This window comes from Protopterus annectens, chromosome 1.part1, assembly GCF_019279795.1.
Source record: "Protopterus annectens isolate FY-2018-M chromosome 1.part1, PAN1.0, whole genome shotgun sequence".
Classification (NCBI taxonomy): domain Eukaryota; kingdom Metazoa; phylum Chordata; order Ceratodontiformes; family Protopteridae; genus Protopterus; species Protopterus annectens.
This window is the reverse complement of record NC_056726.1, coordinates 667,715,284-667,787,372: the sequence shown is the minus strand read 5'-3', so window position 1 is coordinate 667,787,372 and position 72,089 is coordinate 667,715,284. Positions and strand designations below refer to the sequence as shown.

General features: G+C 38.6%; 1 protein-coding gene across 1 annotated transcript; it reads right to left on the bottom strand.

Annotated features, from left to right (window-relative positions):
• Window positions 1-43,485: 43,485 nt before the first annotated feature.
• On the bottom strand, window positions 43,486-68,683 carry LOC122806798 (C-C motif chemokine 19-like). The gene is made up of 4 exons (XM_044077520.1): window positions 68,496-68,683; window positions 61,195-61,321; window positions 54,797-54,896; window positions 43,486-43,769 (listed from the first exon to the last, which is right to left on the bottom strand). Exons 1-4 carry the CDS (start codon window positions 68,563-68,565, stop codon window positions 43,737-43,739), a joined length of 330 nt encoding a protein of 109 aa, XP_043933455.1. The 5' UTR covers window positions 68,566-68,683; the 3' UTR covers window positions 43,486-43,736.
• Window positions 68,684-72,089: the final 3,406 nt, after the last annotated feature.

The window sequence follows — 72,089 nt, the reverse complement described above, 5'->3', positions numbered from 1 at the left end:
GCGCTCACTTAATATACAATAAAATCCTTAATTTTATCCTGGATGCTGGTATTTGCAACGCTGAAAGAGGTTTATAAGAAACTGTGAACTTTATATACTTGGAAGTTGAAGTTGTATATCATGCAGTTGTTGAAGCTAACACAACAGCTGTAAGTTTCATTTTGATGCTGATATCTGTAAATGCTGAAAAGTCCACAGGAAGCTGCAAATTTGTATATTTGTGGAAGTTGAATATAATACTATTACTGGAAGCCATTACAACAGCGTTATAAGCTCTGCTTTCACTTTGGACATTGGTATGTGTAAGGTCTAAAACAAATTAGCAGGTATTTGAGAACTAATATTTTGCTGTTTGAGCAAGTAATTGAAGTTTCCTTTATGTTTTGAAGTGTGACGGAAACGTAGCTTGCTGGTAAGCCATATAACAGCGTCTTCTACACAGACATTCTTTCTCCTTCCTATTTTTTGCTAAGGGACTGGTTTATACATATATATATATATATATATATATATATATATATATATATATATATATGTGTGTGTAAGTATATATATATATATATATATATATATATATATATATATATATATAGAGCTTCCTGCTGTCTGTAACACTGCTGCCTACACACAGGAAGGATGTCCACCATGCAGGAAAGGTAAAGAGACCATGCCCAAATGATGTAGGGATTTATAGTAGTGGGTTGCAATGATGGTGGTAATTGGAAGTACTATACAGCATGCTGCATGCAGGTACCAAGTGGAGGAGACTGATTGGTGCAGAGGCCATCACCTGATCATGTGCATCACCTACAAAAGCCATGCTGCAATCTATCCAAAGCAGCTCAATACATTTATTGGAGAGAGAGAGTGAGAGAGAGAGAGTAAAACAAACAAAAAAGCAAACAAACAAACAAAGTAAGAAAGAAAGCAGGCTAAAGGCCAAAGCAAAGGAGAAACCTTACAAGGAAACTATCCAGAACAAACTTCATTCCCACAACATGTATGTGAAGTATGGATCTACTACTGGAGATCGAAATTACACTATTTTGAAATCCAGTAGTAGTTGCCCACTAACGCAAAAGTGCACTAGACCGAAAGTGCACTTTCGCGAACGCCACTAGAATGAATGGACAATGTCCTCCACTGTGGTGCGGTAGTCACGAACCTTAGGGTTAGGGCTTGGGTTAATGATAGTGGATATAGGTATCCACCCAAGCCCTAACTCTAAGGTCCGTGACTACCACACCACAGTGGAGTACATAGGTCCGTGAATACTGCACCGTGGAGGACATACATTTTCCTCCACTGTGGTGTGGTAGTCATGGACCTTAGGGTTAGGGCTTGGGTTAAGGATAGTGGATAGCCCTACTATCTATCCTATCCACTATCATTAACCCAAGCCCTAACCCTAAGGTCCGTAACCATTCGCTGAAGTGCACTTTCTGTGAAGTGCACTTTCCCGTTAGAGGGCATCTACTACTGGATTTCGAAATAGTGTAATTTTGATCTCCGGTAGTAGACCCGTGAAGTATATATGCATGTAATTGACTGTAGTACTTGGTCCATAATGATGGGATAGATGATGTGGAATGATTTATAAGTGCCATCAGGTGTTGTTGTAATGATGTTCAGTTGAACAACCGCTATGGGCAGTAGAGTCTGTCCCTGTGGGTAGTGGGTCATACCCTTCAACTGTGCAGCACAGCACTGACTGACAAGATGTAAGCCATCATAGTGTGTGTTGTGTAATGGAAAGCATATATATTACTGTGGCCAATAGCTGGTGGTAGAAGCAGTGCCATAATGATGGACATGTCGGTTCCAGAGCCCACCACTTGCAGGACACTCAAGTTAACATGTCATATAACATGCTGAAATCCCATAGGTGTGTAGTAGGCTTACCTGCAATCTGTCACTATATATATATCCCCCTAATGTTAGGCTGTGACCATATGTGGCACCTGTCTGTGTTGTAGCAAGGCAGAACAGTGCAGATGTGCAGGAAGGAGAGTTAGAGATTGTGGACCTGATGTCTGAATGTACCCCATATATATAAGTATGTATATGTGTATATATATACATACATATATATATATATATATATATATATATATATATATATATATATTTATATCTATATAAATATATATACATATGTCTACAGATATACAGACACCTATATGTATAAAAATATATATATATGTGTGTGTGTGTGTGTGTGTGTGTGTGTGTGTGTGTGTGTGTGTGTGTGTGTGTGTGTGTGTGTGTGTGTGTGTGTGTGTGTGTGTGTGTGTGTATGTCTACATATATACAAACACACACACATATGTATATAAATGCATGTCCCCTATATTTGCATCACAGTGCTGCATGCTATGTGTGAGAGAACATCACACATATCAATACACACACACAAATATATATATATATATATATATATATATATATATATATATATATATATATATATATATACATACATATACATATACAACTGTAAGTGCGTACAATATGGACAGTTATGTCACATGTGAACCCCTTGTTGGGACCACATTGCCCTTGTCTGTGAAGGTGGGAATGGGATTCTGGGGAAGGATAGCAAGTATATTTGTGGAGGTGGGTTGGGTTGGTAGATAGAGAGGACAGCCTACAGGGCTGGTATATGACACATATGGAGGGTAAACACCCTGGATGGTGGGTGTCATCTCCGATATGGAACCCCATGAGCCCCCATATTGAAACAATGGTAACAAGACCCCCCACCCATTGCCAGTCACAACAGCAGCTTCACGGCCCTGAAGGTGCCTAGGTTGGAGGCTGAGCAGGAGGAGCATGTGGACCCTGTGATTGTGTACTAAGGGCCTCAAGGTGCTGTAGCACATACCCAAAGGCTCTGTGGAGCTTCCTATGCAACAGACCCTGGACCTGACCTCGGGTGACATGATCATGTCTGTGTGTGCCCCCGGGGGGACACACCATCCCCTGAGGTGGCCCCACCTGAAGGTAGTGCAAGACCAGTAGATGAGGAGGCCCCAGGGTGGGTCCCACATGTGATGTGGCATGATAACATGGCCAGATGACATGGGAGAGGTGGTTCTCCTGGCAACTGTTCCCTAAACCTGCTATTGTGTCACTGTTATAGGACATATGTGGGTAGTAATAGACCACACAATCCCGGATCATGTCCAACAGCATGCATAGATATCCCCAATAACACATTATGACAGATATGCAGCAATCACATAGCAAACAGACCACATGCATATATGGAACCATAATGGCCCTTACAATGGCATGCAGGTGACATTGTCCATAACAGGCGAGCAATGATAGTGTCCCCACAGGGAACATAGTTACAAACCCATAGCATAAAGTGTGGTACAATACGATATATGTCCGAATGGTAGGTAAGCTGTAACCATACCTACTGAGTTTTGTGAACAGTTTTTTGTCACAGATATGGTGGGGTGGAGACAGATGTATATGAAGAACTATGTTAAACTTACTGTTTGAGTTGCTCAGACCTGTTTCCATCTTTATGCCTTTCAGGCAAGATGTCACATGGCAGGTTGCCAGTCTATTCATCGAACAAAAATTAGGTCATCATCAACCACTCCATGAGCAGCAGGAGTGGACCACCCTATGGAACAATCTAGTTCACAGGGTCAATGATGGCCTGCATAACCACAGTTATGAGCAGGTCCAGCATCATTCCAGTGACCTGCTTCACAATGCCTGTCGGCGAGCTACTGCAGTTGGGGGATCACCTCGCAATGGGGGGGTCATGCCATCCATCCCCTCGACATGTGTTGAGGATCTCCACGCCAGCCTCGTGGGACCTGCCCACCCGCATGCGCAAAAACTGGTGGAGACCATAGCGGAGGTAGGTGCTACCCATACACCGGCAGAGGAGTGTGCAGGTAAGGCCACAGGGCATATCACTAGACCACTGTTGTGTATCCATCAACATCTGTACTACTGACATCACATCTCTCACACACTTATGTATGTTCCTCTGGTATACCACCAAGGCAGCAAACTGTAGCTGGTGAGTATGGTTTATGTTCATGCTTGCCAATACACCGGTCATGTAATGGCTATGGTATATTCCATGCACACATCTAACACACCTACCCATAATGCATGCAGTACATGTTCATGTATTGTTTCTGTTAACTGTACTGCATCACAGTAGTGGCCATGATGGTGTATCTGAAGGGTATATGTTCATAGGTTCATAGATAGGTACTAGGCTATTGGCCCTAGGGCCTATAAAAGCCTAGCCAAAAAGGTACCCTGGCTTTTGTCACCCAAGAAAATTATTTTCCTGTGCCCCTGTCAAGCAGAACCACAGAAGTGATCCCCGGGGTGAATTTCCTATTACCCATCCAATCATCAAGATTTTTCTTGAAGAGTGCTAATGAGAAGCTATGTTTGACATAGATAGGTAGTCTGTTCCAGAGTATGGGAAGTCTCTGGGACAAGAATCTATCTCTCCAGCATGTACTGTTTATTGTGGTGACAAGGTTTAGGTCCCTAGAGGGTGTAGCTCAGAGGGATTGGGATTTTTTTTAAGTGGAGCATGTCCAACAGCTCTGGGTTTGACATAGCTTTGTATGTTAGGCAGAGATCGCTTCTGAGTAGGCGATATGCAATGGAGTAAAGCTGGAGTTTTTTGAGACGGTCTGCATAAGGCATCTTTTTGAGGCCAGTAATCCTCTTTGTGAGCTATTTTTGCAGCCATTCCAATTGTTGTAGATGTCTTGTGAGGTACATACTAAAAGGGGCAATGTACTCTATAATGGGTCTAATGAGTGATGAGTAGAGAGGAACAATGTCCTCTTTTTTTCTGGATGAGAATCCTTTTATGATGAGGTGTGCCATGTAGAAGGATTTTCTGACCACTGTGACAATGTGATTATCAAAGGAGAAACTACTGTTCACCTGTGTCCCAAGGTCTCATCACACTTTCGGTGTTAAGTAGACTACCGCCTATGTGGCAATTCATGGGTACAGAGTTTTTACCAACGGGGATGACAATGCACTTTTTGGCATTGAGCTTGAGACCATGGCTTTGACACCAGGCATCTGTCTCAGTGAGGCCCTTTTGTAGGATGTCCCCATCGTTAGGAATTTTGATTATAGCTCCTAGTTTGCAGTCATCTGTGAATTTAGTTAGCCAAAGACCTTCTGTGTTAGCCTGTACTTCAGAGAAGTAGATACCAAACAGGAGAGGACCCAGGACTGAACCCTGTGGTACTCCACTTGTCACTGGTCTGAAGTCTGATTTGGAGTCTGCTACTTTCACAGTGTGGGTTCTGTCAGTAAGCCAGTTGGCAACTCATCTTGTGAAATAGTGATTTACACCTAGTTTAGTGAGTTTATCTATAATTCCAGAGTGGGGGATGGTGTTGAATGCCTTGGCGAGATCTAGATAGGCTGTGTGAACTACCTTACCCTCATCTATGGCTTTGGTGACTACTTCAAAGAAGTCTATCAGGTTTAGGAGACATGATCTGCCTTTTACAAACCCGAACTGTGTGGGGTCCAGAGTATGGATATCTCCAATGTCTTTGTTTTTTCCATGATGATACGTTCCATGGCCTTGCAGACTAGGCTCATCAGGCTAATGGGGTGGTAGTTCCTAGGGTCTGTTGTGGCCCCCCTTTGTGGAGTGGGATAACTGTTACGGTGCGCCATTCAATGGGCACAAATCCTGAGGTGAGGCTATGATTGAACATGGTACTTAGGTGAGGTGCCAGTTCATTCTGTAGCTCATGTAGAAGGCAGCCTGGGATGTTGTCAGGTCCCATGGATGCTGTGTTCTTGGCTTTGGAGAGTGAGGTTTTTACCTGTGCAGCCTTGATTACAGGAACTTTGCATTCTTCCCATACAAAGATGGGCCCTTTAGGCGGTGAGAGGGGGGTAAACTTAGCACTGAACCTATCTGCCAGGATGTTGGCAATATCAGTTGGTTCTGTATATTTAGTGACATTGTGCTGTAACTCAGAGCAGATCTGAGTGTTGCCATTGAGATTCTTGACATAGCTATAGAATGCTTTGTTGTTGTTTTTAGAATCAGTGGCAATTTTGTTTTCATAACTAGCTTTGGAGGATTTTATGAGGGATCTTAACTTCTTACTGAGCCTAACCAGGGAGTTCCTCCAGTCGTGGGATTTTACTCTTTTTTGCAGCAGTTTCTTTCTTCTGTTGTAGAGTTTGTTTATGGCAGAAGACCACCAGATTGGCTTCCCTTTTTTGGAGGATAGCATCTTAGTTTTGTTAGGGATAGCACGATCCATGCACTCATGTAAGTGCTTATAAAGTGCATTTGTGTAGGATAATAAACAGCTCTTGCAAGTCTTGAACCCAGGACCCTGCACACCATAGCCACAGCAATTTACCACTAAGCCATCTTAGCTATTGTTGATTTGTGCAAGGCTAACTGCCCTTGTGAGCCATTTTAAGCCTAGCCAATTATCCCTTGTGAGACTCAAACCCTGTACCTTGTGTTGTAAGGCAAACACCTTAACCATTAGGCCACCCTCCCACTTATGTCACACACCTGCAATATAATTAACATCCTCTCATTACAAAATGTGTCCATGGGGATGAACATAATGGTGGGACAAATGGCCAACAGTAGGGACATGTATGAAACATCACCCTTATACAGTGCTACAGTAGCACTGTATATACAAGTATTACAATAGCAACTGTTACAACTCTACACTATGGCATATCAAAATACCGCAGTCCACAACCCTTAAAACATACAAAGTGGTCCCAACATGAGCAATGAGTGTGTAATACAGAATCGTAGGTTAGGGCAGCAAATATGGGGAATACATACCTTCACAAACAGTGGAAGCATATGTGTGCACACACTCCAGATAAAATATAGTGGAAGCACCTGTTTAGGTACTGACTGCATGCATTTGTCATGGAAATGCACCTTTCAGCAAGTATATGTCCTCAATGTCACACCACGTATTGGTCTGCTGTCCAAGACGTTTGGCCATCAAATGTGCACACTTACCTGCAACAGAGGCAGCTGTGGCTACCACACATATTACATGACATGATGTGGGCCCCGTACCCAACAGGTAACACCAAAGAGATGGACATTTAGCCATACATCACCATTGCATATACCATGGCAAACAGTGCAGACAGTCAATTATGTGGCAAGGATGTATGGGACAGGAATGATGTAGGAAATAAATAGATGGCCATCCAAGAGAGATGATGTCACATGTAGAAAACTGGTCATGCGGGCTCTCTAGTAACATGCCACAACACTAAGGGGGTTACAAGAATGTCTAGTGAGTACTGGCTGTGCAGTACCCATGTCAGCAATTGCCTGGACTCTGCAAGCATGTGTCGATGGGTTAGGGTAATCAGATGTGACAGTTGTACCACAGGAAACATCAGCCAGGCCTCTCCACAGATAGTGTATGCATGACAGAAGAGGTTCCCAAAGTCATGCATTGCAATGTGTACGGGTGTACCATGACCACATTGGAAACCTACAGACAGTATCATGTAAGATGCATGTGCTGCACAATAAACACCTCACCCCACCTCAGGCCCACCATCCCCATCTATACTGTGCCGGTGCCAGTGTACACCTGTATGTTTGCCATTCATTAGCCGGGACTAGACTGTTACACCTGGTGTTCAGTGTTTGGGACACTGCAAACTGACACATGTGTAGGCCATAGTTGTCAAGCATCTGCAAAAAGGCTGAAGGTGAGGAGGGGGTGTCATCATGACTCACCAGTGCACTGCAGCAGGGATCCTAAGGATACTGCAAATGGCTGTATCTGCATACAATCAGGTTCAGGAACTGTGGCAGATGTAACTCCGACTCCACAGCAATAGTGACGGCAGTGTGTGAACTCCAAGGGATGTGCACATGAGTTGTCCTAAAAATCATGCAGAGTTGGGGGACATGTGTAGGGTGGACTGACCATATACTGGCAAATGCAGATGGCCCATGCTAATATACCCCTGTGAGGAATAGTGACTGCTGTAGTACACATAACAGTAGGTGCAACAACATGTCATGGTAAGGGCGTGCACACCTATGCACCCAGGAAGTGTATGCATCGCAGTCAACATCAGCACACCTAACACATTTGTTAGACACTGCATTTGAATGTACAGGACATATGTCACATATCAGGCTCATGTAACATTAACATACACAGTGATGTGGTCCCATGGCATATCAAGGAAGAGGGCAATATATCAATAAGGGTGTGTACACTCCCCATAGCCATGGTAAGATTTGACAGTTGTTAGTGTAATAGTATTGTATTGGTCATACATGCACCGCTGATGTTGAGATCTGTAAAGCAGACATCAGTCATTCACAAATTACATCTGTCCACATATCATCCCAGGTATGTGTCGAACAAACACATAGGGGCTGTGAGCATTAGAGCAGACATTACTGACACAGTAATACACATTCATCAATGGTTTGTACACCTGTGAGGTATGGTGCACAGTACATAGCAAGGTGCAGAACAGGTACACAGCAATACTGTGTACATGGGTGCAGTGTTTTCCAGGGGAAGGGGCATCACCTACTAACACAGCGCATGCATCACACACATGTATACTGTTGCTAGCATTGATTGATTATAGCTGCACTGCATGCTGTTGAGTACCATATGTTATGCATGTTGACAGATGGGTAATGGGAGGTCTATGTGTACTATATTTGTGCAACCTCACCTGTAGGTGTGTGTGTGTGTGTGTGTGTGTGTGTGTGTGTTTTTGGGGGGTTATTTTGTCTGTAAGTGCAATCTGGTGGAGTGGAGGGGGGTTGATGCATCTAGAATGTGTGTGTGCATGTGTGCATGTTTGTGTGGGTGTCCATGTATGCACAGTTGTGATTGTGGGGTTGTTCATATGTCAGTACTTCCCTTTGGAATTGTGCAGTACATGGACATGGACTAACACATGAGACACCAGGAATACTTGTCTGATATGTAATCTCAGGGCAGCTGATAGTATAATAAAGTCTGTAGCATGGAACATGCATTTGGAGGGAAACTAGACAACAGGTATACCATTAAAATTGCAATCAGCACAAAGGTGAACAACTACCCATGTATGTAGCACTACAGATGCAATGGGGGAATTACTAGACAACACCAGGGAGTGTATCCATATATTACTATTGTCCACATAATAAGGTGATTGAGCAGCAGATCTTGCATCTACTGAGCAATAGTTAAGTATAACACCAGTGTGTGACATTATTGAGTGAATGTAGCAGCCCCTAACATATAGGGGCCATGCTCATGATGTCCCGGCATACCAAGATTGTGTAAAGGAATTGGTCTATATTACAATCGGACCCTGAGATAGCTAGGATTGTTGGTACTAAGCCTAACTTTTTTTATATAAATAAGAAACATCTTAAAAGGTTATTGTATCAGCCCAACATTGCTAGAAACGTGTATGGTTTGAGTATGTGTGGGGAATGTAGTGTCTGTGGGGTGTTGAGTGATGATAGAATATTTATAGATCCAAAGACAAAGAAAAGATATGAGTTTAAAGTGAAAGCAGGTTGTAGAATGAGAAACTTTGTCTATTTAGCTGTCTGTTCAACCTGCTCCTCTTTCTATGTGGGGATGACTACAAACTCACTTAGAGAGAGGGTCAGGGAGCACTTGGCAGCTATTAGAAATAGAGAATCTGAGAGGAGTGCTCTGGCAAGACATATTATATGAAAAGACACAATGCATCAATTTTTGTTTAAGGTAGTTGAGTGTGTCCTTCAAGATTTAAGACTGAAGATATGAAAAGTAGGTTAGAGTTAAGTGAACTGAGATAATTGAATTGCAGGCTGAGAAGGAACCAGAGTTGAATGATGGAACATCAATTAAACCTTAATTAAAAAGGTGGCATTTATGATGGATATTATATGTACACACGCAATGTTATACGTTTTCAAAATATATTATTATATTTATTCAAGTTGAAATTAAGTAGTGCCTGTATAAATTATGTATGTTTGTGTAAGATAGAATATGTGTGAAGGTTTTTTAATATTGATTGTATTAATTAAGTAATTATTTTAATATCTCATTATTGAATCAATTGTTCAATTGGTAGTCATGGGATATATAAATGAGTTAAACAGGATGAGTCTGATGGTCTGATGAAGCATCTGTGATGAGAAAGCATTAACCGCTATTAAAAAGTTTTTATTTCCTGCCGTGTATCTCCACTTTATTTTTTACTGAAGTACTACAATTAGCAATCTACTCTTGCTTGAGAAAGCACTGTCAACAGTAGTAATGGCATGATACACTACATGCCAGTGTGACGGCACATTACCTGGGATACTACCCTTGTATGTAACACGTTCACATGGATAAGAGTGATGTACAGGTCTTATATACTCAAGTGTCCCAGACATGACACTCACGCCTCTTGCTACTGTAATGACAGCACAAAGACAAATATTATATAGATGGCATTACATACACTTATTACAGATGCCATTACCCTGCTATGTTATCAGACTGGGATGTGAGCACTGGTTACCAGGCCTGAGCCATGCTTAGCAGGTGTCAGCATTGCTGCAATATAACAGCTAAGCAGATTTACACACTGGTAAGCAAAGCCTACACAGTGTAAGTGGCTGTACATTTAACCATACCTTAGCACTGCTTAGCTTCACACAAACCCACGCAGATGCACTTAAAGCTGCTCAAAACTGCCTTAAACACTCTGTATCCATCAGCCCTTGTTCTGCCCAGCAACAAAATAAACAGCCCTTGCAGGTATTGAACACCGTACCCTGTACACTATAGTCACAACAGTTAACCACTACGCCATGACAGCTGTGTAGACAGTCATTGTTTTTCCAAATCATCTGCCAGTAGACATATTGAATAGTATTGAACAATCGCTGTGACTTCTACAATTGCATAGTACATGTTAGTGATATTACTGTTGCATCACATATGTTATGTCTAAATATACACATATCAAATACATACGGTGTGATACATCGGGAAGGTATACACAACAGTAATGTTTACAAATGACAAGGATATGGATATATACATATACATATTTAGATATATGTCTACATGTACATACACATATTTATTCATATATATATATATATATATATATATATATATATATATATATATATATTCAGATATACCTATTTATGTCAATATATATGTAGATATCCATAACTAAATGTGCATATATATCTATATATCTGTATATGTGTAGACATATATGGCTGTGTATATGTGTGCATATATATATATATATATATATATATATATATATATATATGTGTGTGTGTGTGTGTGTGTGTGTGTGTGTGTGTATATGTATATATATATATATATATATATATGTATATATATATATATATATATATATATATATATATATATATATATATATATATATATATATATATATATATATCTCCATATATGTATGTAGATGCTTATATGTCTGTATATCTATATAGATATATGGATATGTATATATATATATGTATATATATGTATATATATATATATATATATATATATATATATGTATGTAGATGTGTATATGTCTATATATCTATATAGATATATGGATATGTATATATATATATATATATATCTGGTTCTAGGTTATAACATCGACAGCTGCTTTCACCGACAACACAAACATCGACACCACATAATCGACAAACCATAAACACGAAACCTCACATGCCCGACAAATAAATAACCGACGGTCCACAAACACGAAACCTCATACGCTGCACACACCACAATAACAACAATCAACTAACAAAACACATCCCCTGTCCAAAAACCACACACAGAACACAAGCACACCAAAATCCTCACAAACCCACACTAAACCTCACATACACAACTATCTACAACCCTAACCCAAACCCTTACCCTAAGGTCCGTCAGTATCGCACACTCAGCTAACCCGCTCCGTAACCCTAACTCACTTAACCTGCCCTAACCAAAAATATACTACTACGGCACACTTACCTAACCTGCACCCTAACCCTAACTCACTTAACCCGCCCTAACCCAAAAATACTACTACCAAGACACTTACCTAACCCGCTCTAACCCTAACTCACTTAACCCGCCCCTAACCCAAAAATACTACTACTGCACACTTACCTAACCAAGACTGACCCTAAATCACTAAACCCACCCCTATCCCCACAGACCGTCAATATCCACACTTACCTTACTCGCACCCTAACGTCTGTCACCACTGCATACTCACACAGCCTTTTTCAAAGTCACTATCCTTGGCGTCGGCATTTTGATCCGTAGCATTGGTCTTCCGCATGTCGATCTTCTGGCGCCCGCTAATCCATTGTCGGTGATGTCGGCTGTCGATGTTATAACCTAGAACCATATATCTATATATATATATATATATATATATATATATATGTATATATATATATATATATATATATATATATATATATATATATATGTATATATATATATATATATATATATATATATATATATATATATATATATATATATATATATATATACATACACACATATCTTTACCATATGTCCAGAACATGGAGTGGAGTCCTACCTCAACACCAATAGTCTCAACCTCTTAGTGCAAGGGGATGCCATGTATGTATTGCAGGTATATATGTAGACTGTTGCTACTGTAACAGGGGTTGTCTTAACAGACATGTTGTGTGTGGGAGGTCACATCTGCTATTGACATGTATGCCATTGGTTACTGACAGACATCCTAAAGGACATCATAGTGCAGTACCACTGACAGCACAGTAATGATCCTGTGGACTACAGCAGAGATATGACCAATATATGTGAACAGTCTGGCACTGTCTGGTCCATCCAGAGGTATATACAGATCCCCTTTGTGTGAGACATGTGGACCAAGCCTGACAATGTGGATGTTAACAGCCATGTACATGGGTATATCACATAAATACTGGACTACACATGCCCACACAGTTTATGCATTCACACACACCTGTCTGTCCTGACACATAATAACTGGTGGTGCAGAGGTCACATGGCCACATACTACCCAGTAGTTAGTGACATACATCTGTACAGAATCCCACTACTTTGTCAGAAATACACAATGGCTATGGTGGCCTGGCAGCAGTATGTCTTGCAAATATCTGGACATAACATCACACTGGGTAATTACTCTAAGCTGCTAGGCATGGAACAAAGGTCTGTGCAAACTACAGGCAGACTTCCACAACACTGGCCTACATTTTGCATGGGGTAGTGCACTTGTACCTGCAAATATAGCAGGCTCTACAGGCATGTCACAGCACAGAGTAACAGGCACCTGTGAGAAAGTGCATACCCACAACAAATGTGAACACAGCCACAGCCACATATGGTTCTCAAGCTTAATATGACACTATATGGACTGTCTGATAAACACCATCCTCATATGTGCCACTCACACACCAACCCTACATAAACTGGGTCATGACACACTGTGGTCCAATGCCTATCTGTGGTATGGGACATGTGTGTGTTTGGCTCTACAAACATGAGCTGATAGGGTACCATGCACTGGAGTAGCATGTAACAACAGATAGAACTGGACCAAGAACAATGACATCTACCACAGTCTGTATACAGGCCAAGGTATGTATTCGCAATACACATACTGTCAGCAATCACCATAAGTACACAGACCCCATTACTGTACACACAACTTCAGAATGCCCAGTTTTTGTCCTCAGAAATAACCCCTACTATACATAACATGTCTAGCAGTCTGATATCTGACTGGCTTGTTATCAGGTATGATGTTAATAAATAATAGTGTACAGAGCATATGCATCTCTTACTGCATGACATATGTACAAAGGTTGACAGACTTGTGCCTGGAGCCACAAACACTGGGCCAATATTGGTATGTTGCTGTGATACCCTCATACATTTACTGTTGTAACAGGGTTTGTTGTGACATATGTCCTATGAGGGATATGAAGTTAGAAATTCTCATAGCTGTCACCATGTACTGACTGCAATCCTCAGACTATGCTTCTGCAGTTCTAAGATAGGTGATCTGTGAGTAACACAAGAAACATAAGACTCCAAACACTGCCCAGTCTGCAGATAACCCTACAGGTGGGAGTTTCCTCAAACACATAACACTCATGACAGGTATTAAATCATGTAGACCAGCCATATCCACACAACCCCTGTTAAACCAACATTACTCCTAACGCAGAAGAGCAACACTTACATTCTGTAGTCATGTCTAGCACATCCCCCTCCTGTTTGTTGGCCTGTCTCCACAGTGTTTGTTGTTAGAGGTATATACCAATACCATCTGTGATGCTGTTTGCCAAACACCGACATGAGGTCCTGCTCACAGTGAATGAAAAGGCCCAACACCCACATGACGTTCCTAGGTATAGGAGTGTGTTTCCATGCAATTGGCTATGGGAATGTTACCACAGCTATTCCACATGCAATCAGCTAGTGGGGGACTGCAATTCGTGCAGAGGCCATCAGCAGATCATTAGCATCACTTACAAAACACAAGCTGCTGCCTAAGCAAAACAGGTGCACTTCTCCACATCCACCAGAGAGGGAGTGAGAGAGACATCCAGAGAGAAAGTAAGACAAGGAAGGGGTGTGAAGAGTAAAACCTAAGCATGTTTGTGTCACACACTTACCAGTATGGGGTTTCAAACCCCTGCCTGACTATGTATTGCTATCACATGTCTATGCAGTTATTGCATGCGGCACAGAGCTTACATGTTGGGGAGCTGTCCAAAGGTATATCTGATGTTGAGTGATGTCTGCAACAGTGGTAAAGGAGGGAAAAGGTAGGTGTAGTACACGTACCTGTCCACATGAACAGGTGTCATCGATGACATAGCCACACTCTCTCAGGGACTCACACACATTAACCCAGTTGGCAGGGTCAGGATTAGACTTTTTAACTAGCTAGTTTGCCGCAATACAGTAATATGCAGGTATCACATGCACCACAGGAGTTATCAGGATGATATAGGGGCAAAGGGTATGTGAATGTGTCTGACATCAGAAGGCATGCTTCAGTAGGCCAATGGGAGGTGTAGTGAGTGAATGGGGCCAAAATCATTATACTCCACACACACAGAGACACAGTTTGCCAGTACTGACATGCATGGGTGCATTGCTTCACAGGTGTGTAGTGGTTGACTGTGCCAGAAGGCTGTACAAGGTGAGGTAAAAGGTATACCTTGGCATCAGGCCACATGACAATGGTCTGCAATGGGGTTCAGGGATGTAGTGTCTGGATTGGCCACACAGGTGTGTATTGTATTTGCCATCCAGTCATCTGGGTTACTATTGTGGGTGGCCAGTGCTGTGCAATGCTTGCCATGTATGTGTTCTATAGTCCATGACATGGATGGTGTCTGGGATGTGCACACGTCCCGCATGCATGTTCTGTGACATGTGGAAGTGTACCTGGGATGTCTGGGGCATGTTGTGTACACAATTTGTTATAATCAGATGTGCCATTCCAGGCCTCATGTGGTGGGAAATGGAAATGGACACCAGGTTCACCCTGCACCTATATAGACAGCATGATACAGGTATTCCCTGGTGTCAGTGGCATCTGTCCATACAGGGCATGTGTTTAAGGCATGGTATGTACTTTGTGGGTTACATTTGATGGCACTACAGTTGTTGCAGGCGTCCAGTGGGGAACACAGTGAAGGACCACTGTATGCAATTATGTGCCTATTGTAGTGATGGGACAGGGTTCCATGCCCTCTGTAGTCTGCTGCAATCACACCATGGTTACTATCTGTGGGCAATATGCAGGGAGCTACCAACAAAGTGGTTGTTGCCTAGCCAAGTGTGTTTGTGTATGAGACATGGGTTGAGAGTGTTCTATGGGTAATATAAGGGTTGCCTAAATTGTTTGCTAGGCCTTGATGTCACATGTAAGGGTATGAATTGTCAAACCCAGCCTCTCTGCTGTTTGACATATGTTATCCTCGTAAGGTGGACATTGTGACATATAATAGGCCCACCATAAAAGAAATTTGCAAAACCCACTCCACAATGAGTCCAGTTGTTACACACTGACAGCCACCTCCTCATAGGATACAAATGACAAACATAGGCACACACACCAAATTGCACAGTTGCCATGTCTGGGATTGAAACTCCTATCTAACTAGTACATCACTGTACAGCATTATGCAGTTATAGCATGTGCCACAGAGATTATTGGGGTATCCTTTCCTCAAAGGTGTATTACAATGTGATTGACATTAGCAGGCTTGTCAAAGAAAGGCAATGGAGGTTGTAGTGAATGTGAGCGGCCTCAAAAGCATTGCGCCCTACACAGACCAACAAACATTGACACTTGCCATGTCTGGGAAAAAAGCCCCTATCTAACTACTATATCACGCTACATCATTGTGCAGTTACAGGACATGCCAAGGAGATTACTGGGCTACTCCTTCCCCAAAGATGTACTTCAAAGTAAATGACATCAGCAGGCTTGCCAAAGAAGGGCAATGGAGGTTGTAGTGAATGTGAATGGCCTCAAAAGCATTGCTCCTTACACAGAAAAATAAACACAAAAACATCCACACTTGCCATGTCTGGGAATAGAACCCCTACTTAACTAGTATATCACACTACAGCATTACGCAGTTAGAGGGTGCACCATGGAGATTACTGGGCTTCTCTTTCCCCAAAGGTGTATTTCAAAGTGAATGATATCGGCAACCTTGGCATGGTTGGGCAATGGAAAGTGTAGTTCATAGGTTCATAGAGTCATATGTTGATACTAGGCTATCAGCCCTAGGGCCTATACATGCCTAGACATGACAATTCTCTGGCTATGACTTCCCACAATATATACTTCCCTACATCCCAGCAGCTGACATGATCCCCAGGGTAAATGTCCTATCTCCCATCCAACTATCCAGGTTCCTTTTGAAGAGGGCCAAAGAGGCACTCTGCTTGACATGTATGAGCAGTCTTTTCCAGAGTCTGGGGAGTCTTTGTGTCAGGAACACATCCCTCCTGCATGTAGTGCTCATTGTGTTGACATGATTTGGATCCCTGGATCATATGCCTGTGAGGGTTTGGAATTCTCTGAGTGTAGCAAGTCCAACAGCTGTGCATTTGACATGGCATGGTAAGTTAAGCAGAGATCACCTCTGAGAACACAGTACATGACAGAGTATAGCTGGATGATTTTCAGACAGTCAGCATAGGGCATCTGGTTTAGGCCTGTGGTCATTTCGTGAGTTATGTCTGCAGCATCTCTACGTGTTGCAAATGTCTTGTGAGGTACATACATAACAGGCCATTGTAGTCTGTACTAGGTTTACTGAGAGATATCTACAGTGGGACAATGGGCTCCCTTTCCTGGATGAAAAGCCCTTAGTGGGAGGTGTGCCACATAGGTGGGTTTCCTGACTGTTGAGGCAATATGGTTATCAAAGGTGAGACCACTGTCCACCTGTGACCCTAAGTCTGCTATCACACTTTAGGTGTTTAGTGTACTGCCACCTATTTGGTACTTCACAGATACATGTCCCTTCCCAATGGGAATAACTATATATTTGTTGGCATTGATCTTGAGGCCATGACTCAGATACCAAGCATGTCTTTCTGTAAGGCCCTTATGTAGAATAGCCACATCATGTGGGGATTCAATATTGGCTCCCAGTGTGCAGTCATCTGCGACCTTTGTTTGCCAGTGTCTCTTACTGTTGGACCGTACTTCAGAGCTGTGCGCTACACAGTGGGCATGAAGCCTGACGTGTGGCTATGATTAGACATGGCACATGGGTGAGGTGCAAGTGCAGTTTGCAGCTCATGTAGTACACGACCTGGGATGTTGACTGGTCGCATGGCTGCTGTTGTCATAGCTCTGTAGATTGTGTTTTTTACCTATGTAGCCATTATTACTGGCCTATGGCAATTTATCCATATTGAGATAGACCCTTTGGGGGTTGGGAGGGGTGTGCTGTCGGCACTGAATCAATCTGCCAGAATATTGGCAATATCCCTGGGAGGAGTAGATTTAGTGCCATCCTGTTGTAGCTCACAGCAGTTCTGAGCATTGCCATTTAGATTCCTCTCACAGCTATGAAATGGCTTGCAGTTGTCTTTGCCATCTGTGGCTATATTATGTTCGTAACTAGCTTTGGTGGATGTTATGAGGGGTCTCTGCCTCTTACTGTAGCTGGCAAGGGAGTATTTTGTATGCTGGAAAGTCCCCCATTTCTGCAAGAATTTCCTCCTTTTGTGGTAGAATGGCTCCACCTATAGGTTCATAGGTTCATAGGTTCATACTAGGCTATCTACCCTGGGGCAGTTATAAGCCTAGCCCGATTCTGTATGGCTTATGCCACCCCTTGATTTGAGTATACTGTGCCCTTTTTAAGGTTTAGTTTACTATGCCTCTGTCTAATAGTGACACGGGAGTAATCCCTGGGACAAACCTACGATCCCCCATCCACCTATTGAGATTCTTCTTGAAGAGATTCAGTGAGGTGCTCTGCCTCACATGAACTGGAATTCTATTCCAGAGCAAAGGGAGCCTCTGGGTTATGAACCTGTCCCTCCAGCAAGTTCTATTTATTTCTGTGCTGAGGTTCAAGTCCCTCGAGCATGTGGCTCTAAGGGATTTAGATTTACTGAGGTGGAGCATGTCCATCAATTCTGGATTTGACATAGCTTTGTATGTCAGGCATAGATCCCCTTGAAGTAGGCGGTATGCAACTGAGTAGAGCTGGAGTTTTTTTAACCAAGCAGCATATGGCATCAGTTTGAGACCCTTGATCCTCTTGGTGAGATACTTTTGGGGTCTTACTAATTGCTGCAGGTGTTGGGTAAGGTACATCCCAAAAGGGGCATTGTATTCTATGATGGGCCTGATGAGGGATGAATAAAGGGGCACGATTACCTCTCTTGATCTAGATGTGAAACCCTTCATGATGAGGTGGGCTATGTAGAAGGTCTTTCTAACCACTTTGGCAATGTGGTTTTCAAAGGAGAGATTGCTATCAACTTGGGTCCCCAGGTCCTTAATAACTTCCTCTGTACTTAATGGGTTTCCGCCTATGTGGTAATTTGTGGGCACATTGTTTTTGCCAAAGGGTATGACTATACATTTTTTGGCATTTAGCTTTAAACCATGGCACTGGCACCAGTTATCTGTCTCTGTGAGACCTTTTTGAAGGATGTTTGTGTCAGCTAGAGAGTCAGTTATGGCGCCCAGTTTTCAGTCGTCTGCGAACTTGGTGAGCCATAGTCCTCCCATGTTTGCCTGTACCTCGGAAAAGTATATACCGAACAAGAGTGGTCCCAGGACAGAACCCTGTGGGATGCCACTTGTGACCGGTTTCGAGTCTGACATGGATCCAGCAACTGTCACTCTGTGGGTTCTGTCTTTGAGCCAGTTTGCGACCCATCTTGTGACATAGAGGTTTATATTTAAGCTGGATAGCTTATCTATGATGCCCGAGTGGGGTATTGTGTCAAATGCCTTTGCAAGATCCAGATAGGCTGTGTGGACTACCTTCCCTTCATCTATGGCTTTGGTGACTGTTTTGAAGAAGTCAACCAGGTTCAAAAGGCAGGATCTGCCCTTGACAAAGCCGAACTGGGTAGGATCTAGTGTCTGTAGGTCCCCAATGTCTTTGTTTATGAGCTCCATGATGATCCTCTCCATAGCCTTGCAGACTAAGCTAGTCAGGCTTATGGGGCGATAGTTTCCAGGGTCTGTAGAGGCTCCACCTTTGTGGAGTGGGACAACTGTTGCTGTATGCCATTCTGTGGGCACATATCCTGTAGTGAGGCTGAGATTTTATAGCTGTTTTATTTGAGGGATTAGTTCCTCTTGGAGTTCATGTAGGACGCAACCTGGGACACCATCTGGTCCCATGGAAGCAGTGTGTTTTTTGCTTTGGAGAGGGCAGCCTTCTCCTGAGCATCAGAGATGTTTGGGAGGCAGCCCTCTGCTGGGATAGATACTTGCTCTTTTGGGGGAGAGGGGGTGGAGAAGTTTGCACTGAACCTGTCTGCCAGGATATTGGCGATGTCTGTGGGTTCAGTGTATTTTTTGTCATTTAGAATGAACTCAGAACAAGTCTGGGAGTTGCATCCCAGGTTCCTAACATAACTGAAAAAAGCCTTATGATTGTCTTTGGTGTCCTGTGCAATTTTTCTCTCGAAGCTGGCCTTGGAGGATTTTATGAGGGATCGTAATTTTTTGCTAGTACTGATCAGAGATGCCTTCCCTATTAGGGATTTTGCTCTATCATGTAGTAGCTTCCTCCTTCTGTTGTACAGTTTTTTTAAGGCAGGGGTCCACCAGACTGGACGCCTGCCTTTGGATGATTGGGTCTTGGTTTTGTTTGTGATAGCATGATCCATGCATTCCTGGAGATGTCCGTAGAATGCGTTTATATAGGATTCTGCAGTTTGGGCCGTAGTTTCCACTGGCCCTGGGGCCTTGAAGGATTCCACTTCGGTTTTGAGAAGTGAGAAGTTCACTTTTGAGAAGTTTTTCACTGTTGTTTTCTGGGCTGGGGGTAGGGTCGGGATGCGGACATCCAGTGAAATTAATTTATGGTCTGATCTTACCAAAGAGGGATATACTTCTGGTGTGGAGCATAGAGTCCCCATGTTGGTAATGATCAGGTCTAGTATGTTGTCCCCTCTTGTGGGAGTGATGACTAGTTGTTCCATAGCATTTGAGTTTATAATTTCCAGGAACCTTTGGGCTAAGGTGCTGTGGCTTGAGTAGTGCTCCCAGTCAATGTTTGGGTAGTTGAAGTCGCCCAATATAATGGTGTTCGGAGAGATCTTCATGTTCTCCAATGTTTTCAGGAAAGCTGAGTAGGATTCCTGACTTTGAGAGGGTGGTCTGTAGGATGCTATAAACTGAAAAGCAGTCTTGCCCACTGTTAGTTGCACATGGATGGTCTCCGATACTTCGTGCAATGCCACTAACCTGGAGGTGTGGATATCCTTGACAAATGTGGAAACTCCCCCTCCTTTTGTGGTTTGGTCTGGGTTTTGGGGCCGAAAAGCATGATATGAGGTATAGCCTGGTAGTGCTGGGGTGCTCTCTGGAGCCTTGAACCAGGTTTCTGTCACTGCACCGATATCGATGTTCTCCATACTGAGGAGAGCTTCGAGTGCGTGCATCTTGAGGTTAAGACTTCTGGCATTAAGCAGCATTACCCTTAGTTTCTTGTTCCTTGTGCTGTCTATGGGGGTGGGTTTGACTTTTGAGCCTTGCCTAAAAAAAGCACTATGGTGGTGGCAAGAGCCTTTGCCAATATCCGAAAGCCCAGTGGTGACAAGTGCAAGCCATCCCTAGTGAAGCAACGTGGCTTGTCGAGCATGTCATCTCAGACTGACAGACACTGGATCCCCTTTGAATGACACCAACATTTTAGCCGATTGTTAAAATTGATCATTTTGTCTTTGTACTGTGGCATCATTCTAGGTGAGGGTAAGATGCTGCTCAAGGTCAGGGTCATACCAGCCTGGGCTACATGATCAGAGAGCTCCTCTATGTCTCTTTTCATGTAGTCCAGGGAGGTACGTCTCAGGTCATTCACACCAGCATGTACAATGACTGAGTCATATTTGTATTTGCTTTGGAGTGACCTGAGTGCTTGCGTTATGTGGTGGATCCTAGCACCCGACAGGCAGCTCACCATGACCTTCTCTTTATTCAGCCTGGAGAGCAGGACATCAGTGTGTCTGACAATAGAGTCACCTATTACAAGAGTACCAGGTGTGTTATTCAACCTTAAGGGCTGTGGCTGCTTGGCACACTGACTTTGTGGGCTATGTGTCGTGCGTGTTTTGTTATGAGGTAGCGTTTGCTTGGATGTCTGCTTTGGATGTCTCTGTTGCTTAGGTAGATTTTTATTTAGAGCCTCCCAGTATGTTTTTGTGTATTTATGTGTTTGGTTCGCTGATGTGGTGGGACTATGTGATACTGGAATTGTGTTGTGTGAGGTTACCTTCTCCTCCTGACTGGTTACACCAGTTTTGAGATGAGAGAGCTCAGCCTCCAGTTTGGCTAAATAGTTGCATCTCTCACATATATTTGAACCTGTTTGGAGGAGGAGAGGGTTGTCCGTGTACACGAGACAGTGGTAACTTTGCCTCAAAATTCCCAGATTCACCAGCTGGACTGGAGAGGAAACCATTGACTGACCTTTGGACATGCTAGAGTAATATAGGGAAACTGAATTTAAGATGGACCAATAGAGGACAGGGTAATCGTAGAGAGTATAAGAGTAAGTAGTGCTTATGGTTTAATATTGCTAACTTGTAGGATTACTTAATTGGACCAGTGAAGGGCCTTAAAATGAGAATATGGTGTTTAAATTGAGAGATAGAGCACTTCTAAGGGAAAAAGTGAAGAGCAGACTCTGTGGAGCCAGGAATAGTTTAAACCCAATTAGGCGGCGCTGCCCGCTGTTGCGCTATGCACAAAAACGTGCAAAACCATGCAAAAGAGGGTTTTAAGAGAGGAAGATGAAGGAGTTTGGAATTGACCCAAAATGGCCAATAAAACCACAGTTTCAAGTCAGTAACCACTCCCACAGGGACAGGCAGGCTGCTCAATGTTTTTCACTGCCACTGATCAACAGAGAGACTTCCCTTTAGCCCAAGCAAGAAATGGCCTTGAAGAAACTTACAAACAGTTCAAGAACAGCAAGCCTGTAAATGAACTTTTTTAAATCTCAGAAAAGTGGGAAAAAAGCAAGATTTTTTTTTTGTTTTTTTGTTTTTTCAGAGATAGCAGAGGTTCACAAGTATAGAACGAACCAAACCAAATCCTATGCAAGGGGGAATGCACGGTCCAAACCAAATATCAGATTCACCAAATAGACCAGCAAGGCAGAACGGAGTTCAAATTCCATTTATTTGTACCATAACAGACTAGTTTCGGCAAAAGTGCCTTCTTCAGTGTAGGACAAGAAATTCAAGTTCCTTGTGCTCATCAATTTAAATATAGACCATGAGCCAATAGGACAAACCGGCTCATTAATATTAATAAATGAAAAAATATATTAGTGTTTTAAACATACGGTAATACCAAAACACAATATGCAGCTCTGTAATACGAGGCAAACATAAAACAGGACATGTCAAACATATTAATATTACAAAATGATGTTATAGTTGAAATAATATAACATAATATATATATGTGTGTGAAAACATATATATTTTTAAACCATGAACCACAATTATTGAGCAAGTAAGGGTCAATAACAACAGTATTAGTTCCTCGTATCCAATACCTATATGTTCAACAATCTAGACACCCGAATCAGCATTTTATTGTGAGTGCCCGAAGCAGAGCCAATTGCTTAAAAAGGGAGGAACTGTTGCAATATAAAAATAAGAATAAAAATTTAACATCTCATGGCACTTGTGTCAGGTTCATTACAACCTATGGGAGAAATATTAACATGGTTCGGAACATTATTAACAAACATTGGAATATCCTACTGGCTAATGAGAGATTGCGAACCATTTTGGGGCCACGATGTCAATTTTCATACAAGCGGGGTAAAACCTTGGGTTCTTATTTATCACACTTTAAGCATATGGCAAGTGGGGGGACTATCCACAAACAACTCACATTACATGGTGATGAACTTTTTGGTTCCTTTCCCTGTGGACATTGTGGCTCCTGTTCATACATGCTAAAATCTAAGGAGTTCTCCAGTCGCAATACTAGTAGGATATTTAATATAAAAATCTTTGGGAATTGCAGCAGTGATTGGGTGGTGTATCTTGCTTCTTGTTATTGTGGGGCATTTTATGTAGGTCAAACTTCCAGAGCATTGAGATATAGAATGAATGAACATCGTAGTGATGTTAGGAACCATAAGAAGACTAGTGCCCTATATCAACATACACGTAAACATCCACAGGCAAAATATAATTTCATGGCCATTGATCGTATTTCTGGGGATAGAACCAACAAACAAGGTTGGCATGGTCTATTGGATCAAAAAGAAAAATATTGGATTACCACTTTAGGGGCCTTGTTCCCTCCGGGTTTAAATGACCATTTATAATAGGTTATGTGTAGTTCTCAATAACCCTGTTGATCTATTTCATTAATGAGGTTTGGGTCATCTGGACTTTGAACATCCTCTTATATACTTATGTATATAATGAATACTAAATAATCTGTAGTTGGTCCTGTTCTATATTTGTGTATTACATTAAGTCTTACGGGTTGTGGACAGAAATAATTTCAATATGGGGTTCTAGGTAGTTAGAATAATTTCATATAGATAGTTCACATGTGAAATCAATTGTGTTAATATGGAGAGTAACTATTTACAGACTTTGGTTATGGTCGTTAATGATAAATACATTTATATATATGTGATTTATATTATTTTATTATTTCTTTTTTCCATTTTATGGGATTGTAATGTTTTCTGTTTTCACTGGTTTTCATTGGAGTGTTATATTTTGTATATCCAAATTGTCTAATAGCCCTAATGCTGATTCGGGTGTCTAGATTGTTGAACATATAGGTATTGGATACGAGGAACTAATACTATTGTTATTGACCCTTACTTGCTCAATAATTGTGGTTCATGGTTTAAAAAATATATATGTTTTCATACACATATATATATCATGTTATATTATTTCAACTATAACATCATTTTGTAATATTAATATGTTTGACATGTCCTGTTTTATGTTTGCCTCGTATTACAGAGCTGCATATTGTGTTTTGGTATTACCGTATGTTTAAAACACTAATATATTTTTATAATAATCTAGACACCCGAATCAGCATTTTATTGTGAGTGCCCGAAGCAGAGCCAATTGCTTAAAAAGGGAAGAACTGTTGCAATATAAAAATAAGAATAAAAATTTAACATCTCATGGCACTTGTGTCAGGTTCATTACAACCTATGGGAGAAATATTAACATGGTTCGGAACATTATTAACAAACATTGGAATATCCTACTGGCTAATGAGAGATTGCGAACCATTTTGGGGCCACGATGTCAATTTTCATACAAGCGGGGTAAAACCTTGGGTTCTTATTTATCACACTTTAAGCATATGGCAAGTGGGGGGACTATCCACAAACAACTCACATTACATGGTGATGAACTTTTTGGTTCCTTTCCCTGTGGACATTGTGGCTCCTGTTCATACATGCTAAAATCTAAGGAGTTCTCCAGTCGTAATACCAGTAGGATATTTAATATAAAAATCTTTGGGAATTGCAGCAGTGATTGGGTGGTGTATCTTGCTTCTTGTTATTGTGGGGCATTTTATGTAGGTCAAACTTCCAGAGCATTGAGATATAGAATGAATGAACATCGTAGTGATGTTAGGAACCATAAGGAGACTAGTGCCCTATATCAACATACACGTAAACATCCACAGGCAAAATATAATTTCATGGTCATTGATCGTATTTCTGGGGATAGAACCAACAAACAAGGTTGGCATGGTCTATTGGATCAAAAAGAAAAATATTGGATTACCACTTTAGGGGCCTTGTTTCCCTCCGGGTTTAAATGACCATTTATAATAGGTTATGTGTAGTTCTCAATAACCCTGTTGATCTATTTCATTAATGAGGTTTGGGTCATCTGGACTTTGAACATCCTCTTATATACTTATGTATATAATGAATACTAAATAATCTGTAGTTGGTCCTGTTCTATATTTGTGTATTACATTAAGTCTTATGGGTTGTGGACAGAAATAATTTCAATATGGGGTTCTAGGTAGTTAGAATAATTTCATATAGATAGTTCACATGTGAAATCAATTGTGTTAATATGGAGAGTAACTATTTACAGACTTTGGTTATGGTCGTTAATGATAAATACATTTATATATATGTGATTTATATTATTTTATTATTTCTTTTTTCCATTTTATGGGATTGTAATGTTTTCTGTTTTCATTGTTTTTCATTGGAGTGTTATATTTTGTATATCCAAATTGTCTAATAGCCCTAATGCTGATTCGGGTGTCTAGATTGTTGAACATATAGGTATTGGATACGAGGAACTAATACTGTTGTTATTGACCCTTACTTGCTCAATAATTGTGGTTCATGGTTTAAAAAATATATATGTTTTCATACACATATATATATCATGTTATATTATTTCAACTATAACATCATTTTGTAATATTAATATGTTTGACATGTCCTGTTTTATGTTTGCCTCGTATTACAGAGCTGCATATTGTGTTTTGGTATTACCGTATGTTTAAAACACTAATATATTTTTTCATTTATTAATATTAATGAGCCGGTTTGTCCTATTGGCTCATGGTCTATATTTAAATTGATGAGCACAAGGAACTTGAATTTCTTGTCCTACACTGAAGAAGGCACTTTTGCCGAAACTAGTCTGTTATGGTACAAATAAATGGAATTTGAACTCCGTTCTGCCTTGCTGGTCTATTTGGTGAATCTCACAAGTATAGAACCCATCACTGCCAGAACCTGAAACAACTAGAGTGGCTAGAACTTCCCAGCTTAATCCAACTAAATCAACTGTTAATAGCCCACAAAATGCTTTACCACCCTGAGGTTACACCTTTGCTTATAAATATTATAAAGCCCTACAACAACTTGAGGTCACTACAATCTGCCAGCAATCTATTGGTCCAAACCTACAAAGCTAATAACTCAGCTGGGGAATCCCTGTTTGCCAACTTTGTTGGCAAAACCTGGAACTCTCTGCCTAACCATATAACCCTTCAGTCCTCCATAAGTCTCTTCAAAAAAGCATTAAACAGTATTTCAAAGAAAACTGGCTTTGTTCATGTACCAAACTTCATTAAGCTATAAAAGGAAATCATATCTGAACAATATTTTAACTCAACTATGTACTGTAACAGACTGACGAGTTTTGCCTTAATCTATCTGACCATGTAAACTGTGAGATTCCCTTTGGGAACAAAACCAAAAAATTGTATATAACTCTATATCTTATATTTTCTATGTAATTAACTTGATGTGTAATCTTAGTAATATTGTCTTTTGGAGGTTTTCTCCCCGGGCCTCCGCTGAAAATGGACATATATCCAGTCAGACTATCCCGGTAAACAAATGTAAAATAAATAAAATAAAATAAAATGTTTATGACTGGGGGCCACCACATTGGCATCCTTTTCTTGGATGGGGCGTGTCTTGGTTCAATACTGGATGGCACGATTCATGCACGAGTGGATCTGCTCATACAGTGCCTTCATGTATGATTCAGCAGTTGTCCTTTCAGTTCCCTTCTGCATGGGTGTCTTGATGTTAGTCACGTCTGACATGTGTAGCATGACATTGCATTTGGAGATGTGTGTTATGGAGGTGTCCTTACTGGGGTGTGGGGGAGGGATGTTGATGTTAAGGGTGATTAGCTCATGGGCATACATGACCACCATTGGGGTGACTATAGGTGTGGAGCATTGATGCCCCATGTTGGTAATGACCAGGTCTAGGATATTTGAGCCCCTGGTGGGACTATGGGTTACTTGATTAAGGGCATTGGGAATTATGTCTTCCAAGAACCGTTGGACACATGTGTTGGCACACAAGTAGTTTTCCCAGTTAATGGCAGGGTTGTGTAACCCACCCAGTATTAGGGTGTTTGATTGTATCATAATATTTCACAGTATGTTTCAAAAGCTGTAGTGGGTATCATGGGGCATGGTGGGGGATCCGTAGCAAGCTATACAATTTGGAATGCAGTCTAACCTACTGTTAGTTGCATCGGGGGTATTTCAGACACATTCTGTTGGGCAAGTAGCCTGCTGGTGTGGATATCCTTGGTGAATATGGATGCTCCTCCACCTTTATTGTTTTGGTCCTGGTTTGGTGGCCAACAGGTGTGGTGAGAGCTGTGCCCAGTGTTGCAGGCGTGCTCTCTGGAGGCTTGGATCAGGTCTCTGTTACTGCACAGTTATCAATGTTCTCCATTTGTAGGTGTGCATAGTGACTGTGAATAGCCAAAATAAAACTGTTCCCTACACACACTCTACCAAACACACACACACACACACACACGCACACACGCGCACACACGCGCACACACACACACACACACACACACACACACACACACACACACACACACACACACACACACACACACACACACACACACACACACACAGTTTCACAGTTGTCATGTCTGGGCATGGAATTCCTACATAACTAGTTTATCACACTACAGCATTATACAGTTATAGGACACACCATAGAGATTACTGGACTACTATTTCCCCAAAGGTGTATTTCAAAGTGAATGACATCAGCAGGCTTGCCAAAGATGGGCAGTGGAGGTTGTAGTGACTGTGAATGGCCTCAAAGGCATTGCTCCCTACACAGACAAACAAACACCCACACTTGCCATGTCTGGGAATAGAGTTACTACCTAACTAGTCTATTACATTACAGCATTATGCACAGAGATTACTGGGTTATTTTTTTCCCCAAAGGTTATTTCAAAGTGAATGACATCAGCAGGCTTGCCAAATAAGGGCAATAGAGATTGTAGTGACTGCGACTGGCCTCAAAAGGATTGCTCTCTACACAGACAAACAAACACACAAACATCCAAACTTGCCCTGTCTGGGACTAGAACTTCTACCTAATAAGGTTATCACACTACAGCATTACACAGTTATAGGACACACCACAGAGATTGCTGGGCTACTCTTTCCCCAAAGGTGTATTTCAAAGTGAATGACATCAGCAGGCTTGCCAAAGAAAGGAACTGGATTTTGTAGTGACAGTGAATGGCCTTAAATGCATTGCTTCCTACACAGACAGACAAACACACACATCCACACTTGCCATGTATGGGAATAGAACTCCTACCTAACTAATTTATCACACTACAACATTACACAGTTATAGGACACACTCTAGAGATTACTGGTATACTACTTCCCCAAAGGTGTATTTCAAAGTGAATGACATCAGCAGGCTTGCCAAAGAAGGCCACTGGAGGTTGTAGTGACTGTGAATGGCTTCAAAAGTATTGCTCCCTACACAAACACACACACACACACATCCACACTTGCCATGTCTGGGAATAGAACTCCTACCTAACTAGTTTATCACCCTACAGCATTACACAGTTACAGGACATGCCACAGAGATTACTGGGCTGCTACTTCCCCAAAGGTGTATTTCACAGTGAATGACATCAGCAGGCATGCCAAAGTAGGGCATTTGAAATTGTAGTGAGTGTGACTGGCCTAAAATGTATTGATTCATACACAGACAAAGACACACACAGACACTTGCCACATCTGGGATTATAACTCCAATCTAACTAGCATATCACACTATAGCATTTCACAGTTATAGGACACATAATGGAGATTATTGGGCTATTATTTCCCCAAAGGTGTATTTCAAGTTGATGACATCAGCAGCCTTGCCATAGTAGGGCAATGGGGAGTGCAGTGTGTGTGCATGGGCCATAACACATTCATCTAGGGGCAGACACACAACACTCAGGCAGACATAGGCTTATATTCCACAGGTATGTGTATACAACTGCTAGATGACTACTGATTTGTACAGTCATGTTACATGGTTAGCACTAGCACCACAGACACTATAATGCTGAGGGATTCTGGAGGCACATGCCTCCAGTGATTGACATTTGCACATCATGTAGTTTTAGTCAATTGGATGTGTGGTGGGTGGGACAGGATAGAAGGCTCTTTCTCACTGTCACTCTCTTCCACATATCTATGTATGTATACATTTGGCCTATTATAGTGTGTTGTTCTTGGATATACGTGTGTATTCCTATCCGATGTGTGTGCAAAGCATTACTGGTGCGTACTGAGGAGTGTATGCACTAACATCTGTGACTGTCTGATATGTATGGTCCACTGTTGTTGCCAGACATGGGCTTCATTTCTTTAAGTGTGTGAGCGTGCCCAGTATGACCTTTCACTATTTTGTTGTCTGACATGGCAAGTGTGGGAGCATGTCCAGTATGACCTTCTGTATTTAATGTGTGAATCCATTCCAGGTAGATTGTACTCCAGTGCAGACTTTTGTGTTTTACACCTACAGCTAGCACACTGTTTCTGCAGGATATCTGTAGATCAGTTGGAAGTATGGGGTCAAAATGTGCAAAGGATAGTGGATTGCTGTAGGTAATTGTGTCTGTGCTTTTTCTGCTACATGGTCCTGTGTTAGCAGAGATATTCAGACATATGTACTGTTATACACTGTGATGTCTTATGTCATTAGGTACTGTCAGGTAGACATATTTGCTTGCAGTGATGTCCTGGGGAAAACAGGGTGCATGCAGCTGTGTCCAGTATTGTGGTTAGCAGCCTTGCACACTAATGCCGTTATGGAGGGCAAGCTGCAGACACTTGCTGCTGGGTCTGTGTAAATGGTTCAGCACCTTGGTATAGTGGTGGCAGAGGAACCCGTGCTTGTACATCCATCAACGTGACAGTATGGCCATATCCAGCTGTGGTGATACCTCACAGCTGTACAGATTCACATAGGTTACCCAGAGGCAGGGGTCATAATTCTGGACATTACCCCTACATATTGTGGTTTACAAGCAGGTTTGCAGCCAGGGATAGTATGTGCACATGGCCGAGTTTCGGACTTCACAGTCTCCATGCCGTCCATGTTCCCAACCCCCTCTATTATTCTATCCTCTTCCATACATTATGCGTACATTATCTGATATTTTCCCTATAGTTATCACCTCATCAAAGCAGTAATTTAGTGTTGGTCCACATTTCATGCAGTAGGACATGGTGGACATGTTACTGTGATTTGTCCCTATGGCCTTGCATATGGGTTCTGTGGACTGTGTTATGTTGTTATTTGGGAGTCCCTGACATAACATACATTGGCAGTATGGGTGAGACAAAGGCCTTTGGCAGAGGACTGTAGGCCATTTGGTAGTGATGCAGGCCATCTGTAGCAGGCCATTGCATTCTGTCAGTCCTACAGTCCCAGATGATACATTATATTCCCCTGGGTTGACAGGGTAGGTGTGCAAGGTATTCATGCCAGTACTTTCTGTCAGTATTGGTCCAGTGGTGTGGATGCTGGCAGGGTGCTGCTTACAGCTAGGGACACACCTGCATGGGACACCTGCTCTGCATGCTGCATTCTTTCACTATTGCCATACACAGGTGGGGGTCATATTGTACTCATTCCCAACAGCAAGGATAAGACCGGAGAGGTTCCTGTGGGTGGTGGTGGGGTGAGCTGGGTGCATGTGTGCTAAGGACACTACTTGCATCTGACTCACAGATATGCATGGAGCATTCCACTTATGCTGGCTTGTGCAGGACATCAGATGTTTCTCAATACATCATTCCTATGACCTTTGTGGTCTGCCAGTGTTTGGCCAGATGACATTGCTATTCCCTACTACAAGCTTAGATAATGTGCTGCAAACCTGTATTTACAATTCCAAGGGTGTGTCCATTTGACAATTACATATTATACACTGTCTGTCTGGGGTTCTTCCCCCTGTGTACTGCTTAAATAACTGGGCCGACATTCATGCCATGTCTATCTTTCAGATGGTGACACATATTACTTCCAAACATTTACTATGGCTTACTGCTGGAATGTGTTATACTGGGAAACATTGTGTTTGGCACTGCAATTGTGGGAACTTGGTCCTTTCATCGGTAGTACTGGGCAATGGCCACCAGGACACACCTCACCGTGCATACATACTGACCACTCTCACACAATATACAACACACACCAACCTAACACATGCAGACCTGAATATTGTACACATGTACAATCTATCACTGCTACCTTGGCCAGCTCGGGTAATCTGTGTTCCACTGTTATTATACCTACACATACATGTTACTACATTTCTACATAGGATTGGGGGGGCACACCTGACTGTTACTATGTGTCTACATAGGATTGTGGGGGGGGCACACCTGACTGTGACTACAATTCTACATAGGATTGTGTGTGTGGGGGGCACACCTGACTGTTACTACATTTCTACATAGGATTGCAGGGTGGGGGCACACCTGACTGTTACTATGTGCCTACATAGGAATGAGGAGGGGGGCACACATGACTGTTACTACATTTCTATATAGGATTGGGCATCACACCTGACTGTTACTACATTTCTACATAGGATTGGGGGGCACACCTGACTGTTACTATGTGTCTACATAGGATTGTGGGGGGGCACACCTGACTGTTACTGCAATTCTACATAGGATTGTGGGGTGGGGGGGCACACCTGACTGTTACTACATGTCTACATAGGAATGAGGGGGGCACACCTGACTGTTACTACATTTCTACATAGGATTGGGGGGGCACATCGGACTGTTACTACATTTCTACATAGGATTGGGGGGGCACACCTGACACTTGTCCACATTGGCTATGACTGTACTGGTATTTCAGGTTCTCTGTTGGCTTCCATTTCATTTTGTATTCTGACCTATCATGCAGACTAGAAGCATATCAGTGTACTACAGTTCTTAGGTTTGATTGACCTACATTTCAGTTTCTGACTTCGTACCCTTCAGAACTAACATCCCACTGCCTGACCTGTTGTAGTCTGTCTGTGTAGGCCGGGGGGGATGTTACCCATAGCCATCAATCAGAGGCCTTAGCACAGCCTTTGTTTGTGTTTGTCTACACCTGTCCTGCTGGATTTGACTGTTGTTGGGTATGTGAGCCTCCCTGACTAGCATGTGTGTGTCATAAGGACACACATGTGGCCCAGCACATTTCCTGCAGTGGGTTTTGTCACCTTGTATAGTACTGGCTGCTATGATGACACCAGTATTTGTTACAGATCTCATGCTGCCACTATAGGTGTCTACTATCTGCTGGTATCCCATTCAGCCAACTGATTCCCTTGCATGTTCACATCCATAACATAGATACAAGTAACAACACATACTAATCCATTCGGCAATTGGTAGGAAGAGTGATTTACCTTGTGGCTGTGCCAGTATTGAGGATGGTGCTGGAGGGCTGACTATGTCAGATGCACATAGTATACTCCCTATACATGGTTAAGCACAGGTAGTGTCATGTTGGCATCCCTTTTACTGTATGTGTGAGTCAGAGAGAGGTGTCATTCCCTGGGTCCCTACTGTGCCAGTGTATGTGCTATGCGTTGCCTCTTTGCCAAGGCCAGGGCATACTGGGCACGCCTCCTTCTTCCTACTGGGGCAGGTTCAGGTTGTTCCTCCTGTGAGACACTCTGTGCCTGTGCAGGCCTTGGAAATGGTGGGGGGCTGTGTGACCCTGCCCCATACTGTTCCTGCTGCAGCTGTTTCTACAGGATCATATTGTGTAGCATGGCACATATGATGACAATTTGGGTACATGAAACTGGTGAGTACTGCATGGGTCCACCGGATGTGTCCAGGCACCCGAACCATGACTTGAGCATCCAAAACACAGGCTCTATTATGATTCTGGTCTGTGGGTGTGCCTTATTATGGAGTTCTTGTTCAGGTGTGTGTACATTTCTGATGGGTGTCATCAGCCACTGCTCCAGTGCATAGCCAGAATCCCCCACTAGGTGACTGTAAGAGATGACCCCATTGACAAATATCTGGTACAGCTACCAGATGTGGGCATCGTGATAGCTTCAAGGGCAGCCTGCACACACATTCATTATAATGCCCTGGGCATCGCACATGACCTGGCAGTTGATGGAGGGGAAGCCCTTGCTGTTGATGTAGACCCTACCCTGTTCACCAGGTGGTGCTTTGATGCATATGTGCATGCAGTCTATAGCACCCACTACCTCAGGGATTCTGTTATTTGGTGGAAGAGAAGCATATTGCTGGCCAGCACCTCACAGGTGTTGGGGAAATATATGTGCTCAATGGCATGTGCTGACATGGCATACAGGAACTGGTGGAGTACCCTAGATGCTGATGCCTGTGAGATCCCCATGATATCCCCAGTTGGCCTTTGGAAGGTACCTGTGGCTATTATTCTTAGACCTACACATACCTTGGTATCCACTGGGATGAGTTCCCCTCTGTTAGTTCTGTGTGTCAGGCATGGCTGGCACAGCTCAAAAATTTGCTGTAGGAGGTCCCTGTCCACCCTATAGTGCTCCACTATCTCCAGCTCATGTAGCCCCTGGTAGGTTACCTTGATTCTCTCTTCTCCATCTCTTCACTGTGGGTTGGTCAACAGCATTCTCATCCTCACCATCCTCAGCCTCTTCCACATGTTGATGTATGATAGCTGCTGCAGCCTCTATCATTTTGTTGCTTTTGTTTGTTAAAAATTTCCCTGCTTGTGTACACTGGTGGTGTCGGGAGTGTGGCCTAATGGTTAAGGTGTTTGCCTTACAAACACAAGGTGCAGAGTTTGAGTCTCACAAGGGATAATTGGCTAGGCTTACAATGGTACACAAGGGCAGTTAGCCTAGTACTAACCTATGAACAACCCATAGAGTATGTGAGAAACACCAGAGGGAAAGATGTTTGCATAATTTATAGTAGTGTGCTGGGCTGGGCTGCTGCCTGTGTAATTGGCTGATTCTGATAAATTTCACCTGGCAGCTATTCTAGCTCTCCTAGATAATCTTCCTACTGCTGTTTTCCCTTCCCATTGCCTTCCTGTTTAAGCCTGGGGGCGTGCCATGCAAACACTGTGCTCATATGTGCACAGAGCTGCTATTTCCTGGTTTAGTTTTTTTCCCTTTAAAACCTAGTGTGCAGAATGCACAACTGCTTAGGCAATGTAAAGAGTGCTAGGCAGCTGCAGACATACCCCCTTGCTTAGCTCTGCTAAGCTAAGGGCAAACCCGAGCCACATGGCTCCAATAAGCTTACAGTATGCCTGACACCCCCCCTATGATGTCAGCTAACTCTTAGGTTTGAACCATGCTATTCCTGCACTTACATGGTTGGGTGCTGGCTAGCATTGAGGGGAAATCTGGGATTCAGTATCATTCCCCTCTTTTGCCTAGGATTTCCTGCTAATGTATAGTTACAGGTCCCAGACTGAGCCTCCCCCCTTAGCAACCACTATTCACTGGCCATGTTGTCTTCTGCCTGCAATTGAGTATAACAGCAAAATAGTGATTTTGGTTAGAATGCTTATTTTAGGTATTTTTATTTTTCGGCCCAATCCCATTTGTGCCCCATTGCCCTACACTTAAACAGCTGAAATCGTCAAAAAAAAAAAAAGTTTTTTTTTGCCAACTGTTTTCATGCCAATGGCCATATATTTGGCCATTGGCATGCTTTACACATACTATACATCCTTTATTTGGAGCTGTCATGGCTCCATTTCGTAGTTTGCAGAAATGTACTCGGTTACTAAGTACATTTCTACAAACCACACTAGTCCTGCATGGCTGGCTGACAGCTTCCTGGATCACAAATTCACCTCATTTGCATGTTTTTCACCTGCAAATGGGGTAATTTGCATACAGGAGCTGTGTCCATGAAGGAATAGTGCAGGAGCACTCATGCACATCCCTGGAGCTTATTCCTGGATCGCACGGCGGCCATATTGCCTCCAGGAGCCCCTGCACTATTTCTGCATGCCATGTAGGGCTTGCTGAATCCAGGGGACTATGTTGTTGTTTTTGATGAATATAGTAGCATCTTCTAAGTCATTAAAGGTTCTCATCTCATTGGCAAAAAAGTGTTTTTATCTTGGCTGGAAAGGCCAGCTTTGCTTTAATGTTGTTTTGTTTCAAGAGTTTTATTATTGGCCAGACTTTTTTACATTGTTCTAGTATTCTGGAAGAAGAATTGTCAAACCTTATCAGGCTTTGATTGTATTTTAAGGGTGATTTTCTCCAAGCAGATGTTAATATTAGTTCCTTGTCCAGAAATGAAAGAAATTTTATAACTATGGATCTAGGTGGAGTATTTGTTGAGTCAGAAGCAGGTTTCCTCAGTGCTCTATGCGCCCTTTCAGTCCCAAATGAAAGTCCCTCTTTCAAGTCTAAAAATTCAGGAATCCAGGTTAAGAATAAAATAATGCCTTCTCTTTCAGAGTTTTCAGGCAGACCAAAGATCCTTATGTTGTTTCTCCTTTCCCTGTTTTCTACGTCTTCTATTTTGTTAAGCAGCCATGTATTCTGTTTAAGCAGAAATTCTTTTTGGAATTCTACCTCTTTGAGTCTCCCTTCAATGTCATTTAGAGAAATCTCTATATTTGTTATTTTTGTATGGTGTTGCTGTAATAGTTACTTAAGAGTATCAGTCTGTTTTTGAGAATTTAATTTGAGGTTTTCTAAGTCATTTTTAAAGCTATCCATCTTCAAAGATAGTTCCTGTAAGGTAGATGTCTTCAATTGCAGTTCTTTTTTCAAAGCAGCGTCTGGATGAGAATTTCTTGAGTTGTTCATATTCAGTGACTCAATATATGTCCAAGTTACTTGACAGGAAAATGTTTGTATATCTCCACCAAAATTGATATTTTTGTAGTTTAGTAGTTTATCTATAGATTTCAGATGTTTTAAACTTGAAAATAATAAAATTTTCCTGTATTAGTATACTAGTTTATGGCACTCACAAAATTCACTGCTCTCAGATAGCCATCTAGGGTCCACCCTCATGCTTAATCATACTTTAGAACTCACTGATACTAGTCAGACCAGACTCGTTTGAATCACTTAGGGTGGCATCCAAATCTCTTGTTATAAATATGCCTTTAATTATATCACAGTTTTCATTGATTGAATTTCAGAAGAATGATTTATTTATATGAGATTTTGGTTGATTTTATTCTGAGTCTGAAGATGTTAGCATTATGATTTCTGTTAATTACAAAGATACAACTATGGGTAGGTAGAAGAAATATCCTAGGTTTGTCAGTATGTCTAAGATGTCACCATCCTTGGTTGGATTTGTGGTATTTGGTCCAAATTGTTTTGATTTGCGTACACAATTAGTATTTGGGCTTATTTATCTAACACTGTGTATTTTAGTCCATCTTTGTTTGAATGGATCTACTTTAGTATGGTGAGTTTACACTACTCCGAAATATACATATTCAAGATGACAACGTTGAAATTTAAAAATAACAAAAACTAAAAAAAATCAAACATTGCAAGGTCAAATAAGAAATATAACATCAGGTAAACAAATATTTAACACTAATAAACTAAAAAAAAAAATCACTCATTGATGCAAAAGCAAAGTCAATAAATTTTATTAAAGCTGTAACAGCTGAAAATGTAAAATGGAAAGTTTATAAAACATGGAGTTCTATCCCTTTAATGTACATTGTACTTAATGTTGATGTATGTGGAATGCACTGAAAAGTTTTCAGTTCATGATTTATTTGCACAGTTCATGATTTATTTTCACAAATGAAAAGAAGATGCTTTACTATTTCTTTTAAAAAATATATATGGGACGTCGGGGGTGATGCATATCTGCAAACACTTTTTCAGTGTAATGGATTTCGTTTGTTTTTTAGTTTTCGTTATTTTTAACTTTCAATGTTGTATTCTCGACTGTATGTATTTTGGTGTAGTGTTAATTCGACATACTAAAGTAGATCCATTTGGATACTTAGTTCTTCTAAAAGGATTGTGTTTGCAGTAGTTTTTATAGCTCAGAATTGATGCAAGGAATTCTCATACTCACTAGGGGTCATAGACGGTGTATTGTAGATTCTTATATTATTCACTTGGTACCACTGACATTTCTTTTTTTTCTTGCATCTGGCTTTTTAGCATTATTTTACAAACATTTCATACCATGAACTCCACAAACTGTTGTGTCTTTCGGCTTTTCCTGGTTAGGGGTCGCCACAGTGGAACCCCGGTCCGTTAATGATTGGCAGTTGATTTTTACGTGCCGAGTTGCCAGCCCTGATGCACAACCTTCAATGAAGGTACGCCCATTCACGCATGTCTTCACGCAGAAGACGCTCTAGCTGAGAGTCGAATCGAACAGCGTATTACTGTGAGGTGACAGCACCACCACCGCGGATTTATTTGCAAAAATTATGTGAAGTATACTTTGGAATTTGTGATATGCATTTTTGATCTTTTGCAAAGGTTTCTGCACTGATGTAGAAATCAGCATTGTCCATGCTGACAAAAGCTTCTAAGTCATCTATTTGATTGTTGAAACTTCTGGTATTTAAAGCCAGTTTCACATCTGTTTTTTTTTTAATTTGTGTAACTTTCATTTTTTTTCTCTAGGAATATAATGAGGTTTAAAAAGAACAATTACACATGTACACTATGTTGCTAATACCTTCATTTAGCAAATTCAAAGCACTTTAAAATTCAAAATCAGTGTTGGGTGAAGACATCTCTGAGTGTCATGTTTCTTGCTATTTGTTACATTTCTTCGTTTTATTGGTAATCTGAAGTTCACATTGCACAAGGTGTATGTAATTCATTCTATATCAACTTGTAGCTGCCATGGTAACTCTTTTTTTAGTTCACAGTGTCTTTCCCCAACTACACAGAGACACACACACACACACACACACACACACACACACACATATGTACAGAGACACACACACATACATCACAGATATACACGTATACATTGCATGCACATGCATGTTCATGCACACGTATGTGCCCTTGCACGCACGCACACAAACACATTGCCATTTATCTGTGTGAACATAAACACAGCATTAAACATTATGGTAAGACAAAAATATGCATTTCTGACTAAGTAGGTCTTTAAGTCACAGTGTTTATCGTTTATGAATTTGAAGTTTGCTTGTGAAAAGTGCCTTGCATACATTTAATGACATGAACACACCATGTACAAAGGGTCATGTGCTGTTGGAACTGCCATGTTGGGGGTTGCCAAGCTGAAATCAGCTGGGCCCCCAAACTCTAACACCAGTCCTCTGTGGAAAGTGAACCACTGAGCTGTTCAGAATTGGTTTTGTCTTCGACTCACAGTGGCTAACAACACATAACTTTCTGTCCATAGTTTTAATAAAATACTGAGAATGTTGTTAAAACTTTCTTTTAAAAGGTTCTTTAGTATGTTTTGGAACAATGAGATAATTCATTAAGTACTTATATAAAATGACAGAGTCTGAGATCAAGGAATTATGGAACTGTTTCTTTTACTTTGCAATATGAAATTCTGTACTCACTTGTCAAAAATATGGTTTATTCCAAGATTTTCACTGGAGTACAAGACAAGATACAATCATAGTACAGTTTGAAATATAACATTTTATATTTTATACAAGTAAAACAGCATTACAACTTTACAATTTAAAAAGACAGTACAAAATATGAATTGTATTATAAAAATATACTTCTTATATTCATAATGTTGTATTTCATACAAAAGCAAAATTCACAAAAGCTGTTCTTACTTTGAGCTCACTAAAATGCCATTGTATTAGATAACCATCCAAAGTATGGTGATCTTTTGCTACATATAGTACTATTTCAAATTGTAAAAGGTAAACTGGATTCTACTGGGTGAACTAGGCCCAACAGGATCACAGAAGAAAAATCTTTTGTCAACTCATTTGTTTTTTATTAATTAGCTCTTAAACCCAAGTAACAAGGTAAAGTATGTTAGTGATAAAGTATGTGGAGGGGAAGGGTGTATTCTTGATTAGCATTACATTTTCATTTTTGTTATTTACAATATTAAGCATGATCAACTATGTTCCTAAAATTATTTTGTTTGTTTACCTAGTTCAAGGAAACCTATATGGGAAATTAATAAGCTAATTTGTAGCTGAAAATATTTTGCTTGAATATGTTTTTTTTTTCACTCAGGGATGTTTTCCTTGCCATTATTGCAATGTTGGTATGGTGTTGTTGGAGTCATGTAGATCTTTTGTGAAGCTAACATTGTTAGTATAGAAAATAAGATTCCCCACAAAAACAGTGATACGGTCTTTGAAATATGCAATTGTTGCTGGAATTTTGACATCTAGCAATGCATTCTATTTCTTAATTATGAGTTTCACTGCTGTTATTTAATTTTCTTTCTCTTTTTTACTTTCAAAATATCCTGAAATTACTACCATATCTACATCTGCTTTAAAGTCACTGTAACCCTTTTGCAAAGTAATATCCTTAATAAGCCCTGTATGGTGCGGACATGGCTTGTCTATGATTTATACAGATCAACACTGTGATCCATGGTCACTTCCAATAAACCCATAATACCAGCCAATTTATGAGAATGTTTACATTTGTAAACAGACCCCAGAGAGTTTTCCTACCTGTAGTTGTGTTTGTCACTTATATTTTACAATTTGTTAAGATACAATTGTGTTTACTTTATACAGAGTGAATGGAATAAAGTCTCAATACAACTTTGCTGAATTTGGTTCTTGTGAAAAGTAACCACTTGATACAAGTGACCTCAGAAGCATAATTAACCCATTTGGCATTTTAGATCTTGCTAATGCAATGTGTGTCCACCAGTAGGCCTAATTTAACATCAGTCCTTGGAGGGAATGGAATGGATGTTTCATTATGTCAGCCCCTGTTGTCTCTACAGACAATCCATTCCTTCTCATCCTCATTGTTTAAATCTTCAATACATCATAGGTATGCGAGGCATCTCATGATATAAATTTAATCATTATGATTGCCTAATATGCAAAGAATTATGGGTGTGGGCTGTCCATCATCAAATACATTTGTTGTTGTGATCATCCAAATGGATAATGCATCATGGGTGAGTGATATGTCTGTGGTATAAATTAGTTATCCTGATTTTCCAAATGTGTAATGCACCATTAGTGAGTGATGAATCTTGTGATATAAAATAGTTTTTCCAGTATCCAACCATACAATGCACCATGGGTGCATGACATATCTCCTGATATAAATTTGTCATCATTATTGTCCAAATGTATAATGTGCTGATGTAATAATTTTTGCAACAGATATTTTATGAGTACTTTATACAGCCTCTTGTTGTATGATACCTATATAATATAATATATATATATATATATATATATATATATATATATATATATATATATATACTAATTTGGTCATTTTCTAGCAGCAGACGATTATTGTGGCAGTAGTATGTATGAGCCTGATGAAAGGGAAGGATCATAATCTTTCACAAGAGATATGCAAAAGGGTGAACGTTATACCAAACCTATGACTTTTCTTTTAACACAGGTAAAACTGCCACCCAGGCTAATTACTCCATCAAAAAGACACCCCTAAGAGTTGACCCAGTAGTTAGGGATCAGGGAACATATGTAGACAGTAATACGGCTTTGGACTAACGTGGCCAGGGTAGTAAGAAAATCATTCTATATCACCCAACTTGTAAGTCAGGACATGGCATCCTAGTCCAAGGACATCATAGTGTCACTTTATTTGGCCTTTATCAAACCCAACATTGAGTACAATGCTCTCTTTGGCATGTACCTGACCATATATATGCAACAGTTGGAATGTCCACAAAGATTCCTTAGAAGGAGAATCCAGGGTGTAAACACATTGTCCTATGCAGATTGCCTTAGAACCCTACCTCTATACTCTGTGTCCTACAGGTTACTGTGAGGCAATCTATGCCTGGCATACAAGGCATCCTAGGATCCAGCTCTGATTTGCACATCCACAAAATGAACTGCATCAGAAGCACTAGATCCTAGGATTTATAATTTACTTGTGGCATAAATAAGACTTTATGGTGAGACAGATATGTGTCTCAGCGGATTCTCATGCTCTGAAACAGGCTCCTCAGCTATGTGAAACAGAGTCCTTCCATAACTCTGTTTAAGCATAATCTTGACCAATGGATGAGAAATCTGAACTTCACCCCTATCTGGCCTACATATCTCTGATGGATAGAGGCAGATAGTGATGCCCAAGCTAACACCCCCCTCCACATAACCTCTAGAAATTTAGTAACTAATAATCCCCCTCCTAATAAACACTCATGATACATAGGGACAGAACTGGGTTGAATTGCAAGGCTTTGCTTATAAAGGCATTGGAGGTCATTAGCCTAGTATATATAACCATGAACAAACTATAACTTAGTACTGTTTTTCTTATGTATTAGAATCATTATTGGTTTATATGGGTGCACTGCACTTGGTGTTATTTAAGTATTCTATTGAAAATCAGTAAGAAAAGTTTCATGAAAAACTCACTGTGCAAAGTGATTATTAAATGTCTTATAAGAGATGAACAGCAACTGTAAGCTGGAAAATGATGGGCCATAATTCAATATTTAAGACCAAACAGAACACAAAGACCTAATAATGAATCACATCCCAGGGCTACAGCTTCCTTCACAGTAAATGTTTTATCTCAGAAAATGGTGCATTTCACAAGAATTGTGCATTTCATAAGGCAATAATCAAGGTGAGGTTCTGAGTATAGTGTATGTAGGTGAGTACTTAGAAAATGTGATATCACTTTAATATGTCCTCATTGTTTAGTCTAGAATTAATATATGGTGAAAACAAACAGTAATGACAAATAGGAAAACTTGATCTTGCTGGACTGCTATAATCTATGCAGATTTTCTTAGAGCTCACTAAAACAAATGAGAAGAAAATCAATTATTTTATGCTCAAAAACTGTTCACCCTTCAGAAACACAGGTTATTTACATAAGGTAGCATACTGATTTTCTTAAACACACACACACACACACACACACACACACACACACACACACACACACACACACACACACATTTTTAGTAATGAACTTTTTAGCTCTCTCTCAGAAAGTGCCATTCATAATGGAGAACATACAAATGAAAAAAATATCACTGTACAAGCAGATATTTGAAATTAGGAATACAGGAAACGATGAATAATGATATTATGTAAAATACTGTAGATTTTCTGCCGAATAACTACAAAATTTATATCACACATCTTTGAGGAGGGTTGGATTCTTTTGCACACAACACATATTTCTGCAAATAAAAATGCACTAAAATAATACTGTTCTAAATTAAAGTGAAGTAACATATAACCTTCTGTAACTAAATGGCAGCTAACCTGCTACATTCTGTTGTATTTGAAACTCACTAAGGCAAATGGTTTTGTTTATGAAATCATAATGCCCTAATTTATCCACTTTCATTAAAGTAAATGTACTTTCTACAGCATGGACAGTGAGGAACTAGTCCCAGAACTAAAAATTGTGCAATCTTTCCTGCAGTTTCAATATAAAAACTAAATGTTGGAATTAGCTTTGGAAGATCCTCATCATGGACAGTTGAACTCCTAGGCAAGTTAACAAAAATTTCATATTTAATTCACACAAGCATATGTCATGGACGATATTGACAGAACAAGGGTTTATCAATAAAACATTTAGTTCATCTAACAGCAGATCTTTGTCATTACTCTTGTTAAATGAAGAAAACCACCTGATGTAATTTTTGGACATTTTTTTTTTGCATCAGAGTTCATTTATTTTGTAGCACATCATGTGAGGAATATTTAACCATTTATATAGCTGGATAAATTCCCTGCAGAATTCCATGTTTGCAAGATATGGTCTCCTGGCCCGTGGGAGGTATATGCCATTTGTTTGATCTTAGATTCACATTTGTAGTTTTATATCAGTATACTGTGCCTGAGACAGATAAGATGAAAGACAGAAGAGACAAAGTCTTCCTACAAGACCTCGGCCACGTTTCCCTTCCTGAAGTGCTGCCAATGTCGATTGTTATGCCTGTTTTTTCAGGGCTTGGCATGGTTTCTGAAAGAAAGCATGAAAACAAATTTAAACTATTAATTGTTGGAGACTGAAACAGTATAAATTTACAGTAATCTGAGTTATATCCATTAACAAAGCTAAGAGCTGATATCAACAAAAAATTGACTTAATATGAAATTGTTTACATAACTACTTTAGAAAAAGAACCTGAGCTGTGATATGCAATAATACATAATTACTGTTTCTGTTTTTTGGAAAGGGAGAGAAGCAATAATATATGTTATATGTGACATATTATCTGTCTTTCTGAAATGTGATGTGAAGCACAATGCTATAATGTTTTTCATAAGCAGTTTCCATGGTGTGCAACATTCCACAGGTAGGATAAATGTTTGATTTCCTCATTAATGGTGAAGCTCAAAAATTGACAGTCAACACCACATTATATCACAATCTTAACATACATATTAGCACCAACAGATGATACGGGGTAAACTCCTCACCTGTCTCAGCTGGAAGAAAAGCCAAAGGAAATGGTATTCTCCTAGCACAGATAGAGCACACACTTTCTCTTATTGCCTCAACCTCTTAGAAGAAGCTCACACCCTTACAGGCTGACTCCAAGCAATTTTGCTGCTTCTTCACCATAGGTCATAAGTCCGAGCACCGTAGCTTAGTACTTAAAAATCCATCTGGCTTCCCAGTCAACAGAAAGTGACTTCTTCCTCAGCACCCTACTATTTAAACTGCTTAAACAAAGTATATTCTCCTATTTGATTAGCAGATTCATTATAAGGGAGAGGACCTACTGTGTTCATTTGTAACCAGTTCAAGCTTCCACTTTTCACATCATCAAAACAATCAAAAGTGCAATAACCAGAGCTTCTCAATCCCAGGCCCTAAAGCTTAGCAAGCCCCACCACCAATCATAATGGACACAGCAAACTACTTGGACTTCAGGAAATCACTTAGGGTCATCTTACTACGTCATTGTTTTCATAAGCGTAAGATGATATAAAAAAAGCAAACCAATTACCTTTTTGTTCAAGTTACTAATAATCCTGTCTTGTGTGACTACTCCTTTCCCACCTATCATCAAACATTTGTTACACTCTAACCCTCCTCTCTTTACCCAGCACAACATAAACTTTCACTACACTCTCTCAGTTTCCTGCTGCTTCTTCTTTCACATATTCTGCTCTTTGGACTGCTGCAAAATCCTGCCTTATTTGCATAATTTTTCAAAAATTGCCACAAATCACCTGTGAACTATCAAGTATAATGGACATACTCCCCCCAAAACAAACGCATGCACTCGCACGCATAGCTGGTAGAAATAATCCTAAATCTGATTCACAGTTGTTAACAGATATGACACTTTAATGGAAATGGAACTGGGGAGGATCTCAAAGAGAAAGCTGCAATAATTACGGCCCTCAGATTCTTCCTTACAAAATTTGAGATAGGTAGCCTCGGGACTTCAGATTCTAAAGACAGTAGGAGTTTGTATACTGGGACAAGGTACTATATTACAAAGAATGGACTCCTGATGGCAGGCTATGGATTAGTTATGCAGCACCTGGTAATCCCAAGGTTCTGTAATTTGGCACTTCTGGCCATAACTCTAAATATTTCTTATGCAGTTGGTCTAGGTATAAAGTAAGACAAAAGGAGCCGTCACAAAATTTGTATTGTTTGGGTATTACAAAAAGCATGAAGGTTTATATCATAACTGTGAAACCGCACAACATTGAACGGCATTTCATCAAATCTGAAACCTCAAATGCTGACAATATTGAAGCCTCGGAATATCGAATTCTTACCCAGGGCAAGAATTTGGTGGGGCATTCCACGGCTTCGCTATTTCCTCCACTGTGGTGCAATCTCGGAGTTGGTATATTTAAGTAGGGGTGTGTGGGGGCACAGCCCCCCATATCAGGGGGTGTGCTTGTGTTGTGTGTGTGTGTTTCTCAGAACAGCAAATGTTTTCCCTGGGAAATAATTTGCTGTTCTGAGCTTTTGATGATATCACATTTTGCACTTCCAAGTTCGAGCTTATGGTGTTTGATATTTTGGAAGTTCAATTATGTGATATAAACCTGAAGCTGACCTGTAAGATATGCGACTGATGCTAAAAAAGTTAGCAAGGCAACAGACAAAGCTAGGGGTGCTTTGAAGACATTACTTGCTACTGAAAAACAATATGGGCTGGTAGCCATGGTATTCAGAGTACCCCAAAATCACAGATAAGAGTTATATCTTAGATTATACCATGGGGTACCCCCAAGACTTTGATGTTCTTTTTTTTTTTGAAGCAGAAAACATGGGAAATGTTTTGTTTTCACCTTTGTTGTACCTGATGGATATCTCCTGTACTTTCATCCAATTGTTCCTTTTGTTCTGTTGGGTATGGACCTAGGCATTTATGGATTAGCAAGAGTGTTATAATCTATTTGTTCCTGCCCAGGTATCCTTATTAGCCATTCATTTCACCTTTACAAAGAGTAGATGATCGGGAGTGGAATGGCTTCAGGTCCAATGGAACAACCTACCACTATGCCTCTTTTCTTATTATTGCTTGGCTAAACAATTCTTGTAAACTGGTCAGGCAGTTGATATTGTTGTAGCCTTTTCTTTTTCTTTTGCTTCTGCAAGGGACATAAATCAGCAGGAGAATCTCTGCCCACACATAGTGAAGCACTACAATTAGCTTCTTTGGTTTCCACTTGGAATTTGTGCTCTGTATGTGTGCTTTGAGCTTGTGCCTCTTCTGTTCCATCTAGCCCCACCAGTAGCCATCAGTGTGCACTACCTCTTCATTCAGCTATGTACCTGCAAGCTTTGTCAGTTGCCTGAGCCAGAGGTTCAACTTAGTTCACCTCAGTCATTGCCAGAATATTATCCCTCTGCACCAAAAGAATAGTCTACTGGCAAATGCTTCTTTTAGAAATTGTCAGCATTGTAGATTTGACACTGGTGATACTCATGAAAAGAATGATTAACTTCTTGTCAAACATGCTGACCTATTTGTGGAAGTGGTGTAAGATAAAGCAGTTAAAAACTGCATCCTACTACCCACAAACAAACGGTTTGCTGGAGATGTTCAACTCTACTATTAAAAACATGCTGAGAGCAGTCACTAAACAGTTTAAGTGGGAGTGGGCCAAGTACCTGCCCTGTCTTTCCTTTGTCTACAGGGAGGTACCCCAAGAATCTACATTGTTTTCATAGTTTGAGCTACTTTTTAGTCACAGGATGAGGGGGCTACTAGAGTTAATTCTCGATGAATGGGTATGTGAGGAGAATTCTCAAAAAAGTCTTCTGTGTTGTACATGCTTATTTTCATAGCTTACTTTAAGTATTATTTTTTTTTTATGACCAGACAGCAAGGGTGTCAGAGAATTATTATCAGACTAAAGGTAATAGTGATTATTCTTTTTCAGCAAAATATGGGTCAAGCAACATGAAAGGGCATTTCTTTTGTTGGAGGGAAGGTAAGCAGCATTAGTTATGTGATGGAGTTGCCAAACAGGGGGCAGAAACACAAGCTACACTAGTTGGACTATTAGCAGAGGGAAATAAATCTGTTTCCTGTAGTCCAGGGTTTGATTCCTGCAACCTTCCTCTGCCTACTGTGTGACTTTAAGTAAGCCGTTTGAAAAGCTATTTCTCTGGCAATTGTAAAAAAAAAAAGTTCCTGAATTGCCTCCTGGAGTGCATGCCTAGTAACTACTTCTGAATGATTTTATCATTATGAAGCTCTCCCATGATAGAGGACCATTGGTATTCATTATTTTCAGAAGGGGAAGGGAAAATTATGGAGGTATCATGTAGTGTCTTTTTAGTGAATCTCAGCTTGACACTACAGTGGACGATGAAGTGCTGTCAGAACAGCTATCTTATAGGTGAGCACAAGAAACCCAGGCAGTGCTACTAGAGTTGGGGACATATTTAGAGTTAAGACAGGGGTACCCAACTTGTGGAACACCATATGGAGACAGATAACCAATGTCCAACCAAACAGCCTTCTTAGAAAATGTTGCAACAAGTTAAATAAGCCAAGTGAGAAAAAGTGCAGGAAAATTTGGATTTGGGTGTGATCCAGGAATACAGTTTCTGTCTGCCCTCACTGCTAAAGCTGGCACTGAAAAAGGAAGGGAGCAGCAGGTTTGGTTTAGCCAACAGGAAATTAAAGAATCATACTGTGTTCTCCAAAGGGATTAGCATACCAACTAGTATATATTTGTCATAGACCCAAGCCAAGTGAATAGGGATATGCAAATGTGGGGAAGTAATGCTTGGAGAGGGTATGGACTCTCTGAAATCTTTGGTATTAAATATATAGTAGCGAATTCACAGCAGTTACAGAACAAAATGTATTGAAGTGGTTACACTTAGCTAGTGAGGAAAAGGGTAATCTTTTTAAATGGAATTTGGGATGACAGTTCTAGAGTATGGCAATCGAGTGCAAAAGAGGTGCAGAGTAATGCAAGTGAAGATGGACTGGGAAGGCAGGAACCTTGGTAGTGTAATTTAAAATGCACTTGCAACCCATGCTATAACTATTGGAGGTCTCTGAAAAAACTCACGTTTTTTTCCTACAGTAGGATAGAATTGTCAAGAGCTGTGTGATTAGGTGTAGCTGTGTAAAGTAGAATGGAATTGCTTTCTAGAGCATCACTTCCCATCAAGAGATGCAATACCTGATGATGAAATTAACTCCTTCTGCATTCTAAGCAATGTGGTTTAAAGAGAAAAAATATATTTTTTAATTTGAAAGTATTAACCTCTAAATAGTGCTGAACTGAACAAAAAATAGTGTTTTTCTTCATTTTGGCTGATTTTTGGTTTTGAGAAAATTCTATCCTGCAAGAAAATAAAAATTAATTAATTAATGTGGACCACTGAATTTTCATCTTTATTTCAAATTATGTATTTGATGAACTGTATCAAACCTATAGATGGTAAAGTGTTTTAAAGGGAATACAGATTGAATAAAATACAGCATTCTTTCCAAGACTCAGTAAGTTTAAATAAAGTGCATATGCTCATATGCAGTTACAAAATTATTATAATTATTGCAAAGTCTTAATGGCAGCTAGGCAACAATATTCTCTGGAAAACAGTAAGGAGAGAATTTAGAGAGACTGTTTGGCCCTAAGATATTATGATTTTATGTATTTGTTAGATTATTGAAGAGTGTTTGGTAAATGAGAGTTCAGTGCCAGATTTGTCTGGTTTGGTTGGTGACATTCTGTACTAAGATTTTAAGAAAAATAGTTTTGGATAAGAGACTGTTATTGTTGTTAAGATTGCACTAGTAGGTACTAAGTTCAGAATGAGGTGAATGAAATCTTGGGGAGTCAGTGGTTACAAAAATGCTCATTGACTTCTTCTTTCGGCTGCTCCCATTAGAGGTCACCACAGCGGATCATCTGTTTCCATTTCTTCCTGTCCTCTGCGTCTTGCTCTGTCACACCAACCACTTGCATGTCCTCTCTCACCACATCCATAAACCTTATCTTAGGCCTTCCTCTTTTCCTGTTACCTGGAATCTTCATCCTTAGCATATATACTCTGCATCCCTACTCTGCACATGTCCAAACCAATGTAATCTTGCCTCTCTGGCTTTGTCTCCAAACCTTCCAACCTGGGCTGACCCTCTAATATACTTATTCCTAATCCTGTCCACCCTCGTCACACCCAGTGTAAATCTTAACATCTTTAACACTGCCATGTCCAGCTCTGACTCCTGCCTTTTTGTTAATGTCACTGTCTCCAACCCATATAACATAGCTGGTCTCACTACCCTCTTTTAGACCTTCCCTTTCTCTCTTACTGGTACTAGTCTGTCACAAATCACTCCTGACACTCTTCTCCACCCACTCCATCCTGACTGTACTCCCTTCTTCACCTCTCTTCCATACTCACCATTACTCTGAACTGTTGATCCCAAGTATTTAAACCTCATCCACCTTTGCCACCTCAACTCCCTGCATCCTCACCATTCCTCTATCTTCCCTCTCATTCACACACATATATTCTGTCTTAGTCCTGCTGACCTTCATTCCTCTTCTCTCTAGAGTATATCTCCACCTCTCCAGGGTCTCCTCCACCTGTTCCCTACTCTCACTACAGATCACAATGTCATCTGCAAACATCATAGTCCATGGGGACTCCTGTCTGATCTCGTCTGTCAACCTGTCCATCACCATTGCAAATAAGAAAGGGCTCAGAGCTGATCCTTGATGTAATCCCACCTCCACCTTAAACGCATCCGTCACTCCCACTGCAGACCTCACCGCTGTCACACTACCCTCGTACATATCCTGTACCACTCTTACATACTTCTCTGACACTCCCAACTTCCTCATACAATACCACAACTCCTCTCTAGGCACCCTATCATATGCTTTCCCTAAGTCCACAAAGACACAATGCAACTCCTTCTGACCTTCCCTGTACTTCTCCATCAACACTCTCAGAGCAAACAATTCATCTGTAGTGCTCTTTCCTGGCATGAAACCATACTGCTGATCACTAATCATCACCTCCCTTCTTAACCTAGCTTCCACTACTCTTTCCCATAACGTCATGCTCTGACTATGAAGTGTAAATGTTAATTGAGTGTGGCAGGTGTTGCATATTACTTGAGAAAGTAATGCACCTTTGCCATATGCTGTTAATAATGATCACCCATCACATATTCATTTTGTGATTGGTGGTATGATTCTTGAGTTGAAAGCCTTGACCAGCTCAAATAAATTATTGCTAGCAATGTCAGATTTAAGGCCTATACCTGAGCACCTTACAGTATAAATCCTATCTGCAGATCTAAAAGGAGGAAGAACGAGGTCTGTTATGACGCATTATCAAAGTTCAGGGACAGATCAGTATTTAAGAAACATAAGAAATCCAGAAAAAGAAAATCTAACAGCAGTCTGGTGAGAAAATGTGTCCAGGATAAAGAAAGGCGTGCAAGTTCAGAGAAGAAGGGAAATAGAATAATCTGTCAATTCATAATAGAGCAAAGAAAAAATAGACAATGGCATACTGTAACTGAAGAAAATGTACAGAGATTGGCAATAAAGAATGAAGAAATGTACAGATCTACTAAATGAATGGTTTGCTTTCTATTTCTGAAAGCAGCAAACATGATTCAGAAGCAGAAATCTCTAAAGAAAGTTAGATAAACCAGTTTATGGAAGAAAAGCCACATAATCTAATCTAAGGCTCCTAATCTCTTTACTGAATCTACCTGCAACTACTACCATGACAATGGTTAGGTAACTTGCTATCCCATATTGTGAATAATAGAATACATTCCAGAAACATTTCTCACCGTTTTTATGTGGCATCTTATATGCATATATCTTACATGCATATAGGAATTTATGTATTACATGTATGATTGCACTGCTTTTTATCATTATATTAGATTACATTTTCTATATATTTTTTAATTTCTCAATGTAATCTGACTGGGACTTTTAAACTTACCCTATTTGCATTCAAGCTTACCATTATGTTCTAAATTTTGTTATATATTCATGCTGTATATAATGCTGTTGATTGAAAGCCTGTGATGTATTTTCTGCTATTTGAGCTTGGATAGTGGCTGAAAAGGGTCAATAGCCAGTCCACTTACCTGGTGAACAAATAGTAACTAACTAGCTAACTAACTAACTAAATAAATAAAGTAAAATGGAATTAGACCTGATGACATTTACATCATTATTCATATAGCATATGGTTTTCACATGGGAGAGGGAAGGCCCCCATTCCATTATACAGGAGTCTGATCCATGAGAGTTTTTGGGATGACTGGATTATAAAAAGAAATGATAATTATAATTGTTTGTGTGTGGGATGATTGGGTTGGCTTATTTGGACATGTATACCAGCAGTTGTTATTATTAATAGAATATTTCTTAATATCTGTAATAGAATATTAAGGCATCTGACGCTATTATAATAATTGCAGTTTGTCTCAGCTGAGTAATTACCTTGTCTTTGTGGTCAGATCTTTGTTTGTCCATAGAGAAAAAGACCACTACCATAGAACCGGATAAATTGGGCCAATGAGTTGATTGGTAACATAAGTTAACTGGATAAACAACAAAAAAAGAGTATGGCTGGTATAAAGGCAACAAAAAACAACACTAACCAGTCACCAAGTGCAGCAAACCACAGCTGAGTTCCAAACACAAACCAAGTGTAATGTAGAAAACTGCCACAACACATTAATGTATTAACAGTGAAAATGTGTTATGGCAGCTTTCCACATTAAAACTTGGTTTTAACTGGAAGCTTTGTTCCCAGGTCATTATTCACAGGAAAAGTGTCGTGGCAGTTTCTTGGTTTGTGTTTGGAACTCAGCTGTGGTTTGCTGCACTTGGTGACTGGTTAGTGTTGTTATAAGTTGACTGGATATTTCAGAAGGATCTGAAGTTTGGATTGGTAGAGGAATTTTGAGATGAGCTGAGGAGTGAAAAATATGTGTCCTTTGGTTGGATGCAGTTGTGTCTGATCAGGTGAGTCCTCAAATATTTGTTGTGTTGATTGCTGGCATTTTGGATAAGGCGGGTTTTCCTAACCAAGCCAGACAATATATTATTGGTAAAGGGTAGAATAAAATAGAAGCTTGTTGTTTTTTTTATTTTTATTTATAGTTGCATATCAATATAGAAACATGTATTGTTTGAGTTTTTTATCCTTTATGAGCTCAGGGTTTGTTAACTGCTGTCTTTATTTTTGAGGTTCATATGTTTATATGTGTATCTAAGCTAATGAGCAATGGGGCCTTTATAGGCCTATCTTAGCTGTGCATCCCAAATCTACCCCACAAGTTTAGGCTATACTGTGTTTGGTGATACCGTGGGTTAACTGGGTGGGTGGGAGATCACCACAACATTAGATTACCTTATGACAACAGACATGGCAATATTTACCTTTTGTTGCATACAAGAGGGATGATTAATAAAGGCAAGACTATACTGCAGCATCATATGTTCCTACTAAATAGTCTTACTGTTTTTTTTTATTTTATTGAGATGAATTGTTATGATCATGTATGGAGGTTATAAAGGTTATGTTAGATAATTCTGCAGTATTACTTTTATATTATAATGATAAGGAAACTGGAACTCATCAAGATATATATGTTTAAGTACAGATTCACTGATGCTATCAAGATTTGAATACAAGTATGTCATGTACTGAGATGTTGTTATTATGGTCTTGTTATACCTGTTTATGAATGTTTGGAGATTATTGTTTAAAGTATTTTGACTTGGTTATTTGACTGTGATATTCGATCTTGACTATGTATATAGAAAATAACAAAAAAGATGATGCTAAAAATAATTCTTAAAGAACAGAACATAAATCAAGTAGAACCACTGCGTAACCTATGCAAAAAATTAAAAATCATTACTGAAGATTAGGATTCATAAAGACTGAAAACGACAGATGTAAACTCCTTTCTTAAGGGAGAAGACTATGCCCATTGCTAAGAATAGCAACCACTGTTGCAAAGGTAATTGAATCAGTAATGAAATAAATGATTTTTAAATAGATGCTGCCATCAAACCAAAATATCCAAGGCAGTAGAGACTCAGAATAGTAAAATAATTAAAGGGAAACTTAACAGTACGTGTCATCCCAGTGTATTAGAATATAAGTATGATTTTTTATGTGGTCTACATAGTCCTTAGAATTATTAGTTTCAGACCAGAAATGACACAAATGAAAACTGCATTTATTGCATAAGAATTTCTAAAGGCTTCTGGGTAGCAAAGAATTGCATTGGTTTAATCTTTGCTACTAGGACACCATCATTATACACTAAGGCAAAATTGTTAAGGCAACTAATAACAGATCAGAAAGTATGCTGCAAATTGTTATATTTTCTAAAAATACATATCATTTCCAGAATTGTATATGCTGTTAAGTGATCATCCAATGAACCAACAATCTCTGAAAACACTGCAATGAAAAGTTATTGAATACATTGCCACCTTCTGTAGCCTTCAAAACAGCCACTTGAAACAAGTTGAAGGGCTGCCATGATTGCTTCATGGAGAATTCATAGAGATGGCAAACAAACTATTCAGAAAGCTTCTGGAATTTTTATTACAGTCTGTGTCTTATACATAACTCAGTGATCATATCTGCCTAATTTATAAGGCGATGTCTGATCCCATCCCATTTAAAAGTCTTTTTATGGACCTCACCAGTAGGAGAACTAACATTTCGAATAAGAACCTAAATAAATGACAATAGAAGATGGAAAAGTGGAAATATTTTAGATATCATCGCCAAAGATTATGGAAGAAGCTTACCTTTACAAACAGAAAAACATACTTTATTAACATTTGTGTTACATGTATATACATGTTTGTGTGTGTGTATGTGTGTGTGTGTTGTGTGTGTGTGTGTGTGTGTGTGTGTGTGTGTGTGTGTGTGTGTGTGTGTGTGTGTGTGTGTATCTTTCTCTCTCTCTCTCTCTCTCTATATATATATATATATATATATATATATATATATATATAAGCTATTACACTGGGATACGGATTTCAAGTTTCTTGAAGGAAAGGTATGCTGTTAACTTGATGATCGATTTCTCCACAGTTAAGTGGGACTCACCCTGCCCTTGTTCCCCATGTTCGATACATTCCTGGATGTGAAAATGGGGAGACCTGCTATAGTCTGTAAGGACCATAGATATGGATTTGCCAGAGCTGCATACAATATTAAGCATTCTCCAAGGCCACAAGTTCCAACAAAAAGGATTGAATGAGCTGGATGGTTGTTCCACAACATAACTACATTACTTATTTGTGGTAAATAGATGGGGGTACAAATAACATAAAGCAGTAGACTGTTGCAGAGTGAGAGTTAAATAAAACAAATGTTCAGTATTGCCAATCTGATCATCCTTAAAAGATGCCCTAACATATCTATCTGTTACCCTCCCACTAATAAACTAAATTAAATACTCCCCAACAAGAGTATTTCACAGTTGCATTACCAAGGAGAACTGAAATGAATTAGAATAATGGCATTACCTTTTGCTTCTGACAATTTCTCTTCACTTTCCTCATGAGTTCGAGTACCCAGGATGATTTATCTGGAGCACATAACTGTCTGTTTTTCTTAGTAATAAACCTAATATTGAGATTAGCCAAAGAAAACAAAATTAATCTTGAAACTGAGTGATAAATATAATAACATCTTCAATCTTAGTGCCACATTGTCAGTACAAAAGGCTGAACATTCAGCTATACTGTATGCCTCATTAAGAGAAAGGTGTTTTGAGGTTTGATCTTTTGCTATGATGCTTAAGATAAGCAAATGATCTTCATAGTTACTTTATACTGCTATTTCAAAAGTACTGGTTAACTATACCTTTAGAAGAAAAAAATGCAGACTTAATAGTTTCATGATTCTGAATCCAGGATGAGTAATCCTTCTTCTCAATTTTCTACCAGCACTTTATTTGTCTGTTGAGGTGCACTTCTTTTTTTTACTCAAATGATTTTTATTTTGATGAAATAACACAATAATTTAATACATTCATAACATTCAATAACTATTTACAGTATTTACATTCAGCCTGACAAAAAGGATTCAGACAAAAACATTTGTAGTTAAATAATAAGTTAATATATAAACTATGATAGTTAGGAAGAGTTTAGTTCTATCTGTATGGCATCAATCAGATTCAAAACTTTCCTCCACGGGCTATTAACCAATGGCTTAGGAAAAGTTCTTAACTCTTTAGTTCTTTTCTCCATTAGTATGCATTTCTTCAGTGATGATAGGAATTCCTCCATTGTGGGTGCTACATAAGAGTTCCATCTTCTAGTTATACATTTTCTGGCTATTGCTAACATTGTCCACAATAAGTACAGGTCATCTTTCTTTATATTATTACTATTAATAACATCCAATAAAAGTAACGACTTTGTCCAAACAAATATATCAGTACAGATAGCTTGAAGAAATTTGTTAATATCATTCCAATATGGTTTAATATTAGTACAGTCATAAAAATATGAGACCAGTCAGCATTAGTGGACAGATGACATCTCCAACATAACTTGCTGTTTGAAGGGTTCATTTTTGAGAGTTCCCATGTGTCAAAAAGGATCTGTTTAGAAATTTCCAATGAAAAATCCTCCAGAATTGTGAGTAAAAAATTAGTTTAACTGAAAATAAAATGTTTGTTTTATCTTCCATTTATAATGATACTTGAAACCTTTTAGTTAGGAATTGCCAGTAAGAATCTTTAGGAGCTGACTTATAGACAATTAAAGTGTTATATAGATATGATAATTCATTCTTAACATTGATATTACTATATAGAATTCCAAAAATCCAGTTTATAAATTTTGGTATGGTTTTGAAGGATGAGTTATGTATTATTCTAAACAGATCCTTAGTGTATGCCGTGACACTCTGAAGAACCAACCAGTCATTAGGTGATAGGCCATAGGTTGACAATATACTTTGTGTGCTCCAAGCTTGTTGGTTTTCAATACATTGCAACCAACAAAATAGGTTATTATTTTTCCATAAACCAAAAATCTCTCTATGTGTTTTATCAGGGAAATCCCTTGTAATAGTAAATTGTATTAAAAATCTATGCCACAGTTTTATATCTAAATTTGTGTTAATGAATTTTCTAAACACATCAAAAATATTGTTTATTAGTGTTAGTTTAGTTAATTTTGTTGTACTATACTGTAAATTTAAACTTAGATAGTGCCATATCTTTTTATCTTTGTCAGTTACCAAAGTATTCTTTGATAAATAATTTTCATTCATTAGTATAATGGAGTATAACTGTTTCCAATTGGAAGAGTATCTAGGATTTATCCAATTCATCATTATTTTAATTATAGATGCCTTTATACAAGTTTCAGTCTCTGGGAATTTTAACCCCCTTTGTTCCCATTTTCTGATATGATGAGAATATGCCACTCTATTTATTTTGGGTTACCATGAGCATTTCATCAGAGTTGAAGTGATTTCTTTAAGGATTTTTTTTTCCTGGTAGAAGTATGAGGGCTTGTGCTATATATAATATTTTAGGTAACAAAACCATTTTTATCAGATTTAACCTATCTTCAAATGTTATAAACAAATTATTCCATTTGCTTATTAATGTCTTGATTAAGTCTATGGCTTTAGCATAGTTACACTGTAAGGTTTCCTCTATATTCTTGCCTAGGACTATTCCAAAATAGTCTAGAGTTGAAACGTGGTTTCCAATAATATGATTAACTGGAACCTGTATGTTCTTTTTTTTATTTAATAATACATATTTTGATTTAGATTTGTTGAAGGAGAGTCCTGTGATTTTTTTGGAAATTTGTTGTTACTATATCCACTTCACCTAACACTTCCTTAGAGTTGGGTAAGGTAAGTAAGACATCATCAGCAAACATCATTATTTTAGAAATATATTGGTCATATATATTTATACCTCTTATCTTTGGGTTATTACGTATTAAAATGGAAAGTATTTCTATGGCCAGAGCAAGTAGGATAGGGGACATGGGACATCCTTGTCTAATATTTCTAGTGATTTGGATTGCTTTGGATGTAAAGAGACCTAATTTGACATATGCTAGATTATTTTCATAGATTTTCTTTATCATTGTTATAAAAAAAGGGGAAGGGATCAAATAACTGTAAGACTTTAAATAAATAACCCCAATTTAAGGAGTCAAAGGTCTTTTGAATATCTAGACCTATGAGGTGCACTTATGTGGCCTCAAGTTTGATAAATCCTGTTTTTATATGTTTAAAGAAATTAAAGTGAATAACTAAAGTCTGCATAAAACAATGTGCAGAATTAAGGTGTTAACTCTTAACTGCCTTATGACAAGACAAGTGTCCCCCACACAACACACATAGGACACAACATGCTGCAAGCATCATAATCATATTCCTAAATTTAGCTCTAATCCTAAACCTAACCCAAACCAAATTGTAGGTCATATCCCTAAATCTAGTGCTAATCATAAACCTAACCCCAAACCTAATTGTAGGTCATATCCTTAAATCTAGCCATAAACATAAAACTAACCCAAACCTAATTGTAGCTCATATCCTTAAATCTAACCATAACCATAAACCTAGCCCAAACCATATTGTAGGTCATATCCTTAAATCTAGCTCTAACCATAAACCTAACCCAAACCTAATTGTAGGACTTATCCTAAACCGAACTTTAATTGATACCTAGTCCTAACCCTAAAGCTCACATCTTCTTTAAACCTATATTTAATCTTGAATGTAAAACTTTTTTAGGCATAAACCTAACTATAAATCAAACCTTAACTCAAGACCTAATGCTGACCAAATCCAAATCACAAGTATAAAACTGATATGAAAACTCACATCTGTTCCTAATGTTTCTGAGGTATATAGTATTATAGTATCAGCATACAACCAGATTGCATCTAATTCAAATGAAACAGTTTAATACAAACCAAATTTGACCAAAATGGTGAATAATAATCTACTACCCACTGATGTAACATATGCATATGCAGTTTAGGACAATAATCATTTAATTCAGATGCATTTAAGAGCAGATACTGAACCCTTTGTAATCAAGGGCCATAAAGCCAGACACATGCTCCTGGGGAAAAGAGCAGTACAGCCAAATATTGTCAGCATCATAATGCTTCACACTTTTACTTTGAATGAGCTCTCACATATGTGAGCACCATGAGACTGTTTCACACTTTTACTTTGAATGAGCTCTCACATATGTGAGCACCATGAGACTGTTGACATCAGTCTGTAACTAGGAGAGTAACTTACTAGAGAGAAACCTAAGTTTGACATACAAGGTTAGAGGATAACCACTTGAAAACTGTGGTAGAAAGGCCACAGTTAAAGTCAGATTTTTGATCAGGATATCATGGTTTGTGGTGGCAAATTCTGGTAGAGTTTAAACAAGAAATGCTTAAACATATGTTTGGATCACTCACCATTAAGACACCATTTAAAAATGTATCTACAATTAGATATCTAAATGGTAATATGAACCACGCTGCACAATATTGACCATAAATAGGGACTAATTGATTGCGGTTTACTGCTGAAGCCTGAAACTTCAAATAGCAGCCAACATGTTGAAGTGTAAATTATTTTCTTGTCATCAAAATTCAGTAAAGAAAATGAGATGCAAAACTTAATTATTTTTGATTTGCTTGTTTACAAAATGTATTGTGTTATTTATGTATACTAATTGTTTGTGGATCACAGAGAGACTTATATGTACTAAGCCATCCTGTCTTCTTGAATGGACTGACTGGTAGGCAAGCCAGATGTACCTGTGCTTGGCATGTCTGGTGTACCTGTGCTTGGCATGTCTGGTGTACCTGTGCTTGGCATGTCTGGTGTACCTGGGCTTGGCTTGTCAGGAAACACTATGTAGTCTGACAGCAGTACATAGAGCATACTGTAATGACACAGCTTAGGGTTTACAGGATGTCTTACCACATAGCCATATGCAACTACTTGAGAAGGTGTGGTACAAATCCTAAGATGCCTTTCCATGATGAGCTTTGGTATGCACTACTGACTGCCTGTGACTCATAAAGACCTCCTTACTGTAATGAGGGAATCTGCTGATGGCAAACTTCCACTGACCAGAGCAGAACTTGTTACTATCATTAAGTGAGGGTGGCAGGCTTGGATGTGACAACAGGTTTGTCTGTTCCTTAGAGTATTCTAGTGGCAGTAGGAGGGTTGTCCTGTACAACAGAGGGGTTATCTGGTTATCCTTCTTTTCTTTTTGTTTTTGCTGTATAACTGCCTTGCTTAGCTGTGATCGTTAGCAATATACTAACAGGGGAGGCAGATCGGCTGACTGTCAGGTGTAGCACCAGTAGTAATATACAGCTGGCTTCCCATGGTTTAGCCTGTTGAGAGTGATTGGTACTCCATTGCCATTCCTTTTATTAATGTCATTTCTATATAAACTCCATGCATATAGTACAATGTCTAAATGATAAGCTAAGCCAGCATACAATATCTTGCTCCATTGTGTACTACTTTCTATGAATTATAACAAGCTTTTGTTAGCAAATCTATGGCTTACTGCGCCTGCTTCACATTGTACAGCATATATAAACAGCTCCCTTTAAAATGAGTATGTCACCAACAACAAACTCACAGTTACATTAATTTGTTTTTCCACACATCAGAGAAAGAGTGGATTGGTGGCTTAGTGGTAAGATATCTACCTCACATTTCAAGAAACTGGTGTTCATTTCTTACTTTTCCTCACTGATTGTGTATAGTTTTGCATGATTTCCCCATGTCTTTTGGGTTTTCTCTGGGATCACTGGTTTCCTCTCATATCTCCAAAACATGCTGTTTGACTGACTACAGCAAATTATATATATATATATATATATATATATATATATATATATATATATATATATATATACATACACACACACACACACACACACACACACACAGATAAATAAATATATATATATATATATATATATATATATATATATATATATATATATATATTGTATTTACCCTTCATCATGTGGCCTCTGTCATGACTGAGAAGACTCCTCAGACCAGCCTAACTATTCAGTTAACAAATTAAAAAATAGAAAGAAAAGATATTTATTGCCAAAACAATGCCAAATCTATTTTAATAACACACTGAAAGCAAAGTTATTTTACAAGATTTTCAGATTCATTTTTATAGGGAAGGCAGTTTTAAGAAGACAACCCATCATTAATCGATATCACCCACCCATCTTTTGGCACACTATTGCCACCTTAGATGATAGGTATGGAGAACAATTTATTCATGCCTCACTCTGTATTTTTATGGCAGCATAGAAAGACTGCTGCAGCTGTGCCATAGTGTTTCATTTCAAAAACGGTGTTTCTGAGCAGAGTTTTTTTTCTTTTAGAATAACAAATTATTTCTTTAGATTACTTACCTGAACTACCTCACAGTATTATTATAGTACATGTGCTGAATGAAAGATGGGGGAAATTAATCTATCTTATCTGCCCTTTTAGCACAGGGAACATTTTATCTCCATTCTAGCCCTCTTTACTTTTCACCCTTTCTTCAACTATGCAGTGGTCTTTTGTATACCTTCATGCTTTCTTTATTCATGACCCCTTCAAGTAATCTAGCCTGTGAGTCCACAGCTCATACATTATTAAAGGGATTTAAAACTGTTATTATTATAAACAGAAATGCATTTTTTTTTATTTTTCACATCATGCCAGGACATGTAATTTGTATCAGGATGCATGAAAACAGGCATAATCCTACACAGCCTTGAAATAATTCCATTTCATTTATACCAGTCTTTGCATTTTGTTTAATATAATCTTTAAAACATTTCTGAATGTGGATGTAGGAAGAGTCACAGAAATCATTTTGAATACTTACACCACTGCTGGTATCTGGCAGCCATTATCTGTAGTCTGCAGGTGAAAGTCCTTTATAATATGAACAGGAATTTTGGCTTGGCTAACATCAAGGCAGCAGTCCACAGCAATATTACCAGTTCCAGCAGCTGCAAGAGAGAAAATCAAAATGCATTATCTAAATAGCAATTAAAAAAAGTATGTTAAGGTTAAAACAAATATTTTCAAAATGTGTGTTATAAAGAAATTAAACAAAATACAATGTGCAAAAAAGGAGTGCAGTCCACAGCAATATTACCAGTTCCAGCAGCTGCAAGAGAGAAAAGCATAATGCATTATCTAAATAGCAATTAAAAAAGTATGTTAAGGTTAAAACAAATATTTTCAAAATGTGTGTTATAAAGAAATTAAACAAAATACAATGTGCAAAAAAGGAGTGATTTAATAAACAAATAATAAATCCAGCTTAAGTATCTTAATTCACAGATTGAGTGAACTAGATAGACTGGTTATATACCACTATCTGACACCTTAAACTGTGTCAGATTATCACATGACACCTTGCTAGAACCAATAAGCAATAATGCAGTATAGATACTTTTTAAAATAAAAGTGGAAGAATAAATAAAGATGCATAACGCCATAAAACATGAGTGCAAAACTACTAGAATTAATATTTCAATGGTTTCATTTTCAAAACTAGTGCTAAAGCATTTATATCACTACTTAAACACTATTCAGTATGCAGTAATAATTGCCCTAATATACAGTGTTGAACATATCATACACACTATTTCTATATTTGAAGTCAAGTTCACTATACCATCAAGCATATACACTATTTAAAAATATGTCATGCGTCTTTCCTTTCTTTGCTTATATAACATCTGTTTTACTTTTCACATTTAAGTTACTTAGTTTAAAATCTTTCTTTATTTTATATTCTAGCTATCACTTCTTTTCCCCTGAATTACTCACCACTTTCTTTCTTTTCTACAACTTAGACTACTCATTTGCATTATATGTAAATAATAATAATAATAAGCTTTATTCTTAATTTTCTTAAAATATTTTGATTGCTGCAAGTTTGTGTTCTGTTTCAGTTGACATTATTTGTTTACACATATGCATTATTGTGTTATTGATCTTTGTTCTTGGTTTTATATATTTATTGTCTTGTTTGGAGCTTTTTTCTCTGGGCCACTGAAAAGGGTTATATTATTGGAATCAGTCTGCTCTAGTTAACAAATGAAATAAAGAAATAAATCAAGCAAGCAAGCAAACAAAACGATTTTAAAATGAACAACTACAGTATATTCAGACATAGTCAGCAACAGGCCTCCAGTAAAACTTGTCAATAACAATTTCTGTTTTGTAAAAACAATTCAATATCTTTACTTTGATGACTAAAACTAATTTTCCAACATATAAAATGTATTTTCACACTTAGTATAAGAGGTTGAATTCCTATAATGGGAATTATTAACATTCTTTTAATAATGCTTGTAGGGACTCAAACGGACAGTCACTGGCTTAGGAGGTCAATGTCATATCCATTAGGTCACTGGGGCCTGTTGCATGCTTTATGTTTCTGCATTACCTACCTAAAATGGCATACAGATCAGACACTCATCTATATAAAGTACACTATTTAGACATATAAATGAAATGCCCTGTGGATCTTGAGGTTTTGCATTGAGTAAGACTGAAAGACCTAGAGAATCATTAATGAAGCTGCACCGTTTGTAATGACCACATTTATATGTCCTTCACTTTTTGCAGTTAAACAGCATTGTCTACCTCAGCATAAGGCATGGACACAATGGCATGCTTTAATTTAATGATCTTCTTATAAGAAAATATTGGTTGTTTGACTAACACTGTGGAGAGTGGCCAGCCAATCAGTTTATGAATGAAGGCTCTTATACTGGTTTGCTTTATTATTTTTTTAATTAAAGTGCTTTTATTCAGTATTAAACTGTTGCTAAATCCCTGCCTTTTTTTTTTTTGCTTTTTTGCTGTGGGGTATTAAGAAACATACAACACTGCATCAATTTCTTATTTGCTGTCTTGGCATAGATAGCATGAACCTTTTTTTACTAAAGTAGTTCATATCATATGTTTCATATGTTACAAACATGCTAATCCACATAGTACAAAATGTTTACTTCCAACTTGCTATAAAAGAGAAGCACAAAATAATGCCATACTACTAGTATATTATAGTGATGTAAAGTAAGTAGACAAGTATGTTGGCATCTAGGCTTGAAAAAGATGTGTGATATTAGAGTTAGTATATATATATATATATATATATATATATATATATATATATATATATTATATATATATATATATATATATATAGTTTGGGAATGTGGGTCTAGCAACCAAATTGACAAGTATTGGGGGATTGTCCCATTTTCAAACTTGGTGATATTGTTTTGAGTTTGTCATCTCAAAGTGTGAGATGTTTTGGGGTCAATTAATCACTTGCCAATAAAATATGACATAATTATTCATAGTAACCCCTTATATCACTGTGTCTTGAATATGTGTATCAGTTCAAATTCTATCAAAACCATTAAATATCAGAAGAGCATTTCTATAAACAAAAATGCAACAGTCTAAAAGCACTACAGGTACAGTAAATCATGAGCTGATTGTATGAATTATGGTGGGTGTGATGCACTGATGCTGAGGATCCCTGTGCATCTTCATAGAAGGAAAATTGACTTTTCAGAAGTGTAACAACGTAAGAGTGATGGGGAGAGGGGCATATATGTCAATCTTGAACTTGAAGCATTTCAGAAAAATTCCCCTTCCCTGACAGACAGTGATGTCAAATTAAATATATATATATATATATATATATATATATATATATATATATATATATATATATATAAAAATGTGTGCGTGTTTGTGTGTGTGTGTGTGTGTGTGTGGCATGGGTGTAGGAAGTGCAACCCTCTAGTGTCAGAGGTCCACAGAGGCTTGCCTTCCTGCAGGCATATTTTGTTATGCCTAATGGTTTGTTTTTGCATTTTGCTGCTTTATTCTCAAATAAGACTGCGGTGGTGGTGCTGCGGTAGCATTGTTGCCTCACAGTAAGACATTGTCCTGTTCGATTCTCAGCTAGAGCGTCTTCTGTGTGGAGGCATGTGTGAATGGGCGTACCTTTGTTGAAGGTTGTGCGTCAGGGCCGGCAACTCGGCACGTAAAAATCTACTACCAATCATTAGCGGACCAGAGTTTCGCTGTGGCAATCCCTAACTGGGAAAAGCCAAAAAACACAACAACAACACCAAAATTTTAAGAGCTTGGTGTCTTGCAGTATGGAGTCTCAGACTTCTTTTGGAATTCCACTAATGGATTTATAACTGTAAGGGAGAAGTTAAAAGGAGGACACAGGTGCATATAATGACTGTTTCAGACAATAAAGAGTTAAGAAATTACTGAAAAAGTAGAGGAGAATTTAGGATATAATGAAACCCTATCATAAGATAGAATGCAAAACTAATAATCTTGTATACTCCTAATGTAGTATGTGAGCAGCATAATTTATTGTAGACTCAGTATCACACTCACTGTAAGTCTAATACTGAGTTTACAATAGATTACAATGCACAAATTCAATTCAGAGAATGCATTCTGAAATAATACAAACCAAGCTCAACATGTTATGTCTGCTAAACAAGATAAATAGCATAGTGCAAATTAATAATAGTGAGTTCTATTCAGAGTACAGTACACAGAATGCTGACCACCACTTGAGATATACACTGACATAAACAGTCCAGTAGTATGAAATCCATTTTAATGAATCACAAATTAAACTCGTCAGTATACTGTTGACCCCAAAGTACTTATCTCAGAACTTGAACTCCCTGCTCCTAGAACTGCTATACAGTACAAATGTGCACTGTATTTGTTCAATAATTCAGGAATTGACTAATTCCTGAACTAATTTATCTGCAACTTTCTAATTATTTCACTGATTAACACTATAGACAGTCATAACAACTAGTATCTGTACAGATTCATTCCATTTTTTAGACCAACATGAAGGATTATGAATGTCTTTGATCATAACCAGCATGTTATGTGATGAAGTCATGGCTATCAACAAATTCACCTTGAGAACGAAGCTTGAGAGCTGAATCTTGCATCCATTTCATGACCATATAATATTCTGGTTATGATTACAATGACCAGATCACAATTCTTTGTAGCACATGGAGTTTTACCTGCTCCCTTGTACTTCAAAAATTAGAAAAAAAAAAAAACAGTATAGTAGTGGAAAGCATTTTAGAGCTTAGAAAGCCATGATACACTGTCTGCTACCATACAGTGAGTGGCCACCCAAGAAGACCATAGAAAAGCCAATGACAAATTTTAAAAAGCCAAAATGAGGCATCTAAGATGGTTTAACAGCTTCCTGCCACTTTTCTGAGAGACACGTTCTCAACAGCACTGATACGATGCTTAAGAATTGTTAAGCACCTTTCGGACATCATGTCATGATTTTAAAAAGAAGTATGTTACTTTTTTAAATTAATATCACTGTATAAAGTGTACTCAGTTCCTTGTCTGGCTCAACAATAGCATCATCATCATCCCCCTTTTATGTCAGCTGCCACCATCTATCAATATTCAGTGCCACTCTCCTACCATCTTCAACAGTCATGTGCGCCTGTCTGCACAAATGTGAGTGAGTAGGATGGTTCTAGATGTACTGAGCACACACATTTCTTGTGAATTTGGTGATGCGTTCACAGTATACCCACAGTAATAGCAAGAAACATCTGTAGGACAGTTTACATAAAGAAAATAAATGGTTCATAAATGTTTTGCCACTTAGTGTGGATTAAAAATAAAATAAGATTACGTTTATTTCAGGTTAGTACACCAATGTGTATTTCACTTCAGCTACCAACTTCACTTATGGGGGGGTATTCATTTCTTTTGTCCTACTTGGAGTACAGAGTACTGCAGTTGGGGATAAGATGCATCCATTTTGTAATTGTGTTTCACCTGTAATTTAGCCATGTTTATTGGTCTCTTTTGTACCCTGATAACTCTTCAATTTCAATTTCATTTTCGGTAGTTGTCTTCCTTTCTACATGTCTACTCCTTGTTTTATTTGTATTCCTACATCTGTTATGTCATCCTCCCACCATCACTCTATTTCTACATGTTCTGCCTTCAGGTGTGACCAGACTCTCTCATCTTCTACCTGTTTAAATCTGCTATGAACTAATCCCTGATCTGTTTTTATTGCTTAATATGCTTTCTTTCAGCTTGGAAAATATAGTAAGTACAATCAAAGAATGGATGGCTGAACATAAATCAAGCAGAACCATAAAATACAACTAAAACAGTAATTTATAAGTTTTAAGAACTTTCCTTAAGTTACCTGTTTTATTTTCCCAAACTTGCCACTTCTCCTACGATTTGGTTCTCTTGCATTTTCAGTTTGTATTGCTCTTTACCCACGTGGCTAGTACCAGCACCATTATCTCTTATCTCCACTGCTCATTTATTTTACCCCAAACAAGCATTGCTACTGATGAGCCTTGTTTTCAGTTCACATATCTCTCCAGTCTTTCCTTATTTTTCTTACATACATTTCTTGTCAAGAAAAGTTGCAAAAAGCATGCCTGGACCATCCTTTCTGCTTTTCCTGAGCTTGCACCCAGATCTTTCTTTCTTTTCACTGCTTAAGCACAGTGTACAAGCAGATCTGAATTAGCCTATGAAATAATGTCATACTGGGCCTATTGTCTTGACAGAATAACGCATTTCATTAATGCTTGTTTTGATACTCCCCCACTTCTATTTTGAACAAGTGGCTCTTATCTCCAAATATATATAGATTTAAAATGTTACACTGATATGAAACTCTTTAATTATCTGAATCACTATATCACAGATATTCTAACTATTTCCAAGATATTTGTTGGACTAAGCACAGTATGATTTTCAGGAAAGGTGCTACAAGCTGCATGGCAATACTTACAACCTAAAAGTGTTTTGCTGCAATTACTTTTCAATGGAATTGAAAATTATTTACCAAGTTTCATTAACAACAGGAACATCTTAACCAATATTATGGATGAAGGTCAAAGATAAAATGTAATACATGATTACCTGCATGTAAGACTTCACATCTGCTGATACAACATACACATTTTATTGTAAGATCCTTTAATACATTGTTGCTATAGTACCTGTTAAGGAATGCATACACTATTGTAAAACATAAGTTATACATGACAATATTCATAGTAGCACTACTCAAAGATATCAATTAAACAATAAAATATAAAAAATATGTATTAGATGCTGTTTCTTTCTTAAGAATTCAGTTTTCTTACACCCAAGTTTTACACTGGCCACTGTTTGCTGTATATGTTAGTGTATTTCGTATATGTTACTCAGCAGTATAAATGCAGCACTCTGCATTTACTAAAATTTGGTTATTTGCTGCTTTGCATTATTTACAGCCACTGAATTTGAATATTATGATGTTCATTACACCATTAATATATTTTCATTCTTACATGACAAAATTAAGGAGTAAAGTATTTCCATTGCTATGTTACCATCAAAATCAGTTTAGTTTCTTGATTTCAATAATTCAGGCTTACTATACATAAGCACATGTAATTGACATGCAGGATATTCCATGTAAACAGGATGATGAAGAGTATGGCTTATCTTTAACCTCTGCTGTAAATTTACAGCATTATACATCAACATCATGGGAAAAAAATATCACATTACAGAGCTATAACCTTAAATCAGATGAATACAATGTATTTTTCACTATAACTTCATTGTGTACAAAAACTATGACTAATGATCTGTAATTGTTACAACTGAGTATTACTAGTTTAAGGAATGCAAAAACATAGATATTGCTTTAAAACCTAATAAAAGAAGTAGGGGATTTATAATCCCCTTATAAATCTGTTTCTGTTTATTCTGCCACTGCTTATAAACCTCCTCGTAAATGTGTTTTGTTTTATCCTGTCACTACTTCTTCACTATTAATGGAAAGCATTTGGCAGGATGTTGTTACTTAAATAATGACATTAATGCAGTATGTGAAGTTCAACATCTGTTCTTCATTTAGTAAACTGTCACAATGAGAAAGCTGGAAACTTTCCAAGAGCTTACATTTAGTCTCAGACCAAAACTGTGCAGTAAAAGAATTAAGCAGCAATATTATAGCTAGAAAGCAATATTTATTATAGCACACATTGTCCCTTCCAAATAGGAAGGGAGAGACAAAGGAAAAACTTCAAAAAGTCTTACCCTGGCAATGGGTCCAGAGAAGGAGGATACTAATAAAAATAACCAGGCTGACCGTTTTAAGACTCATCATTGTTTTTACTGTCTACTGTTTCCTTTTAGCTGAGACTGCAGACAATGAGAAGTATGAGTCGCTATGACTGATTCTCTCTCTCTCTCTCTCTCTGTCTCTGGCTCTTTATGACTAATCACTTCTCCAAGACTCTGGATTTCTTTGTTCATATCTGTTGTATTTATATAGTCACAGATCATGAGTAATCCAAGACCTTTCTGGTAACATGAACACTTGGCATAGGTCCATATAGTGGAACTTTGTGTGTGTGTGTGTGTGTGTGTGTGTGTGTGTGTGTGTGTCTATGGGGTAGAACACAAACTAGTTTCTTTTCCTTATTTATTACACTCAATACTACATTATGAAGTCATACTAACTAAATATACTGTTTATTTCACTGGTGGATATTAGGAAAATGTATTCTATGAAATAAAGTGTTAACTTTTTGTCCATTGTGTGATGCTCTCTTAAGCTATTCTTACTGTAAAGTATTCTGCAATGCACACAAGGTAACCAGGACACTGATTAAACTCCAGTGCAGTTAAGCATAAATGTGTCATGTGATATCCACAATTTTGCTTTTATTTTAAAGAAACAATACTCTGTTACCACTGAAATAAGGCAATACTGTGCTAAAAATTGTGCAGGTGAATATAGAAACATTGCTGCCTATAAGCAAATGCCTACAACAAGACAGACAGGATTGCACATTTCACTTAACTGATGTTTATATCATGAAATTCATTATGAGGACATACTAAGCACTTTGTCTACTTTACATCTTTCCAGTTGAAGTTATTTTGTATAGTCATGTTAATTAATGAACATATCTAGTGGTTAATATGGTTGTTGTTAATTACTTGCTCACTTTGAGAACAGTTCTTTTGCTCACTTTTAGAATAGTGCAAGTAATTTAACCATTTCTTCAACGACCAACAGCCATCCTGCACTATGCGATGCCTTTGATAATATGATAGATTAGGAAAATTACTGACATAGTCAAGTAATTATGTCACACCTCTGTGGTATCACATTGTTAGCAATAATCCTAATACTGTTTATGACAACTGTTAGAAACCTATGTGCTATAACTTCATTGATTCCCATAGCTGATTAGTTAGATGGATACTGCTTTTCACCATTCCTTTTGATTTACATTTTACATGGCCGCATCTTCTCACCTGACCATTTATCTGTCAACAACCAGCAAAAGATTACTGCAACTTTGATTACTTATTTGTGACATAATGATTGGTGTTTCAATTGGTCTTTCCTCTCATCCATGACACTGTGAATTCACTGCAAAACCTTCGAAGAGTTTAAATACTTGTCAGTGTTGCTATGGCATCACCCCCCACACGCACACGTATATACATTTTCTCTTTCTGTCACATACATGTGTGCCTATGCTGTACAGTATTGAAAAAGCAAGATTCTTAAAGACACATTTCCCTTACTTACATAACTAGTGCAACTTTTAACAAAATCGGAATGAAAACTTAGAAATATGTTTAAGGAACCATACAATTTTATATACCCTGAATGTGTGTGTATGTATGTGCATGTGTGTGTGTGTGTGTGTGTGTGTGTGTGTGTGTGTGTGTGTGTGTGTGTGTGCGTGTGTGTGTGTGTGTGTGTTTGTCTGCAACTCTTTCTGGATGTGATAAAGCCTGAAATTGTATTCTACACCACTTTATTTAGATTGAGAAAGTACAGGCTTGGCACTTCCTCTGTGATATGGTCTGTGTAATCTGCCTTTCATGGGGGTGTTTGATTACTACTGAATAAAGCTTCTTCAAGTGATTGATCAGTGAAAGGTTTCTCCAGGAAAAGGCTATAAGATGGAACATTGTTATACTGAAATGCTGAACCTGACATCTAGTCTTTGCTGAATCAAATGTCAGTTCAGGAAACAAGAAACTTCCAAAACTTTACAGGTGTATACATGAATAGTAGGCTAAATGCCCAAAAGGCCCATTTTAAGTCAAGCTAATATTCTAAAGCCAGAATCAAACCCTGCACTTTGTGTTTATGAGGTCAAGACCTTAACCATTATGCCAACCCTACTCCTTCTCATTGCGTTTATCTCTGCCCTTCTGTTTTTACTCACCTTTTCTAAGCACTCCCTTTTTATTTTTCCCTGATGCTTCTCCATCCAGATCTTTTGTCATATCTCTGTGTGCTGCTTTATCTAAGAAAACAAGTGTGGGTATTTACTTTTCTATGTATATTTTGTCACCATCTAATGCATAATTTTTCTAATAATTATCATCTTATGTGATTTATTATTAAACAGCATATTTTACAGCATATTCTAAAAATCTATCCCTACTTTACTTTTCGGCCAACATACTATATGTTTTACATGCAATTTGTGCAAGCCTTATTATCACAGTCAAAGTCAAAATAAACTGTATTGTCATACAGATCAACACAGAGGGGAAAAGTGCATATCACTGCATGAAATTTCAACACTCAGGCTCATACCACATGAATGACAGTTTAAATAAGGAAGATAGATTAAATTAATAAAAAAAAATTAATTAAATTAAAACAAACAATATATATTTCTTATTTGCCTTTAAGACTTTATGTTATAAATTTCATACAAGATTAATTTGAAATGCAGTTAGTAAACACTGCTGAATGCTTGTTCAGATTTATTTTTTAACCCCCCCCCCCCATATAAATTATATCTCTAATAGCTCAGGATACAGATTCTGATTTCACTGAATTTTGTATTACAGTATGCTTATCTCATTGGTATTGCAAGGCCATATTAGGATAAATATGTTCCACTAAAATAAAAATTAAAATGAAAAAAACAAAAAACAAAATGAAAAAAAAAAACTAACATATACTAATTACAGATGATTCTGTATGAGAGAACCTACTGATAACATTTTTGCAATGGTACAGCAGTTAGTGTTGTCGCCTCAAACCAAGAGGTTCTCCAGTTCGATTCTCAGCTAGGATACCTTCTGTGTGGAATTTGCATGTCCTCCCTGTGTTCTCATGGGTCTCCTCTTGGTGCTGCAGTGTCCTCCCACATTCCAAAGACGTGGCTAGAGCACTTCTCTTTGATCCTCCACTGAAAATGGGCTCTGTCCCAGTCAGACTTTCCCATTAAACAAATGTTAAATAAATTAACAATGATAAAATGTAAACAAAATTCATGATATCAGCTTAGCAGAATTAGAAACAAGCAAAAAATGCAATAATCAGCATAATCTATTTAAAGCTGTACAGCTAATCAACAAAATCTTAAGAAAAGCTATATTACATTAGAAAATACATAAAGGTGTTAAACACTGTAAATAATTCTTATGAATATAAGAAACTAATCACTCATTTTAACATGTTAAGTGTTGCTGAAATTGTAAATTAGGACAACAATAATGATTACATAACCATAAATGTATAATTTGAAAAGGTAAATCCTAAATATGAGCAAATACTGTTCATATAATGGACAACAGTCTATTACAAGACATATTTTATAATACACATGACATTAATCCCTTAAAAAATTGTTAATTTCCTGA

Bases quoted from the DNA above. Each gene is read 5' to 3' on its own strand.
- LOC122806798 (XM_044077520.1), bottom strand. From the start codon at position 68,565: ATGATGAGTCTTAAAACGGTCAGCCTGGTTATTTTTATTAGTATCCTC. The intron at 61,322-68,495 runs GTAAGACTTTTT...TCTCTCTTGCAG, and splicing joins TCTCTGGACCCATTGCCAGG to CTGCTGGAACTGGTAATATT. The intron at 54,897-61,194 runs GTAAGTATTCAA...TCTCAATATTAG, and splicing joins TGCCAGATACCAGCAGTGGT to GTTTATTACTAAGAAAAACA.